The sequence below is a fragment of the Quercus lobata genome, chromosome 3 (assembly GCF_001633185.2).
Source record: "Quercus lobata isolate SW786 chromosome 3, ValleyOak3.0 Primary Assembly, whole genome shotgun sequence".
Classification (NCBI taxonomy): domain Eukaryota; kingdom Viridiplantae; phylum Streptophyta; class Magnoliopsida; order Fagales; family Fagaceae; genus Quercus; species Quercus lobata.
Window position 1 is genome coordinate 25,102,211 of NC_044906.1, and position 60,753 is coordinate 25,162,963.

General features: G+C 40.3%; 1 protein-coding gene and 1 pseudogene across 1 annotated transcript; both read right to left on the minus strand.

Moving 5' to 3' along the window:
- Positions 1-19,104: 19,104 nt before the first annotated feature.
- Positions 19,105-20,292, minus strand: LOC115980630. The gene has a single exon (XM_031102860.1). The coding sequence runs from the start codon at positions 20,290-20,292 to the stop codon at positions 19,105-19,107; it is 1,188 nt and encodes a 395-aa protein (XP_030958720.1).
- Positions 20,293-23,258: 2,966 nt separating this feature from the next.
- On the minus strand, positions 23,259-26,287 carry LOC115982178 (annotated as a pseudogene).
- Between the last annotated feature and the right edge of the window lie 34,466 nt (positions 26,288-60,753).

A 60,753-nucleotide genomic window follows, 5' to 3' on the forward strand; every position in this document is an offset into this window, starting at 1 on the left:
CCAAATCTTCCAAAAAGTAGGCTTCTATGCCGGCTATGGAGGTGATACGATATGGGCCTTCCCAATTTGGTCCGAGTTTTCCACATGCAGGGTTTCTCGCAGTGCCCAGAACCTTCCTCAGTACCAGATCCCCAGGCGCCAAGGGCCTTAGCTTCACCTTGGCATCGTAACCTTGCTTGAGCTTTTGCTGATAGTGGGCAAGCTGGACCATTGCGCTTTCCCTTCTTTCCTCAATGAGGTCCAAGCTTTTTTCCAGAAGTTCGTTGTTGGCATTGGGGCAGAATGTAGTGGTCCTTTGTGTTGGGAAGTTTACCTTCAGTGGAATGATAGCCTCGGCCCCGTAGGTCATCGAAAAGGGGGTTTCCCCTGTGGACCTGCGAGGTGTGGTGCGGTATGTCCACAAGACATGGGCCAACTTTTCAACCCACCTCCCTTTCGCGTCGTCCAGCCTCTTTTTTAGCCCATTCACTATAGTTTTATTGATGGCTTCCGCCTGCCCATTACCCTGCGGGTAAACCGGTGTGGAGTATCTGTTGGTAATTCCCAGCTCGCTGCAATATCTTCTGAAAGCTTTACTGTCAAACTGGAGGCCGTTGTCCGAGATCAGGGTATGAGGGATTCCGAATCTAGTGACGATATTTTTCCAAACAAATTTTTTGGCATTAACATCCCTAATATTTGCCAGCGCCTCGGTTTCGACTCATTTTGTGAAATAATCCGTACCGACGAGAAGAAATCTCTTGTTCCCTGCTGCTTTGGGGAATGGCCCTAGGATGTCTAGGCCCCACTGTGCGAATGGCCAAAGGCTAGACAGCGGGTTAAGGTTTTTGCCCGGCTGGTGTATATTTGGGGCGAACCTTTGACACTGGTCGCACTTCTTCACATATTTCTGCGCCTCTTTCTGCATGCTCGGCCACCAGTAACCCTGTGTTATGGCCCTATGGGACAGGGACTTACCCCCCGTATGACTTCCACAAATTCCTTCGTGTAATTCCTCCAGGATAAGTTCAATGGCATCTGGGTGCACACACAGCAAGTACGGCCATGAGAATGAGCGCCTGTACAGTTTGGAGTCCTCAGACAACCAGAATCGAGAGGCATTTCTTCTGATCTTGTCGGCCTTGGTCTTATCGTCTGGTAGGGTGTCGTGCTTTAAGAACTGTACTAGAGGATCCATCCAACTAAGTCCAGCCCTGACGTTGTGGACCCACATTTTGTTGGTCCTCGCCGTCGTTGGGCGGTAGAGATCTTTTACTAGAATAACCCGGGGAAGTGGCTGGGCCGAGGAGGTGGCTAGCATTGCAAGAGAATCAGCATGGGTGTTCCCGCTTCTGGGCATGTGCTTCAGATTGAAGTGACAAAAATGGATTTGCAAGCGTTTAACTTGGACTAGATATTCTTGCATTCTTCCATCCTTTGCCTCCAACTCCCCGTTTACTTGTCCCATGACGAGTCTCGAATTCGAGAAACATGTTCACGGATTTTCCACCCAATTTCTAGATCATTGACATTCCTTCCAATAGTGCCTCATACTCTGCTTCGTTGTTCGTGGCCGAGAAACTAAGCCTTAGCGATTTTTCGATGGTGATCCTTTCGGGGGAGACTAGAACGAACCCCACACCTGAGCCCCTTTGGTTGGCTGCACCGTTGATGTGTGCTTTCCACCAACTGGGCTCTTGCTGAGTGATTGCGCTGATCAGTTTCTCGTCAGGGCTTAGTGACCCTCCCCCTCCTTCTAGTGTGGGCTCTGCAAATTCGGCTACCAGATCTGCAAGGACCTGACCCTTCACAGCAGTGTGAGGCATGTACCTAATGTCAAAGGCACCCAGAATCGTTCCCTATTTTGCAATTCTGCCCGTGTAGTCGGTGCTCCGGAGAATGGCCCTCAGCGGAAGTTGGGTTAGCACAACTACAGTATGTGCTTGGAAATAGTGGGGGAGCTTTCGCGTGGCTTGCACGATTGCCAAGATGGCCTTTTCGAGGGGGAGGTAACGGATATCTGCCTCGTGCAGCGATTTGCTTACATAGTAGATAGGCCATTGCGTGCCATTGTCTTCTCGGATGAGCACTAAGCTCACTGCATGAGAGGCTACAACAATGTAGGCGAAAAGCACCTCGTCGGCCTCAGGACTGGACATAATTGGTGGTCGGACAAGGTATTCCTTAAGCTGTTGGAAAGCTAAAGCACACTCCTCAGTCCACTCGAAGCCCTTCCACTTGTTTAATAGGAGGAAGAAAGGTCTGCATCTGTCCGCTGAGCGGGAAATGAAACGGTTTAAAGCGGCGATCATGTCGGTGAGCTTTTGGACCTCTTTGGGATTCCGAGGGGGCTGCAGGCTATGTATAGCTCTAATTTGGTCAGGGTTAACTTCGATACCTCTGTGGGTCACCATGTAACCTAAGAATTTTCCTGATCTCACCCCAAATGAACACTTGGACACGTTGAGTCGCAGCTTGTACTTTCTCAGAATTCAAAAGATGTCACCGACGTCTCTGACGTGGTTGGCCACTAATTTGCTTTTTACCACCATGTCGTCTATATAAACTTTAATGCTCTTACCCATTTGTTGTTCAAAAATCCTGGTCATCATCCTTTGGTAGGTCGACCTGGCATTCTTTAAGCCAAAGGGCATCACCTTATAATGATAATTTCCGACGGGGGTGACAAAAGCTGTTTTTTCTTGGTCCTCAGCACCTAGGGGTATCTGATGGTAGCCCTAGAAGGCGTCCAAAAAACTCATTCGGGGGTGTCCGACGGTCGAATCCACCAATCGGTCTATCCGCGGCATGGGGAAGGGATCCTTCGGGCAGGCCTTGTTTAGGTCCGTGAAATCTACGCAGACCCACCATTTCCCATTCTTCTTTTTTACCACAACTATGTTGGCTAACCATTCAGGGTAGAATACTTCCTTGATAGCCCCCGCTTTCTTCAATTTTATGACCTCTTCTCTCACGGCATCTGCATGTTCTTTCGACGGTCGCCGAGGAGGCTGCTTCTTAGGTGTTACAGCCGGGTTAACATTAAGGTGATGGCAGATGAAATCCGGGTCAATCTCAGGGGCCTCGTAGGCGTCCCAGGTGAATACGTCCACATTCTGTCTGAGAAAATCAATTAGTGTTGACTTCTTTTGGGGCGGTAATTCTGAGCCGACTTGAAAAAACCTCTCTGGGTCTGATCCGACAAGTACTTTCTCCAGATCCTTGCAACTTACCTCCATGGTTGGTCCTCCACTACCTGAAGCTGGGATCGGGGTTGTTAATTGCTATAAGCCGTTCTCGGCTGAGGTGGAAGGTTCACTATTTGGTCGTCGTGAAATTGCTGACACCATGCATTGCCTGGCCATTGCCTGGTTCCCTATTACTTCTTTCGTTTGACCTCCTGACGGATACTTCACTTTTTGGTGTAAGGTTGATGACACAGCCCCTAGTGCATGAAGCCACGGTCGGGCCACGATGGCTGTGTAGGGGGAGTATGCATCTACCACAATGAAGTCCACCTCCACCACGTCTGAATCTGTTTGTACAGGCAGCCTGATCATGCCTTTCGGGGTGACGATTTTTCCTTCAAAACTGACTAAAGGGGAGTCGTATGCTGACAGGTCCTCTGGCTTCAAGTTCAATCCTTTATACAAGTCGGGATACATTACTTCCACGGCGCTGCCTTGATCAACTAGCACCTTCTTCACGTCATAGCCTCCAATTCTGAGCGTGACGACTAGGGCATCATCGTGGGGTTGAAAAGTTCCCTTTTTGTCTTCATCCGAGAATCCGATTAAGGGCGTGGCAATTGCTCTGGCCCTCTTGGATTCCCTGTCGTCCGCTTCAGCCAGGAGCCTGCCCACTGACATCACTCTGAAAGGATTGGAACCGGTCCTTCTAGGTGTGGCAAGAATGACATTTATTGTACCAATGGGTGGCCTTAATGTGCTTTGTTTGGTTTCGGTGTTTACTCTTCCTGTCATCCCACAGGGTGATGTAATAGATGCCTCAACTTCCCTTCTCGGACAAGCCGGTCTAAATGGTTTTTCATATTCCTGCAATCATCGGTGGTGTGACCCGGCTCTTGGTGGTACGCGCAATACAGATTCTGGTTACGCTTTGAGGGGTCACCTGCCATCCTGATTGGCCATTGAAAGAATGGTTCGTGCTTTACCTTCTCTAGGATCTTGTGTAATGGTTCTTGGAACACAGCATGGACTGCCTGTGCCCTAGTGGATCCAAACTGTTCCTAGTAATCTCTTCTCGGCCTGTTACTATTGATAATACGGTTCGACCTGAAGTCCCTTCTCTCTTGAGGGAAAACCTTCGCTTTGCCCTTTCCCGTCTGCTAGTTTTCCTCAACCCTTTTGTACTTGTCAATTCTGTCCATGAGTTGGCGCACACTAGTGACCGGCTTCCCAGTTAGGGACTTCCTTAAGCCATGCTCTGTCGGCAGGCCCCTCTTGAACGTACTAATGGCAACGTCATCGTAATTTCCCTCTATCTCATTTTACATTTCCCAGTACCTGTCTGAATAGGCCTTCAGTGTCTCTCCTTCTCGCATGGACAGGGACAGGAGGGAGTCTAGGGGCCGAGGGACTCTGTTGCTGGTAATGAAGCGGGAGCCAAAAGCCTGTGTCAGCTGCTTAAAGGAATTTATGGAATTTGGCTTAAGGCCGTCAAACCATCTCATCGCCATAGGTCCCAAACTGGACAAAAACATCTTGCACATCAATGCCTCGTCCCTGAAATGGACGGCCATCCTCTGATTAAACTGACTTACATGCTCTACTGGGTCTGTCCAACCATTGTATATAGCAAAAGTTGGTTGATGGAACCGCCGAGGAAGTTCTGCTCCCTCTATTCTACGCGTGAAAGGCAACTGGGAGATGCGGTCCAGGGCCTTACTCATGGCATCGTTGGTCAGGCCTTGGTATGATGGGCTCTTGTGGCCGTGTTTACGAGACTGCTCTTTCTCATAGGAAAAAGTCTCGCTTGGAGGGGTTCTTGATCTCCGTCTATATTCATTGTCCTCCTCACTGCTAGTGTCCGAGCCGGGTGAAGGACGTTTTCGCTGCGGTCGGCGCAGCTTCTTCTTCAAGTCATCGATTTCTTGCTGTAAAGCCTTGCGATCATTTCGCTTGTGGGATGTGTGACCTTTCCCTTTCGAGCGACTTCTGCCCGTGTGGGAGGTGTTCACACTGCCCTCTCGCTGCTTGTCTTGATCTTTCCCCCATTTGAGATTCAAAAAATTGTCTTGTTGTTGGGAGTCTGCGTGTCCGGTTTGGCGTGGACCTGATCCTTTCATTTCTAATGGTTTCACTTGTCGAGACACAAGTTCTTCCCATAGACGGCGCCAATTGTAGGGTCAGTTTTTAGGGCCCAGGCCCAGCAAGTTGGTGATTCTGGCCTAAAGAACCCTAGACAATGAATTTGTAGAGAGCGGGTTACAGAACTAGGACTCAACGAAGTGAAAGTTAGTTAATTTTGAGCCATGCAGCGATTTAAACGTAAGAATATCTCCTTTATATCCACTGGGTGTTTGGTCCGAGGAAATATGTGGGCGCACCTACGTTCTTGATTCAAGGCTATAGTCTTTCTTTCTTTCTTATGGCTTTTTTTGATCCCTTCTTCATGGGGATGCCCTTCTCTTATATAGCCTCCTTAAAGTAATAAGAGCCTTACACTTGTTGATCATCTGGACCTTCACTTGAATGCCTGTCCCATCGGACATCCACCCTACCTTTCTATGAGTTGCAGTGGCCAAGGTAACACTGTTTGCCTGTCCTCTCCACATTAATGCGGCCAGAAAAGTAGCTTTCTTGCATTTAATGCGGCAGTTGTGGTTTCTCTCTGGACGTCTTACATTCATTTCCTTCTCCTGGCTTTGTGAGGCTCATCCTTGCTACCAATATTCGTTTGGAGTGATTCCTCATTATGGATAGGGTGCACGTTAGGCCCATATTTGGTACGTCCGAGGAGACATTCCTCCTTGGACGTATTTTTAAATAAGCTTGGACTTATCAGAGTTGGGCTGGAATTCTTTTTAGTGCCCCATTTTCTCCTTGGTCGTGGCTGGGCTCTGTATGGGGCCCAAGGCCCATTGTTCGACTTGGGGGTTTTACCCTTACACTTGTGATAATCAAATGTGTGATAATCATTACTCTTTTCTAAATATGATCAAATAATAACATGATTAACATTTTTTGTTTAAAATATTTTGTAAGTAGTAATAGTAATAAATAATTTTATTTATTTTTATAAATTCCATTTCATAAAAAGATCAATATAACATCAACTTTATTATAATTACTCAATTTTATATTTAAAATTTAAATCTATATTGAATAAAAAATTACTTTCATTTATATAGACTAAATAGGTTCAATTTCAAATGGATTATCCCATGATGACACAAATAATAAACCGAATCATTTTGGATTGATTGTAGATAAAGTAGGTCATCACAAATTAATTAATTATCCATTATGTTTTGATAGGAACCTCATTTACGTACTAAGTCTAACTTCAAAAAAAATTAGTGTTGTGCTGTGTCAAAGTGGCATCTTCGAAACATAAAAAAATCAGACTACTTATACCAAGCATTTTGGTCAGAGTTATCCTTTGTTTCATCATTGATTATGTCATTATGAGTAATATTCATTAACCCTTTTTTTTTTTTTGATTAAATATACATTAACCCTTTGTTTGATCATTGATCATGTCATGACACTTTTCTTCTACTAGACCACTGGAGGCTGGTGCTTTGACGGTCCACAATTTGAATATTATATTCTAATATAATATACCGTGAATATTTAATACCTTGTTGTACAAGAAAGGCCAGATTTCTGATCTACTTATTATGAACAGGTTTCCTAGCTCGATTAATGACTTATTTGGTTAGCATTACACAAAAAGAATAGAAACATTGAGGAAGACTTGTCAACAAAATTGAACTTCAACAGAAAAAATAAACTTTGTTGAAAAAGAGAGTGATGGGCAATGAGGCATTATCCCAACTGTTACCACTGGTTGACATCTCCTTTATGCTAATAGGACCTCACCAAAGAATTGGAAATATCTGCCCCGTAAAATGCCTGATATTCTTTTTCAATTCTTGAAGAATCCATCAGTGCACAATAATGTTTAGCTGCGATGACACATGTTCTTCACAGACTTCTTAAGAGTAGTCATTTTGCAAGAAGTCCAAGTAGGCTGGAAGCATTTCCAACAGTCTCCAACAAGTCTGCTTGGCCCTACAGGGAGCTATATGGTCTTTTGGTTTATCATAATCTGCCTAGAGGGGACTCAAGGGCGTGATCATCGACAAACCAAAGGCCAAAGTCATGGAAGCGCTTTATCTTTTTCTCAAAACCTGTGATATAATTATTATGGATTATAACATGCATTCCCTTGGTCTCTTGCACCCATGTCTTGTTCTTGAAGTATAATCCACCTGTTGGGAATGCAGCTTGGGGAAGCAAGTAGAGATCCACCTGCACAAAAAACTTCAACATCTAAATATCTCAAGATTCCAACCAATACAAATTGTGAAGACAATGTTAGAGATTTCAGAAGCTCAAAAATCCACTAGTTCTCACTGTAGGCTGCATGGATTTGTTCTCATACTATTGAAGTATATCTTACAGAAGACTTGAAGGAAGACCTTCTTAAGGAATAGCTCTGAAACACATAAAAATCCACCTAGAACATATTCTGTACAACTCAGGCTGTGTTTGGCATCTCTAGAGAGGATACATTTCACAGCTCTCTAAGCAAAAAAAAAAAAAAAAAAAAAAAAGATGAAAAAATGGAAGCCTCTTTTGGTATGCAATTTTGGGTTCCAAGGAATGCACTTTATTGAGAATGCATTTTCCATTTCTCATTTTATGAAGCAAAGGAAGAATTCTCAAATTCTCATTTGCATTTCATCCTCAAAGGATTGCCTCCCTGGGCTTTCCTAGTATCTATTCATTGTCATTAAACTTCCTCAATATTAAAGGATTCATAACAATAACAACAACAAAGCCTTAGTCACAAATTTTTTGGGGTTGGCTTAAAGGATTCATAACAAGGCAAGAAAAAATTATTTGCGTGTTACAGGCCAATATCAATACAATAAGTGTGTCTCAGGGAGGATTGATTGTGACAGTGCCCTGTGATTGTCTTCTATGAAGAGTACCAGCAGAGAGAGGCTGATAAGTCGTCCTTATTACAAGATTGAAGTATCTAGCATGACAAATTTAAGGGAAAAAAGGAATTACTGAAATTTTGACATGCGTCTTGGAATCAGGTTTTTTTGTTTGTTTTTATTCCATGACACAATTGTTGTTTTTTCCTCCATTCTTTTCTCCTCAATTGGTTTCCAGCCTTCTTATTTTGGGCTAATTATCACATTCTTTTGTTATTTTGAAAATCTTGTTGACATACCATCCATTGATTATTTGACAGTGCTTGAGTTTGATCTAAATTCAATAGGATTGTGATTCTTTGAGTTCTTGATTTGACAGGTACAGCATGTTAACACAACATTATTTGTTAATTCTTTCTGGTATTGTGTTATCAATTTAAAGATACTGCGTATAGCATGATACGTTTTTAAAACAATTATCATGAATAGTTCATAATTTATATGTGCAGGTCATCATACGTTTTTAAAACAACTACCAGTCATTTTGGGACATGTATAGCAACATTGGACACACGCACACATGATGCAAGTACATCATATTCAGAAACCTGTAAGGGACAGCAAGGGTGGATTATATGTTGTTGTGCCATTAGAATTTCACTGGCATTATGTTATTATTATTTCTATTACTTATGGTGATTGTATTTAAGTAGATATTTCCAATTTTATGCACTGAATTTTACATTTTTAATGTTGGGATTTTATGTAATGGATGTCAATAAAAATGCATGTAATCTTTTGTGTAAAATTTATGATTGTTAAAAAGATATTACTATTGCGATCCTATTAAAATTTGGTTTAAATGGGAAAAAAAAATGCAATCTGCACTTCTTAAAACCAAACGCAATTTCACTTAGTATAATTACTTTTTAGTAAGAGTTTCAGCATAATACCAAACACAATTTTTCAGGAAAAAAAGAAAAAGAAAAAAAAAATTGTCAGAATACTGAAAAGGAATCCATTTTGCTCCTAAAGTAGAGTTACCAGATGCAACCTAAATCAACCAGATTACGCAGACAACTCCAATATATCAAGATTTCCAGATTATTTATTTCCTACACCAAATTGCAATACTTTCAGCAGAAGCATAAAATCCCCACAGGCCTTTTGAGACTTTGCTTTAAAGGGACTATTAAGATGACTAAGCTTTCCTAAAAATAAAAATTTACTAGGGAATTCTGGACTATGAAATAAACTAGGAAGGCAAATAGAAAAAAAAAAACCTCTCCAGCAGTTTTATTCAATGCCCAGTTAAAACCAGGTTGGTCATTTGCTTTCTTTGCTTTGGACCATGGTTGTGATTGAAGTTCCTCAATCCACTTCTTCATAACCAGTTTTGCTCCACTAGTAGGGTGAAGGAAAATCATGCAGCTACATATGTAAGGGCGCCCTTTTTTCCCTGGAGGTGGCAAATCATGAGAGTGATTCAGTGGTTTAACTTGGTCAGTCATGCAAGTTCAAGATAAATTTACATTCAAGAAGCCTCAAAGCCAGAACATTCAGATCTGGTTTACTTGTTAGATCCATGGCAATGCTAGAGGCATTCAATAACTAAATTCTGAGAACATCATATTGACTCAGCTTAAATCCACAAACAACTTTCACTAGCACTCCTCCACTCAACGCCTACACACCCCCCACACCCCCCCCCCCTCTTTGGGGCAGTGATCTAGATTGATTTTGAAATTCAAGGCTGACATGTCATTTGTTTTTCAGTTTTTCTTTCTCCTCTTTTTTGAGCCAAAATAAAAAATTTTGACAAAGGGACACAAAGCAGCAGTTCAGTTGGAATTGGAAGGCATACAAAACATCTCAAGAAATCAACATTCTGAGGCAGGCTCCAGTAGAATGGAACTTGGATGTGTTCACTGATGTGATGTTCTTATGTTGCAAGACAAAAACAGAATAAATAAAATTGAAAGAACATTTCAACTAGTAACTGAGAAGATCATGATTTGTCCCTCTATTTCCCAATTTACGGCCATCAAATGATAGACAAATATAAATGTCTATGAGGAAACAAACGACCAGCATATTTAGATTTGGTTACAAATCGAGTTTGTATAGAATATAATGTTTTTGGTGGCTTATATGCAACACTTGGCACTATTTTCCATAAATGGCACACAGCAAAGGCAAGAAGCAAAGTAGGTGTACTTACTGCTGCTATATCATCTGTTAAGTACACATCGTGACTCCCTTGCAAATAAGGAAATGAATCAGCCAACCAGACCATATCAACATCATTGTACATTACACTATATCCAAGTTCCAAAATATGGAGTAGGTTTTTTTTTTTTATAGTGAAACCATGACTAACTTTCATTACTTAGGACAGTTGTCCAAAGAGATTACATCCATATGAATTTGGTTCGCTATTACAGGGGGAGTATCTTCCATCTTCTACCCAAATTACACAGTCATTAACATTAATAGCTTCCCTAGCAAGAAGGTGAGCTGCCATATTGCTCTGTCTGTGAACATGGTTTGCATTACAGGAGTTGAAGGAACCCAGCCAGAGTTTTGCTCCCTCCACAACCTTCTGGATCGAGCTTGGACCAGGGTCAGACCCTGCAAATGCAATCACCACTGTCTGCGCATCGCTTTCTAAGATGATGTCCATTAGACCAAGGTCCCTAGCCAACAGAATCCCCTCTTCCATTGCCTTCGCTTCCACTTCCAGGGCTCCCAGGGGGAGGGAAATTTTCTTACTTATTGCTCCCATAATCTGACCCTCCCCATTTCTGATGACTACCCTGACTCCGCAGCAACCAATACTCGCAAACACTGCCCCGTCCACATTAACTTTATACCGCCCATGTCTAGATGGTCTCCACTGGTTTCTAACAGGGGCAAGGCCACGGATTGCAGGCGATGGCATTTGCCGTGCTTCCTCCATGTATTCTCGAGCCTCTTTTGCTATACTTTTCGCTTCTTTACAATGGCCCTCATGTTTAAAGGCATTCCTGTTGTTCCATATATGCCATGCTGTGGTGGCAAACAACTCCCAGTCCGTGACCCCCTTCCTTTCCTTGAGTGTCCACACCACATCAATGAACTCCTTAGTTGGATGATCCAAATCAGTGAAAGAGAGACCTACTTCCTTCCAAACATCCGAGGTGACTTTACAATCCCATAATATGTGGCCTGAAGATTCACATTCTCCACAAAAACCACAGCCACCATCTGCGATCACTTTCCTCGATGCCAGGTGAAAGTTTGTTGGAAGGATGTTTTTGCATGCCCTCCAAAGGAAGTGCTTTATTTTGTTTGGGCAGTTGAGCTTCCATATGGACTTCCAGAACTCGGTTGCTTTTGATTTATCTGAACAATCTCCTCGTTCCCTTGTCGTGCTGGTCTCCTTAAGCAACTTGAGAGTCACCCCATAAGCACTCCTAACAGTGAATAATCCATTTCTTGACCAAGCCCAAATTAAGGAGTCCTCCGGAAGTCTGGGGCTTATTGGAATACTGAGAATGGCATCAGCTCCGTGGGGGATGAAAGTCTCCTTTACCAGACCTGCCTTCCATGTTCCAGTCTCACTGTCTATAAGTTGGGCGACCTTTTCCAGATTCCAATTCTGCCTTTGGGGGCTGATAACCTTAAGTGAGTCTGGAGTTGGAAGCCATCTATATCTCGCCAAATGTCCACTTTCCTACCATTTCCAACAATCCACCTTGACCCCTTCTCAATAATTTCTCACTAGCTGCCATGATGCTTCTCCAAAATATGAAGTAGGCGACGTGGCCATCGGGATGTAAAATTGAAGAATCCCTGTACATATGAAACCAATTAGGATTGCTTCCAAATTGCAATGAAGTCAACAAAAAAATGGAGATAAAAATTTCCAAGCATTGTATACTAACTGGCAGGAAAACAAGGAAATATTCAAGTGAAATGACACTGTAGTTAATTCTACCAAGGAACATCAAAAGGACAACAAATTAGTAAAGCAAACATCTAAATTCCAAACTCCTTGTTGCACTGATGCAAACCAAAAATACAACATGATTGATGTGGTAAAAAGGATTTATATGTGGTTTTTTTTTCATGATTTAGGCAATGACATTGGCATAAAACTTGGTTGTAGCAAGAAAAGTAGTTTTCAATTCAACAAATCAATTCAATTTTCACAAAAAGTGGTTAGGATCAGTACACGTTACATAACTACAAATGTAGCACAAAAGCCTAAGTTCTAGAAGAACTAACAAAAATGATATGTATAAACAGTTAAGCACAACAAATGCTGCTTACAATCACAAAGACTTCAGATTGACAACTTTTAACATAAAAATACCACCTTTAAACTCACACATAAAATAAGAAAATATAAAGCCAAAATACATTTTTAGTCCCTAAACTTTTAACTGATGAGCGATATAATCCCTGAAGTTCAAAGTGAGATCATTTTTAACCCCTAACAAACTTAAAGTGATTGCCTTTAGTCCCTAAAAAGCTTAAGGTGATCAATTTTAGTCTCTAACAAACTTAAATTAATTGGTTTTTGTCCAACGTGTCTAACAGAGTGATGACATGGTAATTTTTAAGAAACTAAATAAAGCAATCACATTAAAAGAACTAAATTGCTGATGGGCTTAAGTTGCAAACTAAACTATAAAATAACTTAGGTTAGGATCAATACACATATTACAAAACTACACATGTAGCACAACTTGCAATTCCAATTTACAATGACTTTAGATTGCCAACTTTTTAACTTAAAAACACAGCATTTGAACTCACATATAAAATAACAAATGCTTAAATACACTGTTGTTCCTGAAAATTTAGCCCATTTGCGATTTTAGTCTATGATGTTTAAAACTAAAATCAACCAATATAAATTTGTAAGGTAAGGAACTAAAATGGATCAATTTAAGTTTGTTAAAGTTTAGGAAAGTACGTACAGTTTGGGCAAAAATAAAATATAAATGAAACCCAGATGTTAAAAGATACAATACATACCTGAGAACCAAACTTATGGGCAGTTTGAGAATCAGGGGCAGGTGGGATGAGCACGGCGTGGCTAGGCCAACGCTGATTAACCTTAAAAAGCGTGGCATAGTCGTCCTCCGCAATGACAAGCACTTTGTCCTGATGCTTTTGGCTGGAAATGCTAATCAACCAGTTGTTAAGAAAAGACAAGTAAGGGTGACTCACAGCGCAGACGATCACTGTACCGTTCTTGGCCACAAATGAAGCCGCTTGGGCCAGCGTGTAATCACGCCATTTGGAGTGGGCCTGGGAAGAAGTGTTAAGAGTTACTGGAGAAGAGGAAGTCGGGCATGCCATTGCCAGACCAGGGCAAGAAGACACCGAGAATGATGAGAAGAGATAAGAGAAGAAGAAGAAGAGCAGTTTGGGTGATGATGAAGGGTCTTGAGGAGGAGGAGGAGCGTCGGGATAATAATGGGTTTGGACCTTAAAACGAAAACGGGTTGTCAATTGGTCTTTGGTGTAAAAAGAATGCTGACATTTTTTTTTAGTGCTTCCCAGCCCAGGTGGCAGATCGTGAGATGACTATGAGAGTATGTTTGGATTTTAATCATTTATGCAGTATTGCAATTTTCATCTTAACCACATGCCTAAAAAAGAGAAAAAAAGAGAATACTGTTGTAAGGAATAATTATAATGACTGCCGTTCAAGATGAAAGGATAATTATTCCTCTTTAAAATAGTTATAAATTTTTAATATTTAATTTTTTTAGTAGGTGTAATAATTTTTAAATAAATAAACTTTATATATATATAATAATTATAAAAAATATTGTAATTCATCTCTCTATCAAGGATAAAAGGCAAGATTTTGGAGGAGGGAATCATTTTTATCCTTTTTTTTTTTGGGTGAAAAATATGATTCATTACAAACTAAGCAGTAGCAACAAACTCAGAACAGACCCTATTAAAAAACATCCCATTGAGGTCATCCTCAACAACATTAATTAAGTCCACAGGCGAACTATCAAAGGTAGAAAAATCAGCATCTAGACAATAGCTCATTCTAGCAAGACTATCCGCACACCTGTTCGTCTGACGGAAGCAATGCTTAATACAAAACTACGGCATGCGAGAAATCAAAAGCTTGCAATCATCCAAAAGAGGCAATATGACGTTATTCACATAGGAAGGATTTCCTAAGGCATCCACAATAGACTTGGTATCAAGTTCAACTTCAAGAGCATTAATGTTGAGGTTGTTGCATAAAAGAAGGCCCTCCCTTAAACCCCACAGTTCAGTGGCAAAATTGTTTGTCATGCCAATACTCCTACTAAAACCCATAACCCACCTACCTGCATCATCCCTAATCACCCCTCCACAACCTGCCAAACTTGTGTTACCACAACAAGAGCCATCTGTGTTGAGCTTCCACCAGCCTTGGATGGGCTTCTCCCATCTAATCCTCTTCAAAACATTCCGGGTCAGCAACATTGGAGAGGAAAGGCAATGAAAAAATTCTATAGCTTGGTTTACAATCACCAAATCTAGCTTCGGGTTCCTACTTTTGCCATTGAAGACCACATTGTTTCTACACTTCCAAACATTCCACACAATAAAAGAAAAAACAACTTTCCAAGGAGGTTGAGTAGCACCTAAACTGTGCTTAAATTTACTATTTAACATCAGCCAATCTTGGAGGTTGCTCCTCCAAAAGGCTTCATTAGAGGGTAAAACCCCTAATTGATTCCACAGGCATCTTAATAGTGGGCAGTCTCTTAGGGCATGTAAAATGCTTTCAGCTCCTTCTTGGCATAAAGGGCAAGTAGTATCATGACTAACACCCCTCCTCTCAAGGAAAACCTTAACTCCAATGCTGTTATGGGCGCACTTCCAAAGAAAAGTTCTAATCCTTGGAAGAGTATTCACTTTCCAAATCCAAAGAGCTGAAAAAGGTTCTATACATTCATCCCCCATGACAATCCTATAAGCACTCTTCAAATCAAAGGTGCCTTTAGGAGACCCCGACCAAACCAACTTATCAACACTTTACTCAACAACGTCACTGGGGTTGCTTGAATCAACCTTTTAACCTCTATAGGAAGTTCAAAGGGAATCTTCCCCCAATCCCAACCCGTGTCTATCATAAAGTCTTTAACTTCATGGCTAACCTCCCTCGTGATAGGACCCTGAATCAAACCTCTAAGAGAACCTCCTTTTGTCCAATTGCTTTGCCACACATTAAGCCCACTATCCCTACCAACCAGCCACCTGCTACCCTTATTGAAAGTATCCATACCTTTATTCATCGCCACCCATATGTGAGAACAAGGAAGTCTATTAGCATTGGTAGCAACTCTTCTTCTCGGATTACAATATTTCAGATTCAAAACTCTAGCCCAAGGGGCATTCTTTTCAGTTGGAACCTCCAATTAAGCTTAGATAGGAGAGCTATATTATTGCCCTTTGCTGATTGCAACCCAAGCCCCCCTTCCTCCTTAGACTTTATCACCTTATCCCAACCAACCCAGTGAATCTTCTTGGCTGCCTCCGATGAACCCCACAGGAAATTTCAATTCACTCTATCTAACCCATCCAAAATTCTACCAGGCAAAAGGGTACATTGCATAACATACAAAGGAACAGCAGCCAAAGAGGCTTGTATGAGAACATTTTGCCCCGCCAAAGAGAGCATGTTAGCCTTCCAACCCGAAAGTTTTTGTTTCACTCTATCAAGGATGAAATTGTACTCCTAAGATGAAGAGCCAGGATGCTTTAGAGGAAAGCCAAGATACTTCCCCAAGAATGGAGTGGAAGCAAACCCAAGAATGTCACAAAGAGATTCCCTTGTGTCTCGGTCTACATTTGGAGAGAAATACACCATTGACTTAGCTTCACTCACTGATTGCCCAAATAAATCACAAAACTCATCAAGAACATCTCTAATGGCAGAGCAATTTACCCAATCTGCTTTAGCAAAAAAGATGAGGTCATCCGCAAAGAAGAGATGAGAGAATTCAGGACCACTTTGAGAGGCTTTAACTGGCTGCCATGTCTTCAAATTGCATTTTTCTTCTATTAGCTGGCCAAGAAAATCCATGCAAATAATGAAAATATAAGGGGAATGTGGGTCACCCTACCTTATCCCTCTAGAAGAAAGAATCGGATCCAAAGCTTCCCCATTAAACAATATGGAAGTGGAGACCGTCGACACACAACTCATTATAACATCTACTAGCTTTATGGGAAGGTTAATCCTAGTAAGCATGTTTTGAATAAAGCTACACTCAAGCTTGTCATAAGCCTTCTCCAAATCTATCTTTAAAGCCATGTACCCCGTCTTCCCTTTTTTTTTTCCCAAGGGAATGAATTATCTCTTGGGCAATGATGACATTGTCAATACCCTTTCTACCTGGGACAAAAGCCGTCTGTAAGGGAGATATAAGCTTATCCAAGAAAGGTCTCAACCTTGCCACAATAATCTTGGTCACCACTTTATAAACCGTATTACACATGCTAATAGGTCTGTAATTACCTAATGTCTCAGGACCTTAGATCTTAGGAATCAATGCAATAAGAGTCTTATTCAGATGCTCAGGCACTTTCTCACTCCTAAAAATCTGCTTAACTTCCTTAATCATAGAGTCCCCCACTACCGGCCAAAATTTTTGGAAGAAGCCCGCATGAAGCCCATCCGGACCCGGGGCTTTAAATGGTTTTAAGGACCACAAGGCAGCCTTGATTTCTGTTTCAGTAACCTCTCCACCGATGCTCTCCCTATCCCCATTTGAAAGGCTGGCCTAGCACTGGAAAAAACTAGGGTCTTCCCTTGAAACAGTCTCATGAGATGTCGAGTATATCCCATTAAAACCGCTTCTGATAAACTCTTTGATATCACTCTCCTCATGGATCCAATCCCCCACTGAATTTTTAATAGCCATGATCTGATTCCTTTTCCTCCTAACCAATGTCGAAACATGGAAGAAAGTTGTATTGCGATCACCTTGAACCAACCAATTTACCCGAGACTTCAGAGCCCATAACTCCTCCTCTTGATTGAGAACAAGATCAAGATCCCTAAGGAGATCCATTTCCAACTTAAGAAGAAAGCTAGAAGGTTTAAAAGCAATAGCCTTCTGAATACCATTAATCCTAGCCATCAGAATTTTCTTCCTTGTAAAAATATTCCCGAACTGGTTTTTATTCCAATCCACAACATTCCTAGTGAAGCTATCAATGGCCTCTACAAGATTATTTGCACCTCCCCATGCTTGAGAAACAACATCAAGGAAGGTAGGGTCTAACAACCAGCACGTTTGGAACCTAAACGACCTTTTCTTCCCCCTGCTTACTCCTGGTTGCATCTCTAGCAGAACAGGGCAGTGATCAGAATGGTACCTAGGTAGATGGGTAACTTTTGCATTTGGGTAAAGCAAACACCACTGAGGGTTCACAAAGAACCTATCTATTCTCTCCTGTATTAAAGCTTGAATTTCCCTTCTATTGGTCCAAGTGTAACGAGGTCCCGCAAAGCCGATGTCTATCATATTACATTTATCTAAACACTCCTTAAACAAAAGAGAACTATTCACACTAACCGCTCTACCCACAAATTTATCATCATTTACCAAAGGTTCATTAAAATCCCCTGCTATAACTCAAGGCATATTGTGAAGGTCTGCTACTTTATAAGGTTATTCCACAAAATATGCCTTTCAGCATACCTAGGACTAGCATACACAGTAGAGAAAAGCCAAATAACATTTGAAATTCGTACCTTAACCGTGAAGTGAATTTCTTGTTCAGTGTTGGCCAAATGGGCAACGTTAACTCTATCAGAATTCCACAGCACCCATATTCCACCAGCAAACCCAACTGCATCAGAGCGAATAGCTCCATCAAAAGGGAGCCTCTCAGTGATTTCCCTTGCTCTGTTACCCCCAACATGAGTTTTCATTACCACCAAAATAGCCGGATTGTACTTTTGAACCATCTCCCTAACACGCTTTTGAAAAGAGGGCTTTAAAGCACCTCTACAATTCCAAATAATGCTATTCATAAGGACTTTATGATTTGGGAATTGACAAACCTCATTGGGAAGACCCACCATTGCCTCTCCCTTCCAAATCCATCTGATCCGCACCATGAGCTGCACATCCCCCACTCCCATCACTTAAGGAACCATGATCAGATCGAGCTACCTGTAATCCATCTCCATTGCCAGAACAATCACCAGGACAGCCCACCAACCTGTCGTTACAGTCAACCAGCCCTCCTTCCACGCCTTGATCTTCATGTTGCCCCAACCTATACTCCCAGTTTAGGTTGCTTGCCTCATGGCCACTTCGATCACCAGAATTTACTCCGGAGCTTCCTCTTCGAACCTGACCCATCTCAGACACAGCAACAGCAGTGAAAAGGAACTCTCCAGCAGGCGACGGCACGGTAAGGTGTGACACAGCAACCTGACCCATCTCAGACACAGCGACGGCATCGGCTTAACCCATCATGTGCGACGGTGTGCTACTCACCTTGCTTCTCATCTCCGAGTGATTCTTTTTGTTTTCTTCCCCAGCGGCACCGATCAAAGTAGTGTACCCAGCCCTTGCACGTGCATCAGACTTCATGCCTTTAACTGAATTAGTTTTCATAGCGATAGCAGTGAAAAGGAACTCTCCAGCAGGCGACGACGCGGTAAGGTGTGACACAGCAACCTGACCCATCTCAGACACAGCGACGGCATCGGCTTAACCCATCATGTGCGACAGCGCGCTACTCACCTTGCTTCTCATCTCAGAGTGATCCTTTTTGTTTTCTTCCCCAGCGGCACCGATCAAAGTAGTGTACCCAGCCCTTGCATGTGCATCAGACTTCATGCCTTTAACTGAATTAGCCTTACGGGCTTTATCACTTTTAGGAACTTTAGTTTTCAAACCTGCATTATGGGCCAAACCGGCTTGGGCTTCTTTCCCTATTCTATGTATAACCTGCTCCACTTAGGCTTTATCCAGAATCCTCAAGGGAGACAATTTTCTCTTTGTCTCCCTGTTAAGCCCGTTGGAGCCATCATTCTTCTCCACACCAACCCAATTCCTCCTATTAGCTACCTGATGGCCGTTACTCCTCTGCTCAAAAGCAAGACCGTGGTCAAGTAAGGACCCACCACTCCTCTGAAATTTTGTCTCTTTCTTTCTACGTGCCACGACCACCCAAGGCCTATACAATCCTTCATGCACGTCCTCTCGTACGGCATCATCCTTTCCATGTGGTCCCATATTTACCTTAGCATTGTCAGCAGCATGCACAACGTGTGTGCTTGCACCTCTATCACTTGCACCTCCCACCTCCACTTCCTCACATGGCGGCACCGGCTTAACAACAAATGGATAGAACTCCCTTCTATGGCCCATTCTTCCACACTCAAAGCATAAGTTATGGATAACCTCATATGTAACGGTTTGCTGAAGTTTACCTATCATCACCGTAGTGATAAGCGACTTATCCACATCAACTTGGATACACAACCTTGCAAACTTGCCTCTAGATTTAGTCGTTGTAAAGGTATCAATCCTTAACACATTGCCAATAGCCTTCTGGATGTGTTGGAGAGCCTTGGCATTGTAGTACTTAATAGGTAACCCACTGAGCCTTATCCAAACTGTAATGGAAGACACCTTGGTTGACTCAAGCTTGAAATCTGGTTCCCATGGTCTAACCGAAAGGAAGTGGTCTCCTATAAACCAAGGACCTCTCTTTAGTACATTCTCAACATCCTCTTTCAATGACAACCTTATGAGAAAGAAGCCATGTTCAAGGTCTACAACATCCAAACGCCTTGCTGGCTTCCATAAAGATAATAGTCTAGCTTGAAGGAAATTTAATCCAACAGCTCTACCGTATACTTTCACAATCAAAGCTCTCGCCCATGGTCTTCGGATCTCTTGTTTAAGCTCCTTCGAGAACTTCATAGCTACCATACCTTGCCTAAGCGTTTCCACTTCGTCATCCAACTCGGCATCGTCATCCATGAACTCCTCAAAACAGAATGCCTGCGTGTATGCACCTAATATTTCACCCATAAGTCCACATCTTTCTCTCTCGACATTTTCAAACAAAGAGAAGCGCTGATCAGCATTTCTGTTCACATCACTTTTACACAAAAACAAAAGTGCCAATTGCACCATTGACACTTCTGTAAGTGCCACTAAACAATATAACAAAATCAATTCTCTCCATTTCTTTACTTTTCAAAGTAAATTTACTCACATATTACAAGTATATACTACCATATACAACGATCCCACACTAAGTTGTAATATTTGTTGAGTTAAACACGTGAACAAGCACTTTTATATTCAAAATTGGACTATTTAAACTACAAAACTTAACAAACACTAATGCTTGACTCACATACACTGACACTAGTGCATTGCACACACGACACTTAAGACACCTTCTAACACTTTTTACTTTGCTTCACTCTACTCATCACTCTACAAACTTGCTGCCTATGACACACACTTGCTTCACATCACTTCACATTAGTTGGTGCTTTATGACACACTTCACTTCACACCACTTTACTTCATACACTTGACACTTCTTCATATTTATACATGGGATAAAGTCGGTTAACTAACATGGGATAAGTTACCACAATAATAATTTTTGTTGCAATAAATTTTATATATATTTTTAAATCTTTTTTTCCCACTAAACACATCATATTTAACCATATCTTCACAAAATCAAAAAAAAAAAAAAAAAAAAAAAATCTACAAAAAATGCAAACCATCAATACTTGTTAAAAAATAGCAGTAATGAAAATTTGGGGATTTTTATAAGGCATTGATTTTTCTATTGCAACAAAATTATTACAAGTTATTGCAACAAATAAAATATTGTTGCAATAAATTAATACTTTTTAAGTCCTATTGCAACAAAAAAGCTTTACAAAGTGAATTAGTTCTTATTGCCACTAAAATTCCTTTTTGTTGCAATATAGGTTTTTTCTTGTAATGTCTAGAGAATTCTGGAAAGAAAGAGATTAAGAGAAACTCTAGAAATTTCTATAGACAAGAAAATTAATGTTGATTTTTAACAATATTCATATCCAATTTAGTTGACTCTTTATCATGCATAAAGAAACTTGTCTTTCAACTTAAACCACCCTTTAAAGTAATAAACTTAAAATATATAAATTTTTTGGCACCATTATACACAAAGTGATACAAACCCATGGGTAGAATTCACCATTGTAAGTCGGTTTTCATTTGTTATTATAGTCGACCACCACGTCGAGTAATCAAACATAGCTCATTGAGTATATGATAAAATGAGTTACAGTTTTGTGGTCGGATCGTGAAGGGAGCTACCTAGAGGCCAGATTAAAATTTCTTACTAAGTCATTGAATAACTGATAGGCGAGTGCAGTCGCCAAAAAAGAGAAAAGTCTACCATCAGGTCAGTGTCGATAGAACGAGCCGTTGTGGCCGTTGGCTGCGAAGCGTGGAAGTATGTTTTAATCCTATGTCCCATGTGACTAAAGTGTAAGCTTAAACATATGTAATAAGCTCTTAGGTACTCTCCCCTTGCAAGCTGCTTTTCAAGGGTGAGTTTTACCCATGACTTTGCGGAGTTAATTTCTCATGTTGTTGCTTTGGTGCTTCTTTCGAATGACAGACTCTCTTAGTCAAAATGGGCACAACCACAATCAAATTTTCCAATTTAGTGATCAAACAATGCCTCTTATGAAGGGAATTTAACCGAAATCCTAACCTATGAGAAACAAAAAAAATAGAGAAAACACACGCCAAAGAAAACAATCACACGCACAAGACAATATTTTACGTGGTTCGGCAATTTGCCTACGTCCATGGAGTTGCAAGGATTTCACTATTATCAGGGAAAAAAATACAAAAGTGTGGTTACAGTTTTTTCTCTCTCTCAAAAACACGGCAACCAACACAAACCCTAATCACACAATTGCATTTTATACACAAAACGGGCCAAAAAATTTTTCCCAAGGGCTCGGCCCAAGCCTGCACTCCATGGACTAAGCCTAAAAAAATCTTTCATTAAAAGCCACACAAAATTATTTGGGTCGGGTCAGGTCGTCAAACCGGATCAAACAAAACTAGTCTTCACAAAACCCAACATCTCAAGCATCCAGGAAAATTGTCCTAATGCCACTCCTTTTGAATTGCTAGCACCACTCTTTTGGTCACGTTTCACACCTTTGAAAGGTCCTAAAAGTTACACTACACATTTCCTCTCAGTTTGTGTAGACTCTTGGAGGCTATTGCAAGCTCCACTCCCAATTAATTGGGTATTTTGGCAATGCATAGCATATTTCACAACTATCATTGAAGTGAGAAGAGATAGGCCAATGTGAGTTAGGACATGTGGGGTTGGTGAACAGCCATGTGTTTGGTACAAAGGAGGAAGAGTTTTGGTCAGTTATGAATTGGTTTGAACCACAAAAGGGAGAGGGAGGGAAGTTTGCACCACCCTTTAGAATGTATGGCCCTGAACTAACATGTATAAGCTTGGAACACATGCTTGTACCTAGCAAGGTGGCCCGGGAGCCCCAATATGTCAACGTTGAAGTATGCGACAGCATTTGACAAGGATGTAAAGCCGGTTCATGTGTTGTATCAGGTAGGGAATGTGGAGGGAAAAGGGTTGATTGTGGTAATGCTTTCAATGGAAGAAGGGCTTGCAACGTCAGTGCTGGTGACTTTGCCTAAGAAGCAATGGGCTGAGCTATGCGAGGACCAAGCTATATTGCGTCTAGAACCAATAATGCTCCTTATATGTTAATTCTCCTATGTTTTAGCCGAAAATTATAATAATAAAAACAAAGAAGGCCTTATTTCACAAGATTAATTTTTTTAAAAAAAAGTGAAGAACAAACTCCCAAAAAATTGAAAAAAGAAGTGAGGAACAAACTGCCAATATATCTAATAGAGTGTGACATAGTGCAACCACATTGGTGCCATTCTAACAAAGTTTACATAATAATGTTGCTAATTTTGCAGTTTGAATGACTTAGCTAGTTATTTAACATAAATCTGGCCAGTCATTTCACCAGAAGCAGAACATGGCATTATTTAAGTAAAATGAACATCATCCATGTGTTAAAAGAGAATTAATTTTTTGGAGGAGTGTTGCCAAACTTCCAGAGAAAATGATCCGTGTTTTGAAAGCTTCTACTGCCAGCTACCTCTTCCATTGGTACTGCATCAGATATCTCTTTGAGGTCTTCTTCTGTAAGTTTCACCTTCAATGAGCCAATATTGTTCTCCAGGTTCTTGATCTTGGTTGTCCCTGTAAACGTTCCAAGGAAAATGAACGAAAAAGATAAGATATTTGTCACATTGGAAAATAAAATCTTGCAAAACTGTGATAGAACATGAGCATATTAGTGAACATTCATTCATGATTTTATTATTCCACGAAACCAAACTACCACTCTCTCAAAAATTTAGCCACTCGCCAGCTGTACGGCCAATGATGCCATGAAGACATTGCGATCAAAAACCTGAACCATGGTAAAATCTTATTTAGTTATGACAGCGACCTAACACTTTGTTTATGGCTATGTTTACACTAACTAAATATGAGTTCTTCTAAGGCTCTTATGACTTTATAGTAGGTATTATTGATATAATTTCCAGCCATGAAATGGATTGTTGTTTATTTATATGCCAAACTTTGAAAGTTGAGGCATGAAATCCTTATGGAAATTGGATTCGGATACTTATTGATGTTTTTGCTTGATGTTTGTCTCTATAAGATGCAGGTGATCTTGATTCTACATGTTGCACCTTATAGGGGAAGAGCATTATAGACTTGGAATCAAATTAATTTCAATTTGTAGCACACATAAGAAAATAGTATTAATAACAGTGAACAGAACTTCAGCCACTTATTTTTGTGAGGAAAATTTAAATATGTAGCACATTAACACTAATGCAATTAATCAGGGAATAAAGAAGGAAAAAGAAAGCCAATTACCAGGTATGGCTACAATGTCATCTCCTTGTTGGAGAACCCATGCAAGTGCAAGCTGAGCAGGAGTGCATTGGTGCTTTCTAGCAAGTCCTTCTATTCGACTAAAAATGGTCTTGTTCTTGTCCAAATTTTCTCCTTGGTAGCGAGGGTGAGAGTCCTTATAGAATAAAGAGCAGACTGTGAGTTTAGTTAAAGCATAGAGTTGCTTGTTTCCCTTAGACTAGCCTTTTGATCTTTGTCCTTTTGTGTTCATCTTCATGAACTCAATGTTTTTAATATTTTTGATCGTGAATTCTATTAAGTAAAAATTTCAATAGTAGATGTTACAATGCATAATTCTTTTAAAGCCCCAACTAAATAAACACCAGTGAAGATCAAACTCTTTAAGAAATAAAGCATGTAAAATAGTTCATCTCAATTATTTCATGTAAGCTATTAAAGGTGAAATGATGGAAAAGCTTAATTGCTAAATTTTAAAATTTCAGGGATAGTTGCAATTTTTCAAATATTAGAAATGAATTGGAACTTCTTGTAAACTGCAAGGACTAAAATAGTGTTTGCCCTTGTAGGTATTTTTTATTCAATGAACTTGAAGAATCATTGCTCAAAGAAAAATATCATTGTATCCTGAAAAATTATGCAAGCAATTTGAAAGTCTAACAAATAAATGACAATATATTGGTGAAATTTGTACAATATGCTATTTGCAGCCAAATTTTCCACTACTCCTTCGCCAGCGAAAAAACCACGACCAAGAGGACTGTATGGAACTATTCCAATTCCAAGCTCCCTACAGGCACAATAGCATCAAGATTCAAGAGAGCATACTCATGCTTCTGAATAAGATAATTTCAATATATTGAAATCAAAGCTACACAAAAATGGACAATTTTCCTTGTTGTAGCAGTCATTCAAAAATGATAGTAGTATTGGGATCCCAAGAAAGAATAGAAGGAAAAAATGGAGAGATTTAATTTTAGGATACATGCAATCAATCTCTCAATTAAAATGTTCACATTAAGAACTGATGAACATGTCGGTGGTGTATTCTTCAAAGGTTTCTTAAACACGGAAACAATCAAGAGACCAAAATTTATAAAAAAACATCATCCGTGAACTGAACATACCTGCAAAGTGGAATTATCTCTTCTTCAATATCACGAGTCCATAGAGACCACTCCATTTGTAAAGCTGTGATTGGATGCACAGCATGAGCCCTCTTTATTGTGCCTGGGCTAGCTTCTGATAGACCAATATACTTGACCTTTCCCTCTTCTACCAGTTTCTTAAGTTCACCAACCTACATTCCAATGAGATGTATCTAATGAAATTTGCAGAGAATTTGACAATTTCAAATTGCAAACAAGAAATAATTCAAAACGGTCAACCATTGCAGGCGTGTGATTGAAGGGGCGTGATCACTTACAGTTTCTTCTATGGGTACTTTTGTGTCTACCTGATGCTAATAATATAGATCAATGCATTCCAAATCAAGGTGCTTCAAGCTAGCCTCACAGCATGAGCGAACGTACTTAGGCCTACTGTTCACTTCCATCTGAGGATATCCTATTCTTTGGATACCAAATTTGGTGGCTATTTTGAATTTTCTCTCTTGGCAACTGCTTCAAGGCCTGAAAGATATAAACTTCTTTCAGTTAATATTATAGACTATTAACATGGTACTTGATTATAAATCAATTCACTAACAACAGAACTTATAGAAAATGGTATCCCAAAGATATTTCCACATCAGTGACCATCTTTAGTATCACAAAGATATAAATCAATTCACTAACAAAAATATTTGATTTTTTGAGCTAGTAAAATTAAAATTGGTGTCATTTACCTTTCCAAGCAGAATTTCATTAGTATGGGGTCCATAAATGTCAGATGAATCAAAGAAAGTGATTCCCTTACTGAAAGCATACTTTATGACTGCAATTCCATCCTCCTCAGGGAGAGGAGAATTGTAGACTCCTGTCAGGCTCATACATTCAAACCCTAACTTTGAGACTTGAGAAAACAAAATCAACAATTACAAAGAACAGAACAGCAAAAAGACAATGCAATTATAAATATCCGAATTTCTCTAAACACTTGTTTTTTCATTTCCAATCAAACTTGCTTCCAATAGCAGTTTCTCACTATGCCAATGCTCATAGATTGCCTCCTATTAAATTATACCTCTTTTTTTGAGGTTTATCCAATTAAAAAGCACCTACAGAACCGTAGCCATGAGCTGCTTGTGCTTTGATTATAGAATTGCGTTCCTTAGGGATGAGACAATTCCTGCTGCACTGGGAAGGTGTTGTTGAAAGGTGACAAATGAATATAGAAGACATCAACATTGCAACAACATCTCAAGACAGGTACAGTGTAAGGTTGAATTTATTCAATCATCTAATTGGCTTTATTCCGTGCCAAATTTGCTTGTAATTCAGCATTTAGTAACCCTGTATTTAGGTGGGTTTGATGTAAGGGTAGTGAGTGAGATAGAGTGAAGATTGCTCAAGAGTGTGCAAGAAAACAGAGACTCGCGGCTGGGACTCGCGGGTGACTCGCGGCTGCAAGCCGCTAGACGCAGCACACGTGCCAAGCATGCAGGAAGATGAACAGTCATGCTAGCTGGAGCACTACAGGACAAAACAGGACAACTGGCCATACGGTTATCTCGCGACTGGATCTCGCGACTTGGTCAAGCCGCGAGGTCAAGCCGCGAGCCACCTCTGTTTTGTAAAAACTGACGTTCACATTCCTCTCCCACTCCAGTATAAATACCCCTTTTACCCACGATTGAAAGAGAGTTTCCAGAGAGAATTTTGAGAGAGAAACCCTAAAGAAAAACAAGATTGTTTCACCCACAATCTATACCTTAGAGTCTCTTCAAATTCCTCAACTCTCTTCCTCTCCATTGTCAAATCCTTGAGAGGCATTATACCAAACCTGGTTCTCATCATCATCATCACTGTGAGACAGTTGTTTGGATTTCTGGGAAGCAGTTAGGAAGGAACCAATCTTCATTGGTTGATGCTACGGTCTAGTAGCGGAATCCGGGAAGCTAGAAAAGAAAAAGGTTCGGCGCAACCTCGTTGGAGCAAGAAGCTTGGAGGGCTTAGGTGTACTGGGTAGATTAGGCTTGGAGGGTCTATTGCTGTCCTTGTATCCCAACTACATTTTCTAGTGGATTGTTTACCGCTTGGAGGGCGGCGGAGAGGTTTTACGCTGAGGGTTTCGGTTTCCTCTTCGATAACACATCGCGTGTTGTCTTTGTGTTTGCATCTTCCTTCCCTTTTATCTTTGCCTTTTATTATCTGCTGTGGGTTGTGATTTTAATTTGGCTTAGATAGTTTATCCAATTCTATATTATAGCTTATGTTCATTTTCCGCACATTAGTTGTTTGACATAATGCTTGAATTGGTTAAGTTGTAAATTGGGGGTCTAAACGTTCAAGGGTGTTTTTACACGTTTTTTGAACTTTCAATTGGTATCAGAGCAGGTACACTTGTTGTGGTTTTATTACCTAAGTGTGATCCTAGACCCTTGTGTTGTGGTTGATTGTTTTGGAATATACCATGCTGAATTGTAGCTTAAGTGTTTGTGAAAATGACTCTATGCATATGTCTGAAAGGTGTCTTACTGATGATCTTGTAGAGTTGTTAAAAACTAAGAAACATGCTAGAGTATTTGTTCACATGCTGGAATATCTTGAAAATCAGAATCATGTCTTACACAGTAGCATATCTGAATCTAAATCATTGATTAAGAAATATAAAAGAAAGAATAGAATGTTGTGTGAGATGATTGAGAATCTGAAAATGAAAAATCAAATTGAAAGAAGTATGAAAACTGATGATGAGTTTGTGTTTGAAGGTCAAGAATGTCTGTCACATGTGAACCTATTTGTGCATACCTCATTGAAGGTGTTTAATGCGTGTTTGTGGTATCTTGACAGTGGGTGTTCTCGCCATATGACAGGGGATAAGTCTCTGTTTAAGACACTCAAAGAAAAGGTTGGTGACTATTTGACCTTTGGTGATGGAAGTCATGCTCAAGTCCTAGGCAAAGGAACCATTGAGATACCTAGTTTGCCGCTGTTGAAAGATGTGTTGTACATAAAAGGGCTGAAGGCGAATTTGCTGAGCATCACTCAAATTTGTGATGATGATTTTCTGGTACAATTCTCTAAGAAGGGATGTTTGATCATCAATGAAGAGGGGATTCAGGTTTTGGAAGGAAATCGTACTACAGATAACTGTTATGGAATAGTTCCCACGGCACCCATATCGTGTAGAAGTGCTCATGTGGATATGTTGGAGCTGTGGCATCACAGATTTGGGCATGCCAACTTCAAACAAGTAGCAAAATTTTCCAAACTTGAAGCAGTCGAGGGACTTCCTAAGTTTGGAAAAGTGAAGAAGACCGTTTGTGGTGCGTGTCAAATGGGGAAGCAAACTAAGGCAAGTCATCACAAGGTGAATGTGATAGCCACCTCTCTGTGCTTGGAGTTACTTCATGTTGATCTAATGGGGCCTACCAGAACTAAAAGCCTAGGGGGGAAGAGATACATTATGGTTATTGTGGACGACTACTGAAGATACACTTGGGTTGAATTCCTTAGAGAAAAACCAGAAGCTTGTGAGAGGTTGGAGATTCTGTGCAAGAAACTACAAAACGAAAAAGGGATTCCGATAGCCAAAGTTAGAAGTGATCATGGGAGGGAATTTGAGAATGCAAGATTCGAGTCCTTCTGTGAGAAGAATGGAATTAAAAGAGAATTTTCAGCTCCCAAAACTCCACAACAAAATGGAGTGGTAGAGAGAAAAAATCGTGTGATTCAGGAGATGGCAAGAGTCATGTTGCTTAACAAGCAAATACCTCAAAAATTTTGGGGAGAAGCTGTCAACACCTCGTGTCACATTGGCAATAGGATTTTCTTTCGAGTTGGTACAAAGAAGACTGCCTATGAGATATGGAATGGGAAGAAGCCAAAAGTGAAGTATTTCCGGGTGTTTGGAAGTAAATGCTATATCCTAAATGATCGAGAGAATCTTGAGAAGTTTGATGCGAGAAGTGATGAGGGTATTTTTCTTGGCTACTCTACTACAAGTCGAGCGTATAGAGTGTTTAACAAGAGAACAAAAACTGTGATGGAGTCCATAAATGTCAAGATTGATGATGCCTTACCTAAGGTGGAAATGATTGATGATGTAGAAGGGCCGAGCACCAAAGAGGCCGATGTTGAGGTAGAAGCTTTGGATATAGAAGGTGAAGAACCTATACCAGAAGTAGAATCGACTCCCATCAACCCAAGAATGGAAACGAGATCGATGTCTAGAACATCAAGCCCTCTTACTCCTTCGAAAGTTCATCTTCCTATCTGTCGTAGTGATGAAGTTTCCACTTCAAAAAGGCCATCTTCAAGAGTTATCAAGAATCATCCGGAAAGTAACATCATAGGATCTCTTGATGATGGTCTTCGCCTCAGGAAAGGAAACATTCTGCTAACTAATCATGTAACATATCACTGCTATCTTGCACAGTTTGAACCAAAAAGGGTTGAAGAGGCTCTTCAAGATGAGAATTGGGTTGAGTCAATGCATGAAGAGCTGAATCAGTTTGTGAGGAATGATGTGTGGGAACTTGCTCCACGGCCTGAGAACATTCATGTTATAGGCACAAAATGGATTTTTAAAAACAAAACTGATGAAGATGGAGAGATAATTCGAAACAAATCTCGGTTAGTCGCTCAAGGATACACTCAAGTAGAAGGAGTGGATTTTGATGAATCTTTTGCTCCGGTGGCAAGACTCGAATCCATTCGAATCCTCATGTCCATTGCGTGCACCTTGAATTTCAAACTTTATCAAATGGATGTAAAGTGTGCATTTCTGAATGGATATCTAAATGAAGAAGTATTTGTTGAGCAACCAAAAGGATTTGAGGATCCTCATTTTCCAGATCATGTATTAAGATTGAAGAAAGCCCTTTATGGCTTGAAACAAGCGCCTAGAGCCTGGTACGATCGTCTTACACATTATCTTCTAGATAGAGGTTTCAAGAGAGGGTATGCCGATCGAACTCTGTTTGTCAAAAATGATGAAGATTATCTCCTTGTGGCACAAGTCTATGTTGATGATATAGTGTTTGGGGCAACCATCGAAGATCGTGCTACTGAATTTTCTGAGGAGATGAAGAAGGAGTTTGAGATGAGTATGGTGGGGGAACTCACATTTTTCTTGGGTCTTCAAGTCAAACAACAAAAGGAGGGCATATTTGTATCTCAAGAGAAGTATGCCAGAAACATTGTCAAGAAGTTTGGACTAGACTCCAGAAAACATGCCTCCACTCCCATGAGCTCATCCACTAAACTGAATGTTGATTCATCTGGAGTCGAAGTAAGTCCTACACTGTATAGGAGCATCATAGGGAGTTTGCTCTACCTTACAGCCAGTAGACCGGACATTGCTTTTAGTGTGGGCGTTTGTGCCAGGTACCAAGCTAATCCGAAGGAATCTCATCTGACTGCTGCTAAGCGAATCATTCGATATGTGAATGGTACTGCAAACTATGGTCTATGGTATTCAAAAGACTCAAATGCTTGTCTTGCTGGGTATTCAGATGCTGACTGGGCTGGCAGTGTAGACGATCGGAAAAGCACTTCGGGCGGCTGTTTCTATCTTGGTAACAATCTTGTCTCGTGGATGAGCAAAAAGCAGAATTCAGTGTCTCTATCTACTGCAGAAGCAGAATACATCGCTGCTGGAAGTTGCTGCACTCAGCTTCTTTGGATGAAGAAATTACTTCATGACTATGGAATTCCTCAAGAAACGATGTGTGTCTTCTGTGACAACACCAGTGCCATCAATCTTTCCAAGAATCCTGTCCAGTATTCAAAGTCTAAACACATAGAGATACGTTACCATTTCATTCGGGATTTGGTAGAGAAAAGAGTTGTGTGTCTTGAGTTCATACACACCGACAATCAAAAGGCGGACATCTTCACCAAGCCTCTCGATGGTCCACGGTTTGAATCACTCCGTAAGACCATTGGTGCTGGTACAATTCCTTGACTCTCTTGTGTGTTGTGTGCTTCACATATTTATAATATGATATGTTTGCTTGTGATGGGGCACACACTTCTTTGTTAGCTCTTTGTGCAACTTGTTTATTGTTTGTTTGTCCATCTGTGAATTCTGTTGGTTCTTTCTTTGTTTGTTCAATCATTTTCTTCTTTTATGTCAAAAATCTAAAAATCACATAAAAATTAGAAAATCAAAAAGCTTGATTGACATTGTTGAGTTTTTTGTCTCAAAACTTGTTTTGCCTTGTACCTTTGTGCTAATGGCTTTGTGCATTTTCGAGCATTACTTGTTTTCATGCACTCATATCTATGTGGGAGAAATCCAGAAATCGTTGTGATTGTTGTAAATAGATCTTCAAACTTGTCATAAATGATTAGTGAATGGTTTTGTTGATCTTGAGACATGCATAGACTTGTGTCTATATATCTTCCCACTCTTTATTTTTGTTTTGCTAAAAGAGCTCACCAAATGTAAATCTCCAAATGAAAAGAGATATTGAGCTGCAAAAGCCTGTCGCACATTCTAGTATTTGACTAGGAAAAAGGGTAAGCGACCATATATTGAAGTGAATGTTTATTCAAAAAGCCAAAGGCTTATTCATTAAAGTGAAATATCAAATATCACTCTCACAATGAGAGGTGATTGGCTCAAAAGATCAAAAAGATCAAATGTTATGATTGAAAGTGGAGTCAAATGTAAAGCTCCAAATCATGTTATCAAGTTTTGTGGGAAGTCATATATACATACTTCTATAATTGAGATGGGTCACATGATCTAGTGCTAATTGTGTATGTCTTGGTTGAATTGATCATTGAAGCTTCACATTAGACTAAGGACTATCTCATTGTTGATATCCACACACAACACACAAGTTTATGTTCAATAAATGCCATATTCATTTGTGTGATTGTACTTGATGAAATGTGTTTTCACATGCTCAATCTTTGTTAATTCAAGCACAAAAAGATTTTTGAGTGTTTTAGGTGTTTTTGGAAAGTATTTTGTTTAAAAAATCTGAAAATTTTAAAAATCCTGTTTTGCCCTGTTTTGGCAGCTCAGTTGCAGGTATGTCAAGTTGCGAGCCTCAGTCGCATCTTCGCTGGTCATTTTTGGCGACTTGTTCGCGAGTGGAAGGTCCAGTCGTGAGGTTCACTCAGAGATTTTCGCGGCTCAGCTCGCGACTCACTCGTGGGTAGACCTTCCAGTCGCGAAAAACACTTAGAAAAATTTTTCAAATTTTTGTCCTTGAGTGTTTTGGCTGCTTGATCTGGCGACTATTTGGCAACTCATTTCAGTTGCGAAAATCGCGTGTTTTAGACATACAGGGGCAGTTTTTGACATATAGGGGCAGTTTTTAAACTTTTTGTTTTTCCCTCGATCTTTTTGTGACTGTTCATTGTCTTTCTCATCTGCTCTTACCCATTCACACTGTGCCTCCATTTTAGATCTCCATTGTTTGCCTCTTTTCAGCTCAAAATCATCAAGTAACAGGTATGGTTGTTCTGTCTTGAACTCTTTTCTACTTGTTGTTATGGGTTTCCCTCTGGATTATTCGCATTTGATTGTGTTTTTGAGATGGGTTTTTAGCTCAACTATTACTCTTTGTCCATGCTTAGCTTTTGATAGTTTCTGTCTCTGTTTTGAGCTATTTTATATTGTTGGTTTTGTTCTTCATCATGAGCTTAGCTAGGGTTAGCTATTTCTGTCTGATCTGCTGTTGATGTGGTGTTTCAAAATCATCATGTGTGGTATCCAGTTGATGTGTTGTTGAATGTGGGTTCTTTTTCAGCTGATTGTGTGGTTTATTTTGTCTACCTCTTCTGTGTAGTTCAATTTGGGCCATTTGTGTCCCTCTTTGCTATTTTCGGGCCATTTTCATCTAGCTATTAGGGTTTCTTCATTGTCCCTTAATTTCCACTAACCCACTGCTAATACAGTATATTGGATTGTGTTCTGCCATTTCTCTTGTTCATAATACAGACTAGTCATGTCACCATTCAAGAAAGCTGCTGTGAAAGGAGGTAGTTCCAAAGGGAAGGAACCAGTAATTGATGTTGATGATTATCCGCTCAAACAAAAGGGACTTGCTCTTCATCAAAGAGTTTCGATCCCAACAAGTTCAGATCATATGCAGCCTATCAGTCTTATGAGAATTTCTTTCTACATGCCAAACCATTACTAGAAAGAGCTTTGGATCAGTCCTCACTTCATGACACTGACATTCCGAAATGGTTTGCTCACAAGGATTGGAATTACCTTCTCTCTGATCCGGATGACGCGTATGAAGAGTTGGTAAAAGAATTTTATGCTAACGCAATTGTGGAAGGAGATGAACTTAAGTGCTGGGTTCGGAAAAAGAGCTTTTCTGTCTCTCCTGCATATCTGGCAGAAATTCTTCACATCAACAGACCCATTTTCCGACATTCGCCGGTTTACGATGATCTCTGTCCTGATGAGGAGCTTCTCAAAGAAAGTCTTGGTCAAGACTTGGAGTTCTCGCCAAATGGCAAATCCATCAGTGTTTCCTCTCTTTCTCCAAAACTGAGAGTGCTTACAATTGTAATGTTTCACAATTTGTACCCTTTATCAAGCACTGGGTATATGAACCTCGGACGGGCTTTGTTTCTTCATGATCTAATCTCTGATGTGGAAATAGACATCTGTGCTCATATCTTTCATGTTCTGCGCAAAACGGTTCTTCGAACTGAGTCTCAGATATGCGTTCCTTTCTGCAGTCTCATTTCACGGATCTTGAAGCTCAAGGGAATTTATCCAATGGCTGATGAATCTCCTATGTCCAAACCAAGTCCAATCAACATGCGTACATTCAATGCAAGCATTGGACATAGTCGGAAGAGAGCCAAACCAGAAACTTCTGCATCTCACAGTGACTCTCAGTTTAGCACTCTCTCCCTCGATGAGAAACTTGATCGCATTGTATCCTCTGTCCACGAGTTGAATACAAAGATGGGCTCACAGCTTCTCTACACCATCAAAGCACTCGGTGGGATATGAAGTTTACTTCTCTTCAAACTCAATTGGATCAAATTCAGAGAAAGCTGGAAGAGGATGACTAGCCTATTCCATGACAAAAAGGGGGAAAGATAGGCATGATCAGAGGGGGAGTGTCTTTACCTAAGGGGGAGTGTCTTTACATTCTTCTTCAGCTTAAGTTTTCACTTTACGTTGTTTTGTAAACTGTTATTCAGGATGTTTTGTGTTTTGTACCCATGTGCTTTTGTAAGCTTTTAGGGTTTATGTTTTATGCATAGTTTGTAGGCTTTATGGTTTGTACCTTACTTAATGCAGCCTTTATGCTATGTTGAAATCAGTACTTTAATCTAAATGTTCTGCATTTTGGTTTATGTACTGTCACTCTTGTGCCCTTGTAGGATTGTTCCTAGATGCATATACCTTGTGAGTTATGCATTGGTTGAGTGTTGAACATACAAGTGTCTTGCCTTGTGCTTGTTAACTTGTATGTCCTTGTGTTCATTCCAAGTGTGAATGAGCACTGTGATCACTACCTTGTGGTGTTCACTTGGTTGATCAAGTCATGGTCTGTTTCATAACTCCATCTTTGCTTGATCACATATTGCCTGTTTCATATGCATTTTATAATTTTCTGCTTACAATGATCATGGTGTATTGTTGTGTTTCAAGAGTATTATGTTCATATGATTCAAGTGCTTCACAGCTTCTAGAGTTAGGTGTGAGTGAGTTTTGTTCAACTGTTCCCAACTCACATGTTAAGTCTAGAGTCTGTTTTAGGGTTTTGTCATGGAATAGCCAAAGGGGGAGATTGTAAGGTTGAATTTATTCAACCATCTAATTGGCTTTATTCCGTACCAAATTTGCTTGTAATTCAGCATTTAGTAACCCTGTATTTAGGTGGGTTTGATGTAAGGGTAGTGAGTGAGAGAGAGTGAAGATTGCTCAAGAGTGTGCAAGAAAATAGAGACTCGCGGCTGGGACTCGCGGGTGACTTGCGGCTGCAAGCCGCCAGACGCAGTACACGTGCCAAGCATGCTGGAAGATGAACAGTCATGCTAGCTGGAGCACTACAGGACAAAACAGGACAGCTGGCCATACGGTTATCTCGCGACTGGATCTCGAGACTTGGTCAAGCCGCGAGCCACCCCTGTTTTGTAAAAACTGACGTTTCACATTCCTCTCCCACTCCAGTATAAATACCTCTTTTACCCTCGATTGAAAGAGAGTTTCCAGAGAGAATTTTGAGAGAGAAACCCTAAAGAAAAACAAGATTGTTTCACCCACAATCTATACCTTAGAGTCTCTTCAAATTCCTCAATTCTCTTCCTCTCCATTGTCAAATCCTTGAGAGGCATTATACCAAACCTGGTTCTTACCATCATCATCACTGTGAGACAGTTGTTTGGATTTCTGGGAAGCAGTTAGGAAGGAACCAATCTTCATTGGTTGATGCTACGGTCTAGTAGCGGAATCCGGGAAGCTAGAAAAGAAAAAGGTTTGGCGCAACCTCGTTGGAGCAAGAAGCTTAGAGGGCTTAGGTGCACTGGGTAGATTAGGCTTGGAGGGTCTATTGCTGTCCTTGTATCCCAACTGTATTTTTTAGTGGATTGTTTACCGCTTGGAGGGCGGCGGAGAGGTTTTACGCCGAGGGCTTCGGTTTCCTCTTCGATAACACATCACGTGTTGTCTTTGTGTTTGCATCTTCCTTCCTCTCTATCTTTGCATTTTTATTATCTGCTGTGGATTTTATTTTGTTATGGCTTAGATAGGTTTTAACCTATTTCATATTATAGCATATGTTAAGTTTCCACACACTAGTTGTTTGACATATTTCTTGAATTGGTTAAGTTGTAATTTGGGGGTCTAAACATTCAAAGGTGTTTTTACACGTTTTTTGAACTTTCATAAAGTTTAGCACTTCTCTACAAACTCATTCCCAGTGTAGCATGTGACTAAACTAAATAGCTTCATACAAATTGTTTCAAATTTATAATTGCACCTTAATTCTTCTGATCACAAAAAGGTTACTTTGCAACTCCCAAAATTGGTTTAATTTTCTTCTAATCTTCCCATAATTCAAACCAGCCTGCAACCCACACTGCGGGGTACATTCTTATTACTATTTTTTTTATTTAAAAAAAAAAAGTCTTTTAGTGGTTTGGTTTTTTTTAGAATAAAAACTCATCCAACAACCTTATAAGGGACTTGTGGTTGCACTTGGACCTTTTTTTTTTAAAAAAAAATTGTTGAGAAGTAAACTTTTAAGCAGTCTTTTATTTATTGGGCTTGGCTTAAAAAAAAAAAAAAAGTTAATTTAATATAGAATGAATACAGCTTTTTAAAAGTTGTGGTAGCATTTGTTAAAAGTTCTCTCTCTGTTTTTTATTGACCTATAGTCTAAACAAATGTTACATGTTAGACCATTTTTTTGTTTCCCACTGCTTAAGATTCCTAGTTCCAATAGGATAATGGATTTCTAAATGGCTGAATCATACAAAAAGTTTAAATGGGGATTGAACACTTGCTGAATGTGTAGTTAATATAACATATAGAGATATTACTTAACCTAAAAGCTTAAATCTATAGGTATGAGTCTAGTTATGTTTTGTTAAACACTCATTTTTGTTATTAGCATCCAATGTGTGACTTCACTACTCAACATTTTTTTGAGGGGTTTCACTACTCAGCATAACTACATTGCTTACCTGTGAATATTCTTACAATAATAGATAATAAATATGCATGATTTGAGACTCAAAGTAATGGTTAATGAATATTGAGTTAGTGTAGATGGATACTTGTAACTTTAAAATCTCGAAATAGATCAAATTATGTAGATTGGTTTTCAAAGAAATTGTGAATTGAACATATACAAAGTGGAAGTTTCTTGAATATATATATATATATATATATTTATATATTGAAATGGGCATTCAAGGAATGCCATTGGGTTTTATCCTCAAAGGATCATTATTAGCAGGGGACTTGTAATCCTCTTTACCTACAACTTCAAAAATAACTGTCATTACATGAGAGAATTTATTCTAGAGGCAAATGGTACAAAGAAAAAAAGAAAAAGAAACAATAGTGCAGTTTCATACTGTTTTAAAAAAATCAATAACTTCAATTTCAAACCTTAATTTCAATGGGTAAATTTCATCCCAAGTAAATCCCTTAACCTCAAGCAGACTCTTCATTAATTTCTTATGACTGTTTAAACAAACTTTGTCGGCCAAAATGGCCCATTAGCATTAATTTTTGAAATATTTAGCAACAGAGCACTGTTTCGGAAATAATTAGGGAAATACCACTTTTTCCGAAAACGCCGCTATAGGGTCCGAAAACGTCACTATAGGGCTTAAAAAAACGCCACTATAGGGTCTCTTGAACCTGTTATGGGGACTTATAAAAAATTTTTGCAGGAAAACGCCGCTATAGGGCCCAAAAACGTCACTATAGGGCTTAAAAACGCCACTATAGGGCCCCTTGAACCTGTTATGGGACTAATAAAAAAATTTTGCAGGAAAACGCCGCTATAGGGCCCAAAAACGTCACTATAGGGCTTAAAAACGCCACTATAGAGCCCCTTGAACCTGTTATGGGACTTATAAAAAAATTTTGCAGGAAAACGCCACTATAGGGCCCGAAAAAGTGGTATTTCCCTAATTATTTCCGAAACAGTGCTCTGTTGCTAAATATTTCAAAAATTAATGCTAATGGGCCATTTTGGCCAACTTTGTCCATATTTGGAGCCAAATTTTCCATGAACAAGGTATGCATATCTATCCATGCTTGTTTCTTGAATGTATTACGGATCTTATTGCCTTTTTTTAAGTTGGTCCAGCAAAAGCCCGACAAAATATTGGTCCATGGCTGGTGTCCAATCTGTTTTTAAACACTCTTTAAATGTTGGTACAAGGCTTTTGTTGCAACACCTAATCAGGAAAAGTATTTTTATTCATTAAAAACAGATTATACTTCTTGAAATACATATTAAATATATAATTTCAATCAATCTTACTGCATCTAGTTCCTAGCTACTAAATGAAGTTATAAAATAAATTAAACTAACCATCAGGACCAGTCCAATCAAGTGTTCACAAAGCCAAGTGAACGATGTGCTCATTTTTTTGTGTGGGTGGGAGTAAAGGTGCTTATTTCTCCTATAATCTGGACAAGCTTGCAAAGCAGCAGCAACATGTCTTATCATTAGGTTCAGAATCAGCTGTAAGCACATTACTCATTCTTGTGGAAACAGACAATGGTTGACTGCCCAGAGATTGGCTATAGCGAGATTAGGTATAAAAATTTTGAAGATAGTAAAAGGCCATTTTTACTTCAAAAATTATTAAATTCTATGGGGTATAGAGTCCATCTATCTCTAGATATACTCATACGAAAAAAAGGGGGGGGGGGGGTGGTTGTTGCTTATGGCTCTTTCTTGTTTTATGCATACTCTCAGGAAAATAGTAGTAATAAATAATTAAAGAACTGGATAGCGAAATGAAATCATTCACTATGCAAAACAGGTTTAATTTAAGAAAAAAAAACCAATAGCATACATTCCAATGACAATGACAAATGCATCATTTCTGCTGATCCATGACAGGATATAAAAACACACCCATATTCACTCCTTGAATGTCATTATCAAAGTTTATATCATGACTTGATAGGCTGTATCTTCCATCTGCTGTTGTATGTGCATATATGAAGCACAAATCATTGAAGTTCATCAATGCGTTTACTCCCTAGAATTGTTCCTCAGGATGAGCCTGCATGTATATTATGTCAAGTCATTACTCCCTGTAACACCAAAGGTAGAGATCAAATCAAAACATTAGCAAAAACTAATGCATGTAGACATCCCGAACATGATGACTGGCAACCACCATTTGTTTAGTATCATCCCATGAAAATCCATTCTGATCAAGCAGACTCTTTACATCATTGATCTGAGTCCACAAATTAGTGTAATGACCTTCCAGACCTTTTCATTATATGGGGATCCAAAATAGGCATTGAACATGGTCAACATATCAGTCCAAGCCTGTTGTTGAATATGTTGCCCATCCTATTCTTCCTATGCTCCTTATCTAACAAAAGATCAATACAACAGCACTCCATTACTGGTGTCCGGTTTGTCCTCGTGCGATCACTACTTTCAGGCGTTTGGGTGCCCAAGAAATAAACAATAAGTCAACCCAGTCCTTAGTTATAGACAAGGCAAATCCATTCAAATTCTACAAAAATATCTGAAACTCATTAATTAGATTAGCACACCTTTTCCATTTCGTTTAACAATTTAAACTCAAACAGAAGCAAATACAATGCATATACCAATCTGAGCTAAAGCTCTACAGACTAAATGTTAGCCTTTGTTTAGTTGCTGAGAAAACTGAAGAGAAAAGAAACAAAGATTTTGAGTCCTACATAATATAAACTTTTTGGGGGTCTCTCAGAAAATGAAAACCCAAGGATTCATTAACAAAGCATGTGCACTTTTTACTTATCTATTTCTAAATTAAAAATGAAATAATTTCAAAATAAAAATTCAAATGCAAATCCGTAATCGAAGTGAAGCTAATAAAGAGGACAGTTACAACAGCAGCTCAAATTCTACATGTTAACACCCTGTTTCCTAAGAAAACCAATAGAAAAGGAAGGGGGAAATATTCAATTACATGCTGTTTGGGTTTTCAAAAACTCAAAATCCTATGACATCAAAATGAAACATCCTTTTTTTTAAAGTTCCTTTTTCAGTTGCAGCGTTTCCTACTATTTCTCAGTAAGCAAACAGAACAACCTTTACTCTTTTCCATGGATGCTGTTTGGATGTTTTGAGTGCCATACTTTTCAATGAATAGGAATAACCTGCACCAGTTCAAGAATATATCAGCACTTTTTTGTTTTTTGTAATTCGGTTGTTACAACAGGTGGAAGAGAGGTATTCAAATCCTAATTCTTCTGATAAAAGAGACCAGCTAATATCCATGAGCTATAAGGCTCTTGGAAAATATATTAGTTCTTTAAATTTTGAAATTTAGGAAATCTTTTTCTGTGTGTTGATCTGCAATTGCTATTGATGAAGTGCAAATTCGTTAGTTAAAGTAAGTGCGTCCAGATGGAGCCAAGCCCTCATCTCTGTGATCATAGAAATGGTAAGGTAGCTTCCTTAGAGCGGTCACCGGTGTGGTGCTTGCCACAACGTCTCCGAAGCCAAAGTCAGTATAAGGAAACTCTTTGGGAAAAAATAATGCAATGTAAGAGAGTAAGAAGTATTTCTAAGTGTGTCTATGTACGTTATGTTGGTGCTGGGAGGGTTGTATATATACATTCCTATAGCTCCTAGCCGTTGTGGCTGTTATGGTGGCTTTAATGCCTCTTTTGGCAATACCTCATGGTCAATCATTTGAGCTTTGATGGCTCCAACGGTACAATTGTCTTTGTAACCGTTCGAGGCATTTATTTGACTGCATTGAATGGCTTCTCTATCTTCGTCAGTAATGTGGCCACTTCGTCAGAGGGACCTGATTGATTCATCTGTCAATGCTGCCTTGTTGGTTCGGGTGAGACCGTCAAGGTAAGTTGTTTTCATCAATCCCATTAGCTGCCCCCGGATTCTGTGGTTGTCGTGACGTGTCATGATGATCACAGAAGATGAAAGGTTTACGGGCTGTACGTGGCCCTTGGGATTTTGCTCTGCATTAAATGCATAGTGGCGGCGCCACACGCGCTGTGGCCTCATGGCACATTTTGGTTAGTGGAGTTAATGCTCCAATTGTGTGACACTTGGGGTTTCCCGCTAAATTTCAGTTTTTTGTGCCTTGGTTTTTAAACTTCTCCACTCTTCATCTTCTCTTTCACTTTTCCCAAATTCCTAATCATTGCTCTAAGTATTTTCTGTGCGTGGTTGAGCATTCCACATTTTCTTTTGAGGTATGTCTTTCTTCTTTCTTTTTGATTCTTTTTTCTTTTTGGTGTAGACATAAACTATGGTGAATTTTTGATTTTCTCTCCCTTTTCTTTTGTGTTTGTTTTTGGGTTTCAGGGTTTTTAGGATTTATCTTTTTCCCTTGGTTTTCTGGTTTTTCCATGGTTAGTGGCTCCTAGGTTAGGATAGCTTGCCCTTCAATTTCTTTTCTTTTTGCACGTTTAGGGGAGTCTTTAGGGGTTTTCCCACACCTTGAGAATTTCGTTTTTGAGGGTGTAAGGTTGAATTTATTCAACCATCTAATTGGCTTTATTCCGTGTCAAATTTGCTTGTATTTTAGCATTTAGTTACCCTATATTTAGGTGGGTTTGTTGTAAGGGTAGTGAGTGAGATAGAGTGAAGTTTGCTCAAGAGTGTGCAAGAAAACAGAGACTCGCGGCTTGGCCTCGCGGGTGACTCACGGCTGCAAGCCGCCAGACGCAGCACATGTGCCAAGCATGCCGGAAGGTGAACAGTCATGCTAGCTGGAGCACTATAGGACAAAACAGGACAACTGGCCATACGGTTATCTCGCGACTGGATCTCGCGACTTAGTCAAGCCGCGAGTTCAAGCCGCGAGCCACCCCTGTTTTATAAATCCTGACGTTTCACATTCCTCTCCCACTCCAGTATAAATACCCCTTTTATCCACAAATGTAAGAGAGCTTCCAGAGAGAATTTTGAGAGAGAAACCCTAAAGAAAAACAAGATTGATTCAGCCACAATCTATACATTAGAGTCTCTTCAAATTCCTCAACTCTCTTCCTCTCCATTGTCAAATCCTTGAGAGGCATTTTACCAAACCTTGTTCTCACCATTTTCATTACTGTGAGAGAGCTGTTTGGATTTCTGGGAAGCAGTTAGGAAGGAACCAATCTTCATTGGTTGATGCTACGGTCTAGTAGCGGAATCCGGGAAGCTAGAAAAGAAAAAGGTTCAGCGCAACCTCGTTGGAGCAAGAAGCTTGGAGGGCTTAGGTGCACTGGGTAGATTAGGCTTGGAGGGTCTATTGCTGTCCATGTATCCCAACTATATTTTCTAGTGGATTGTTTACCGCTTGGAGGGCGGCGGAGAGGTTTTACGCCAAGGGCTTCGGTTTCCTCTTCGATAACACATTGCGTGTTGTCTTTGTGTTTGCATCTTCCTTCCTCACTATCTTTGCATTTTTATTATCTGCTGTGGGTTGTGATTTTAATTTGACTTAGATAGTTTTACCAATTCCATATTATAGCTTATGTTAATTTTCCGCACACTAGTTGTTTGACATAATGCTTGAATTGGTTAAGTTGTAATTTGGGGGTCTAAATGTTCAAGGGTGTTTATACACATATTTGAACTTTCAATTGGTATCAAAGCGGGTACACTTGTTGAGGTTTTATTACCTAAGTGTGATCCTAGACCCCTGTGTTGTGGTAGCTGTTATGGAAAATACCATGCTGAATTATAGCTTAAGTGTTTGTGAAAATGACTCTATGCATATGTCTGAAGGGTGTTTTACTAATGATCTTGTAAAATTGTTAAAAACTAAGAAACATGCTAGAGTATTTGTTCACATGCTGAAATATTTTGAAAATCAGAATCATGTCTTACACAGTAGCATATCTGAATCTAAATCTAAATCATTGATTAAGAAATATAAAAGAAAGAATAGAATGTTGTGTGAGATGATTGAGAGTCTGAAAATGAAAAGTCAATCTGAAAGAAGCATGAAAACTGATAATGAGTTTGTGTTTGAAGGTCAAGAATGTTTGTCACATGTGAGCTTATTTGTGCATACCTCATTGAAGGTGTTTAATGCATGTTTGTGGTATCTTGACAGTGGGTGTTCTCGCCATATGACAAGGGATAAGTCACTGTTTCAGACACTCAAAGAAAAGGTTGGTGACTATGTGACCTTTGGTGATGGAAGCCATGCTCAAGTCCTAGGCAAAGGAACCATTGAGATACCTGGATTACCGCTGTTAAAAGATGTGTTATACATAAAATGGCTGAAGGCAAATCTGCTGAGCATCACTCAAATTTGTGATGATGATTTTCTGGTACAATTCTCTAAAAAGGGATGCTTGATCATCAATGAAGCTGGGATTCAGGTTTTGGAGGGTATATTTGTATCACAAGAGAAGTATGCTAGAAACATTATCAAGAAGTTTGGACTAGACTCTAAAAAACATGCCTCCACTCCCATGAGCTCATCCACTAAACTGAATGTTGATTCTTCTGGAGTAGAAGTAAGTCCTACCTTATATAGGAACATCATTGGGAGTTTACTCTATCTTACAGCCAGTAGACCGGACATTGCATTCAGTGTTGGCGTTTGTGCCAGATATCAAGCTAATCCGAAGGAATCTCACCTAACTGCTGCTAAGCGAATTATTCGATATGTGAATGGTACTTCAAACTATGGTCTGTGGTATTCAAAAGACTCAAATACTTGTCTTGCCGGGTATTCAGATGCTGACTGGGCTGGCAGTGTAGACGATCGGAAAAGTACTTCAGGCGGATGTTTCTACCTTGGTAACAATCTTGTCTCATGGATGAGCAAGAAACAAAATTCCGTGTCTCTATCTACTGTTGAAGCAGAATACATCGCCGCTGGAAGTTGCTGCACTCAGCTTCTTTGGATGAAGAAATTACTTCATGACTATGGAATTCCTCAAGAAATGATGTGTGTCTTCTGTGACAACACCAGTGCCATCAATCTTTCCAAGAATCCTGTCCAGCATTCAAAATCTAAACACAAAGAGATACATTACCATTTCATTCGGGATCTGGTAGAGGAAAGAGTTGTGTGTCTTGAGTTCATACACACCGACAATCAAAAGGCAGACATCTTCACCAAGCCTTTCGATGGTCCACGGTTTAAATCACTCCGTAAGACCATTGGTGTTGGTACAATTCCTTGACTCTGTTGTGTGTTGTGTGTTTCACATATTTATAATATGATAAGCTTGTTTGTGTTGGGGCACACACTACTTTGTTAGCTCTTTGTGCAGTTTGATTATTGTTTGTTTGTCTTTTTGTGAATACTGTTGCTCCTTCTTATGTTTGTTCAATCTTTTTCTTCTTTTATGTCAAAAATCCAAAAATCACATAAAAATCAGAAAATCAAAAGTTTGATTGACATTGTTGAGCTTTTGTCTCAAAACTTGTTTTGCCTTGTACCTTTGTGTTAATGGCTTTGTGCATTTTCGAGCATTGCTTGTCTCTTTGCACTCATATCACTGTGGGAGAAATCTTGAAATCTATGTGATTGTTGTAAATAGGTCTTCAATCTTGTCATGAATGATTAGTGAATGGTTATGATGATCTTGAGACTTGCATAGACTTGTGTCTATATATCTTCCCACTTTTTATTTTTTTTGTTTTTGCTAAGAAGAGCTCACCAAATATAAATCTCCAAATGAAAAGAGATTTTGAATTGCAAAAGCCTGTCGCACATTCTAGTATTCGACTAGGAAAAAGGGTAAACGACCTTATATTAAAGAGAATGTTTATTAAAAAAGCCAAAGGCTTGTTCATTAAAGTGAAATATCAAATATCACTCTCACAATGAGAGGTGATTGCCTCAAAAGATCAAAATGATCAAATGTTATGATTGAAAGTGGAGTCAAATGTAAAGCTCCATGTTATGTTATCAAGTTTTGTGGGAGGTTATATATACATATTTCTATAATTGAGATGGGTCACATGATCTAGTGCTAATTGTGTATGTTTTGGTTGAATTGATCATTGAAACTTCACATTAGACTAAGGACTATCTCATTGTTGATATCCACACACAACACACAAGTTTATGTTCAATAAATGCCATATTCATTTGTGTGATTGTACTGGATGAAATGTGTTTTCACATGCTCAATCTTTGTTAATTCAAGTACAAAAAGATTTTTGAGTGTTTTAGGTGTTTTTGGAAAGTATTTTGTTTGAAAAATTTGAAAATTTCAAAAATCCAGTTTTGCCTTGTTTTGGTGACTCAGTTGCGGGTATGTCAAGTCGCGGGCCTCAGTCGCTTCTTCGCGGGTCATTTTTGGCGACTTGTTCGCCAGTGGAAGGTCCAGTCGCGAGGGTTACTCAGAGATTTTCGCGGCTCAGCTCGCGACTCATTCGCAGGTAGACCTTCCAGTCACGAAAAACACTTAGAAAAATTTTTCAAACTTTTGTCTTTGAGTGTTTTGGCGGCTTGAACTGGCGACTTGTTGGCGACTCTCTTTAGTCGCGAAAAACGAGTGTTTTGGCAAAAATAGGGGCAGTTTTTAAATTTTTTTTGTTTTCCCTCGATCTTTTTGTGACTGTTCATTGTCTCTATCAACTGCTCTTACCCATTCACACCGTGCCTTCATTTTCGATCTCCATTTTTGCCTCTTTTCAGCTCAAAATCCTCAAGTATCAGGTATGGGTTTTCTGTCTTGATCTCTATTCTACTTGTTTTTGTGGTTTTCCCTCTGGATTATTCGCATTTGTTTGTGATTTTGAGATGGGTTTTTAGCTCGACTATTACTCTTTGTCCATGCTTAGCTTATGGAAGCTTTTGTTTCTGTTTTGAGCTATATTAAATTGTTGGTTTTTTTATTCATCATATGCTTAGCTAGGGTTTGCTATTTGTTGGTTTCTCATCTTGTCTGATCCGCTGTTGATGTGTTGATTCAAAATGATCCTGTGTTGAATGTGTGTTTTTCTAAGCTGATTGTGTGGTTTTATTCTGACCCTCTCTAATGTGTAGCTACATTTGGGCCATTTTTGTCCCTCATTGCTATTTTCTGGTCATTTTCATCTAGCTATTAGGGTTTCTTCATTATTCCTAAATTTCCACTAACCCACTGCTAATAAAGTCTGTTGGATTGTGTTCTGTCATTTCCTCTATTCATGATTCAGACTAGACATGTCACCGTTCAAGAAAGCAGCTGTGAAAGGAGGTAGTTCCAAAGGGAAGGAACCCGTCATTGATGTTCATGATTACCCACCTCAAACAAAAGCGACTCGTTCTTCATCAAAGAGATTCGATCCCAACAAGTTCAGATCCTATGCAGCATATCAGTCTCATGAGAATTATTTTCAAAATGCTACACCATTACTAGAAAGAACTGTGGATCAATCATCACTTCATGACACTGACATTCCGAAATGGTTTGCTCACAAGGACTGGAATTACCTTCTCTCTGATCTGGATGACGCGTATGAAGATTTGGTAAAGAAATTTTATGCCAATGCGATTGTGGAAGAAGATGAACTTAAGTGCTGGGTTAGGAAAAAGAGCTTTTCAGTCTCTCCTGCATATTTGGCAGAAATCCTTCACATCAACAGACCAATATTCCGACACTCATCGGTTTATGATGATCTGTGTCCTGATGAGGAGCTTTTCAAAGAAAGTCTTGGACAAGAATTGGAGTTCTCACCCAATGGAAAATCCATCAGTGTTTCCTCTCCTCCTCCAAAACTGAGAGTGCTTACAATTGTGATGTTTCACAATTTGTACCCTTTATCAAGCACTGGGTATATGAACCTTGGACGTGCTTTGTTTCTTCATGATATAATCTCTGATGTAGAAATTGACATCTGTGCTCATATCTTTCATGTTCTGTGCAAAACGGTTCTACGAACTGAGTCTCGAACAGGCATTCCTTTCTGCTGTCTCATTTCAAGGATCTTGAAGCTCAAGGGAATTTATCCAACAGCAGATGAATCTCCTCTCTCGAAACCGAGTCCAATCAACATGCGTACATTCAATGCAAGCATTGGACATAGTCGGAAGAGAGCCAAACCAGAAACTTCTGCATCTCACAGTGGCTCTCATTTCAGCAATCTCTCCCTTGATGAGAAACTTGATCACATTGTATCCTCTGTACACGAGTTGAATACAAAGATGTCCGGACTCACATCTACTCTACACCATCACAGCACTGGATGGGATATGAAGTTTACCTCTCTTCAAACTCAATTGGATCAAATTCAGAGAAAGTTGGAAGAGGATGCATAGCCTATTCCATGACAAAAAGGGGGAGTGATAGGCCTGATCAGAGGGGGAGGATATTACCTAAGGGGGAGTGTCTTTGCATTCTTCTTCAGTTTAAGTTGATATATTGTATTTTGTAAACTGTTATATTGGTGTTTGTACCCATGTGCTTTTGTAAGCTTTTAGGGTTAATGTTTTTATGCATATTATGTAGGCTTTATGGTTTGTACCTTGCTTAATGCAGCCTTTTATGCTATGTTGAAATCAGTACTTATATCTAAATGTCTTGCATTTTGATTTATGTAATGTCACTCTTGTGCCCTTGTAGGATTGTTCCTAGATGCATATACTTTGTATATTATGCATTGGTTAAGTGTTGAGCATACAAGTATCTTGCCTTGTGCTTGTTAACTTGTATGTCCTTGTGTTCATTCCAAGTGTGAATGAGCACTGTGATCACTACCTTGTGGTGTTCACTTGGTTGATCAAGCCATGGTTTGTTTCTTAACTCCATCTTTGTTTGATCACCTTTAGCTTGCTTCATATGCATTTCATGTTTTTCTGCATACAATGATCATGGTGTATTGTTGTGTTTCAGGAGTTTCATGTTCTTATGATTCAAGTGCTTCACAGCTTCTAGAGTTAGGTGTGAGTGAGTTTTGTTCAACTATTCCCAACTCACATGTTAAGTCTAGAGTCTGTTTTAGGGTTTTGTCACGGAATAGCCAAAGGGGGAGATTGTAAGGTTGAATTTATTCAACCATCTAATTGGCTTTATTCCGTGCCAAATTTGCTTGTATTTCAGCATTTAGTTACCTTGTATTTAGGTGGGTTTGTTGTAAGGGTAGTGAGTGAGATAGAGTGAAGTTTGCTCAAGAGTGTGCAAGAAAACAGAGACTCACGGCTTGACCTCACGGGTGACTCGCGGCTGCAAGCCGCTAGACGCAGCACACGTGCCAAGCATGCCGCAAGGTGAATAGTCATGCTAGCTGGAGCACTACAGGACAAAACAAGACAATTGGCCATACGGTTATCTCGCGACTGGATCTCGCGACTTAGTCAAGCCGCTAGTTCAAGCCGCGAGCCACTCCTGTTTTGTAAATCCTGACGTTTCACATTCCTCTCCCACTCTAGTATAAATACCCCTTTTACCCACAAATGTAAGAGAGCTTCCAGAGAGAATTTTGAGAGAGAAACCCTAAAGAAAAACAAGATTGATTCACTCACAATCTATACATTAGAGTCTCTTCAAATTCCTCAACTCTCTTCCTCTCCATTGTCAAATCCTTGAGAGGCATTTTACCAAACCTTGTTCTCACCATTTTCATTACTGTGAGAGAGCTGTTTGGATTTCTGGGAAGCAGTTAGGAAGGAACCAATCTTCATTGGTTGATGCTACGGTCTAGTAGCGGAATCCGGGAAGCTAGAAAAGAAAAAGGTTCGGCGCAACCTCGTTGGAGTAAGAAGGTTTGAGGGCTTAGGTGCATTGGGTAGATTAGGCTTGGAGGGTCTATTGCTGTCCATGTATCCCAACTATATTTTCTAGTGGATTGTTTACCGCTTGGAGGGCGGCGGAGAGGTTTTACGCCGAGGGCTTCGGTTTCCTCTTCGATAACACATCGCGTGTTGTCTTTGTGTTTGCATCTTCCTTCCTCTTTATCTTTGTCTTTTTATTATCTGCTGTGGGTTGTGATTTTAATTTGGCTTAGATAGTTTTACCAATTCCATATTATAGCTTATGTTAATTTTCCGCACACTAGTTGTTTGACATAATGCTTGAATTGGTTAAGTTGTAATTTGGGGGTCTAAACGTTCAAGGGTGTTTATACACATATTTGAACTTTCAGAGGGTAATAGTCTGAGCGTTGCATTGGTTGATTTGCTACCTTTGCTTCGTCAATCGATTGATTGGTTCAAGAGTAAGGGACCATGTCTGAGGTGAGGTCGAGCGAGTTAGAGACTGGGTTGTCCTCTAATGACGGTCCAGTGGAGGCTAGGGGTGATACTGCTATTTCTGCTCCCCGGGAGGTTAGGGCTTTTTATGCCCTTGACAAGGTGTGTGGCTTAGATGCCGACACACTCTCTAGGTTTAAAGATAGGTTCCAATTTTGGACAGGGTTAGGGTTTGTCTACCCAGTGAAAAGGAACGGGCCTGCCATTTCTTCCCTGGGGAGGTATGCTTTTACGAGGCTGCCTTCTAGTGTGGTCTTAGGCTCACCGTCCACCCGTTCATCATGGAGCTGTTAAGCCACTTTGGCATTGCTCCAGGGTAACTTATGCCCAATTCGTGGAGGATAGTGATCAGCCTAATGGGGATATGGTTGGTTGCTATAAACGGTGACATGATCAGAGTGGATGAGCTCGTCTACTTGTATCGTTTAAAGGCATCTAAGGAGCATGGGTACTATGAGCTAGTGCTGTGGGAGAGGAGGACTAGGATCGTCCGAGATTTGCCTTTGTCCTTCAGATACTGGAAGTCTCGGTTCTTCTTTGTGTCCGGGGATGATTGGGAGACGCCTTCTAATGAAATTTGAGGTGATCTCCCAAGGCTGCTCGGTTGGTGGAGTACCCCGAATTTAGGTATGTCATTATTTCTCCTCGTCATTAATTTTCGTTGTGTTTTTTGTCGTCACTAACCCTCTCGCTCGTTATCTCCTGCAATTAAGAGATAGCCCAAGCTTAAAAGCAGGTACAAGGGATGTGTCGAAAAGGTGATTGAGTACGCGAAGACGATTGAGGATTGGGACGATCTTGTGGACCCACGGACTCTCGCCTTTTATTGCCTAGGCCCAAAACCGTTTGCCTACATCCTACGAAACACTGATATTGAGGAGAAAAAGAGTAAATGTTAATCTTGTCACTGTTGACCTTTGTATATATACCTTTGCTCACGAGTTTTTTCTTTTTATTTTTAAAGGAATGGCGATGAAGTTTAATCAAGGTATGTACACCCGAATGAGGGCCAAAAAGAACGAGCCCTTGTCCAATCTTGGGGCCAAAAATGTAAAGGTGACAGACAAGGGTGCCTCCGTCACACCTGCAACCCCAGCCACTCCTGGCGTTGAGATGGCGAGGATGGCCTCCCCAGCTACTTCAGTTGAAGAAATCCCTTCTCAACGGAAGAGGCCACGGATGGGTGACAAGGAGAAAGAGAAGGCAGACTCTCGTTCGTCCAATGCCTGGGGCGATGCTGGGGTTGTGATGGCTAGGGCGTAGGAAATCTTTACCGTTGACGAGATGAAGGTACTCTTGGGCTCATCTCCCAGTGAGCTTGAGGGTCGTTATCTCCACAAACTCGTCTAGGTAACGTGCTCGTGCAAACTCCATTTCCCTTTTTTTTTTATTTATTTTTTTTTTTTTTACATTGTTCTGAGATCTGGTTCCTTCAACCATTTTTTTTTTTTTTTTTTTTAAGGTGCTGGGGGAGAGTCTCCATCTTTCCTTGGAGTACCTTGCTCAGGAGGCTAAGGTCAAGTCTGCAGTGTCCCGGGTGGCGGCCTTGGAGGCGGAAAACTCAAAGTTGAAGAAAGAGTTGATAACTGTTATGGGCGAAGCTAACCTCGCCAAGGAAAAGGCCAAGACTCTAATTGACGACCTCAAGGTTGAATGGCAATTGACCATGGAAAAGGATGAGCAACTCCTGGCTGCCAAGGAGAAGATTAAAACTGTGATTGTCAAGGCCATTGAAGGTTTCCAGCAGACTGAAGAGTACAATACTGTGCTCTTCAGTTGGTACTTCAAAGGGTTCGAGCTTTTGAGGAGATACTTCATCAAGCACCCTTCTGGAGTAGATTTGGAGAACCTAGACCTTGAGGAAGTAAACAAGGAGATGGCTGCTGACGAGGCTTCTATTGCTCTTGATGCCCCCGAGAGTGCTCCTCCTCCTCCAACTAGTGATGACGTAGTTGCCAATGCCTGACCTTGTTACTTGTAAAAAACTAGCATATATATTTTCTTGGGTGCTTGTGATGTTTTGGGCTTTTTGTAAGTCTAATTTCGGAACAATTTTTAATCTACTTCGAGAACAATATCTTTGGCCCAGTGTTTATGGGCCCTTGGTTTAGATGTAAAAACAATGGTAACTACCCGCTGTTTTTGGGCTTGAATTAAATTAGCAATTGCATACTTGCTTGTTATTTCCGTTCCTGTAGTTTTCTGCGTCAATGCTTTAGCAAAGAATTTTTAATTGTGACCCTTCCTTCTCTTCGTTAACAATTTGCTCCTATCTACGCGGGTTCTATTACGTAGTTGATTTCTTGCGACTCATACCTTCTCAAGGGTTCTTGTCGAGGGTTTTGGTGAACTAGTTGAGAGCTCAGATTCAGCCTGAGCCTTTTTCAAAAGATGCTCTCTCTTGAACAGGTTTGTTGCGAGGGTCGTCTTTTGATTCATCAGTAACTTACATCCGTCTAGGCGGAATTTTGTTACTTAGCCATTTTTTTCTTTTCTTTTTGTGACTTACACCCTTTTAGGGATCTTGTCATTCTTTTGGCTTTGTCAGTAACTTACATCTGTCTGGGCGGAATCTTGTTACTTAGCCTTTTTTTTTTCTTTTCTTTTTGTGACTTATGCCTTTTTAGGGATCTTGTCATTCTTTTGGCTTCGTCAGTAACTTACATCCGTTTGGGCGGAATCTTGTTATTTAACCTTTTTTTTTTCTTTTCTTTTTGTGACTTACACCCTTTTAGGGATCTTATCATTCTTTTGGCTTCGTTAGTAACTTACATTCGTTTGGGCAGAATTTTGTTACTTAGCCTTTTTTTTTTCTTTTCTTTTTGTGACTTACACCCTTTTAGGGATCTTGTCATTCTTTTGGTTTTGTTAGTAACTTATATCCATCTGGGCGGAATCTTGTTACTTAGCCATTTTTGGGCGATTTTCACATTACAAGATCTGCTCTCATTAAAACATTGGCTGAATAGTTTTTTTTATTTCTTTCGAGAATGAGTACAATTGTCTGTTACATCTATTGGTGGTATTTCTTCAAGTGCTCAATGTTCCATGTTCGTGGGAGTCTCTGCCCATCTAGAGTCTCCAGGTGATAATTTCCTTGTCTGGAGTAATGGATGACCCGATAGGGTCCTTCCCATGTGGGGCCGAGCTTTCCTTGGGTAGAGTCTCTGGTTGCTGGGGTGACCTTGCACAGGACGAGGTCTCCTATGTCAAGTCGTCTGAGCTTTACTCTCTTGTTGTAGTACTCGGCTATCTTTTGCTAGTACTTCGTCATCTTGTCGGGGGCTTTCTCTCTCACTTCGTCTAGACAATCCAGGTTGACTCGTAGCTGGTCGTCATTATTCTCCTCGTGCAACATTTCTCGCTTGGTGCTGGTTATTCCTACCTTAACCGTGATTACTGTCTCGGTGCCATAAGTGAGTCTAAAGGGGGTTTCTCCTGTTGGAGTTCTTGCCGTGGTCCTGTATGCCCACGAGACATTGGGAAATTCCTTTGGCCAGGCACCCTTTGCGTCGCTTAGCTTGGCCTTGATAATCTTGAGTAGTGTTTGATTCGTCACCTTCGTCTGTCCGTTTGCCTGTGGATGTCCTGGGGATGAGAACTGGTTCTTGATCCCTAGGCCTAAATAGAAATCCCTGAAGTTTTGGCTGTCGAACTGCCGCCCATTATCTGATATGATTATCTGTGGAATCTCGAACCTGCAAATTATGTTCTTCCACACAAAGTTTTGGATTCTAGCTTCAGTGATGGTTGCTAGTGCCTCTGTTTTGACCCACTTTGTGAAGTAATCAATGGTGACTAGAAGGAATTTTACCTGTCCTTTACCTTGAGACAACAGGCCGACGATGTCGATTCCCCATTGTACAAAGGGCCAGGGGGAGGATATCATCGTCAGTCTCTCTACTGGAAGGCATTGGACATTCTCGAACCCTTAGCACTTGTTGCATTTCTTGACGAGCTTCCTTGCACCTACCTGCATTGTAGGCCAGAAATAACCTGTTTTGATAACTTTATTTACCAGTGATTTAGGGCCTGCATGATCTTCGCAAACTCCTTCATGGATCTCATCTAGAATATATTTGGCTTCTTCTTCGTCCACACACTTCAGCTAAGGCATGGAAAAGCCTCTCTTGTATAGTGTGTCGTTCAGGATCGTGAACCTGGCTGCTCTCTTCCTGACCTTCCTGGCCTCCTCGATGTCTTAGGAGAGATGCCTATCCTGGAGAAAAGATATGATTGGTGTCATCCAGCTATCTGTGCTCTGGATTGTGAATGTAGAGATTTCCTTGATGCTGGGGCATTTCTGGACTTCCATCATCAAGCCCATACTCGTCGTTCCTTCTTTTGATGATGCTAGCTTCGCGACTTCGTTTGCTACCACGTTCCGGCTTCTAGGGATCTGCACAAATTCCACTTTATCAAATTCCTGAGTCAGATGCTTCGTTAGCCTGAGGTATTTGTGCATTCTTTTCTCCTTTGCTTCATATTCTTCCTTAATTTGCACTATCACCAGCTTTGAATCACTTTGGACTAGCAGGTTCTTAGCTCCGAGTGCCTTCCCGAGTCTCAATCCTGTCAATACCCCTTCGTACTCAGTCTCGTTATTGGTGGCCGGGAATTTCAGTTGAACTCCATATTTGAGCACTTCTTTATCAGGGGCGGTTATGATGACCCCTACTCCCCCCCTCTTTTGGGCTGACAAACCATCGGTCTGTACTATCCACCATTCTACCTCGTTAGTGTGATTGTCCTCGTCTGAAAGGGAGAACTCGGCGATGAAGTCTACCAAGGCTTGTGCCTTAATGGCTGTCTTGGGGTGGTACTCAATGTCGAACTAGTTGAATTTAATTGCCCACTGGACCATTCTACCTGCTGCTTCAGGCTTGTTCATGGACTTCTTGATGGGTTGATCTGTCTTCACCAAGATGGGGTTTGCCTGAAAGTATGGTCTCAGTTTGCGCGAGGCTACTATTAACGTGAATGCAATCTTCTCAATCCTTGGGTACTTGGCCTCAGCACCTTGGAAAGCTTGACTGATGTAGTAAACTGGGAGCTGCGTCTTGTCCTTTTCTCGAATCAGGGCCGCACTCATGGCCATAGCTGATACTGCTAGATATAAATATAAGTTTTCCCCTTCCTTGGATGGACTTAAGAAGGGTGGATTGCTCAGGTAACATTTGAGTTCCTGAAACGCTGCCTCTCATCCGTCAATCTAGGCGAAAGCCTGCTTCAATGTCTTGAAGAAGGGTAAGCATTTTTTTGTCGCCTTAGAGACGAACCTATTGAGTACCGTAATCCTTCCTGTGAGCTTCTGGACTTCTTTGACGGTCTTCGGTGATGTCATGTTGAGTATGGCCTGTACTTTCTTTGGGTTTGCTTTTATCCCCATTTGGGACACCATGAATCCCAAGAACTTCCTTGAGGCTACATCGAAGGCACACTTGCTAGGATTCAACTTCATCTGGTATTCTCTGAGGATGGTAAACGTCTCCTTCAGGTCGTCTAGATGGGCAAGTTCTTCTCTACTCTTGATGAACATGTCATCCACGTACACCTCCATATTCCTAACAATCTGCTTGCTGAACATCTTGTTAACTAACCTTTGGTAGGTTGCTCCTACATTCTTTAGCCCAAAGGACATCATTTTATAGCAATAGAGCCCCTGACTTCTGATGAAAGCAGTTTTCTCCTGATCTTCTTCAGCCATTTTTATCTGGTTGTACCCTGAGAAAGCATCCATGAACATCAGCAACTTATGCCCAGCCGTAGAGTCCACCAGTTGGTCTATCCTTGGTAGAGGGAAACTATCTTTCGAACAAGCTTTTTTTAGGTCTGTGAAGTCCACGCACATTTTCCATTTCCCATTGGCCTTCTTTTCTAGGACGACGTTTGCGAGCCAATCAGGATAATAGACCTCCCAGATAAAGCTTGCTGACAATAGTTTGTTAACCTTGTCTATAATTGCTTGGTTCCATTCAAGGGAGAAGACTCATCGTCTTTGCTAGATGGGCTTTTTCTCTAGGTCCACGTTCAGCTTATGCTAGATGACTTTTGGGGATATGCCTGGCATATCCTTGTGACTCCATGCGAAGACGTCCAGGTTTTCTTTGAGGAATTGGACTAGCCTTGTCCTCAAATCGAGTGTTAGTGTCATCCCTATTCTTGTCATTTGGGTGGCTTCTCCTTCGACTAGATCTACTGTCTCCAGGGCTTCCACTTTATCTTCTTCTTTCTCTTCGATCATCCATGTATGGTTCTCCTTTGTAGCCAAAACGGCCTAGTAGCATTTCCTGGCTAAGACCTGATCTCCTTTTACCTTGCCGACACCGTTCTCAGTTAGGAACTTTACCTTTAGGCAAGAGATGGACATGGCTGACTTCCATCGGTTGAGCATGGGTCTCCCAATAATCACATTGTAGGATGAGGGACAGTCTACCACCAAGAAGTCTAACTGACGTGTCAATTGCCTCGGGTAGGTCCCCACTATTACTGTCAACATCACTATGCCCTTCGGATATACTCTGTCCCCACTGAAACTGACGAGGGGGGAGTCAAATAGGCGTAGTCTTTTTGGATCTAGCTTCAGCTGCTGGAAAGTGGGAAGGTAGCTGATGTTTGTAGAGCTACTGTTATCCACGAGGATCCTCTTGGTATTAAATCATTCTATCGTGAGCATTATGACCAAGGGGTCATGAGGCTGCTTCACTCCCCTAGCATTTCCCTCACTGAAAGACATGTCCTGGTTCGTCCATCTTTGTTTAAAAGGGGGTGTCATGTGAACGCTATTCACCTGTCTCTAACATGCTTTCTTGAGGGATCTGAATGACCTGCCTATGAATGGCCCTCCTGCGATCGTCTTTATCTACTTGATTACATTTTGCGGAGGTTGGAATGTATGGTCCTCGTCTTTGGGCAAAGACTTGCACTGATTTTTGTTTCCATCTCTGAACTTGCTAGACTCCCCCTTCTTTACATACTTTTGCAGTTTCCCTTTTCGTATCAACTCCTCTATCTGCTCATTTAAGTCCCTGCAATCTTCTGTATAGTGGCCATGATCCTTATGAAACTGGTAGCACTTCTTTTTGTCATGCATGTTCAGCGACGAATGTAATGGCCTTGGCTATTTGAGATAATGTTCGTCCTTAATCTGTGTCAAAATCTTATCAACAGGCATAACTAAAGGAGTGAATTTTACTGTTCTGGGAGTTTTCTCATCTTTCCGTTTACCCCCATCACTGGTCCGATGATTTGGATGCTTCCTTTTTTGTCCTCTACGATTGTCCTCCTTCCTTCCCTTGTCTGCTGGTCTTTCTACATCCCTTATGGTGGCTAATGCATCTTCAGCATTCATGTACTTCTATGCCTTTAGGAGCATTTCTGTCATCGTCTTAAGAGGATTCTTCGTGAGTGAAGCCACGAACTCTCTGGACTTCAGCCCCGACTTGAAGGTCGTCAATTGCACTTTATCGTCAGCTTCGTCCACCTCCAGGGTCTCCCGAGTGAAGCGTTTCACATACGACTTTAGCATTTCTTTCTCCCCTTGTCTAATGGTGAGCAAGTGGTCCGCTGGCCTCTTAGGGCGATTTCCCCCGATGAAGTGGCGTAGAAAGGTGTTACTCAACTGCTCGAAGCTATCGATGGACAATGTTGGCAACTTTGTGAACCATTCCCTCGCAGCTCCTTTGAGAGTGGTGGTTAAGAGTGATGGGGAAGGATCGACACAGTATCTCATCAGGGGGTTGTTGAAGGCCTAGCGTCGTCTTAAAGGTATTGAGGTGGTCCTGGGGGTCCTTAAGCCCGTCGAACGGCTCAAGTTGAGGCAGTCGAAATTTCGACAGCACCAGACATTCCAAGACAACCGTAGTAAAAGGCGAATCTATTGCCCTGACCATTCTATCCAAGCTCCGATCCGTTTTCTCCTTGATGGCATTCCTCAACTCGTCCATCTCTTTCCTTATCTCTCGAAGAAGATCTGAGTTCTGTTCATCTGGAGTAGTAGGTCTTCGATAATCACTTCTTCTATGGCTATCTCCCTTATCCTTCGGGTTGCCTCTAAACCGATTCTCCTCATGTTGAAGCCGTGGCTTCATTTCCTGATTTTGTTTGGTAAGCTCTTCGACGGTGGCCGCAAAAGCCTGGACTTGTTGAGCCAAGGCTGCGAAATCCTGATTGGACTCCATCTGAATATACAAGTTGATGGAAACTGTGTTTTCGAATCTGAATACGAAAATGTCGTTCCCACAGACGACGCCAAACTGATGAAGTGCAAATTCGTCAGTCGAAGTAAGTGCGTCCAGATGGAGCCAAGCTCTCGTCTCTATGATTATAGAAATGGTAAGGTAGTTTCTTTAGAGTGGTCACCGGTGTGGTGCCTGTCACAACATCTCCGATACCAAAGTCAGTATAAGGAAACTCTTTGGTAAAGAATAATGCAATGTAATAGAGTAAGAAGTATTTCTAAGTGTGTCTATGTACCTTATGTTGGTGCTGGGAGGGTTGTATATATACATTCCCATAGCTCCTAACCATTGTGGCTGTTAAAGTGGCTTTAATGCCACTTTTGGTAATGCCTCATGGTCAATCATTTGAGCTTTGATGGCTCCAATGGTCTGTTCAGTTGTCTTTGTAATCATCCGAGGCATTTATTTGACTGCATTGAATGACTTCTCTATCTTCGTTAGTAATGTGGCCACTTCATCGGAGGGACTTGGTTGATTCGTCTGTCAATGTTGCCTCGTTGGTTTGGGTGAGACCGTCAAGGTAAGTTGTGTTCGTCAATCCCATCAGCTATCATATTTGTCAATGTGTCCTATGGAGTTCTATATTCCCAGCTACATTTACTCAAGCTAGCTATATCAAACTAATCCCACTTTGCCAATGAAATACACTCAACTAAAAATCCAATAATTCTAATTTAGTCAAGTAATCTCAAGTATGACCAATTAGATGTTGATCTTGTTGGTCTAAAACATTATATGTAGTGAGGTTTGTAAGTTAGTTTGCGTTTCTAACAGGTTTTGTTTGAATTTGTGTTTGTGAGAGTTTGTGAGTTTATATCTGTGAAGTTTGATTGAGAGTGGCTGTAATCCATATTGTTCATGAGGCTTGGAATCAGCCAAACAAAATTAAATATTTTTGTCTGGGGTAAATTTTTTATTTTACCATTCTGCTGCCCCAAATCACAACATTTTCTTTCCCTTACTAGTCCATTAATTTGTACAACTTAATTCTTTTTTCTTGAAAAAATTTTTTGAGAAATTTTTTACCATCAAAAGAAATTGAAATCAGCAACAGATCAAATGACCAAATTGTAGCATTAATTCTGCTTTTTGTTTGCATTACTATGTTTTCAAATTGGGTTATTCCCCCACATGAATAAGCCTATTAATAGAGAGATAGAGAAGTCACAAACACATGTGAATAAAGCAAAGTAGCTAAGGAGGGGGACATACTTTGGCATTCAACAATGCAAAAGAAACCTCAAGGATTTGGTTTGGTAGTTTCTAAGGTCTCATGATATTCATGAGATCCTAGGTTTGAAACTTCTTGACAACACCTAGGGGCCACTCCCAAGGGATTTTTTCTTATAATAACCCGGTGTGTGTGTGACGAGAAGACTGCACATGCCCAAGAGAATAATTAGATAATTGAAGATGTTTGAATACCCTATTTTAAAAAAGAGAAATTGCAAAAGAAATCAAATGAAGACAAGGAAAAAGAAAACGTTTTTCAATATAATATTAGTACCTTATCATTTTTTTCCAAATTCGATTCAGAGGTTCTCTTTTCTTCGATAGTGGACATGGTTTGAAGTCAATGTCAAATTCACCGTTTCCCCAGGCTGGCAAGGCATGATGTCCAACATATGTCGTTCTTATAGTTTCTCCCATCACAGACATAGAACCCATAACACGCACATCATCAGAAATTGAGCCCAGGTTTGGGTCCAATAGGCACTTGCAGATTAAACGAAACCCGCACCTTCTGATGATAGGAGGCACTATTGTGCTTTCACTAGTCCAACAAGAGATTCTACATAAAACCTTAAGCAAATTCCTGGAACCTAGATTCAAGTTTTTGAATAGCTGCTGCAATGAGCCTTGAGGTATATAATAAAACCACATATGATCAATGTTCATTTCTTCAAAGAGTTGCGATTTGAGCTCCCGTTTGAAACCATTGATGGAAATGTGGACATCACAAACATAACTGCAATTATTTCCCCTCGGTAGATCAAAAGCAAAGCAGAGAGCAAGTGTGTGAAATTCTGATCCAATCCAAAATGATATGGAACCTCCACTCAGTTGCATGAACGACAATGGAATCATATTTCCTGGTACAACAATTTCATAGCCACATCTAGTGTCTTCAAGATCAGAATTCAAGTATTTAGTTTCATTTTTATGGAACTCAGTTAAATGTACAGAGAAGTCAGAGGAAGAGAGCCATAATCCGTTACACTCATCTTCATCAGAATTCAAGCACGCTATTGGGAAGCTGAACCAGCGGTCTTTGTTTAACATTCTGCACTCCAACTTTTCTCTAAACTGCATGAAAATTAGTAAGTTTTTAAGAAAATTGCAGTTGGTAATCAAATTTGTTTCTTCATAGCTTTAGAGAGAGAGAGAGAGACCTGATTCGATAATTCACTTGATGACTTTGAATCCAAGGATAAGCAGTTTGATGCATGTACTTTTGTGACGCTTCGTGGAAGCCTTGGAATTTTCTGAAGCAGTTCGCACCCCTCAATATGAAGCGTATGTAAGCTGGTAAAATCGATAATTTTTTCTGGGAGGGTAACAACATTGCTATTGTATATGTATAAATATTTCAATGTGCGGGTGCAACACGAAGTCAAAATAAAATCTACTTCTGAACAAATTTCAAAAAAGCTTAGTGTTAGTTTGATCAAGCTTGGAAATATATAATTGAAATCCTTTGGAAATATGACAGATCCATAGAGACCAAGATCGGAAAGATGTCGCAATTCATAGATGCTCCTTGGAAGATGTAACAATTGGTCATAGGAACCGAAGAGTATGGTCTTAAGCCGAGTGAGATTCCCAAATGATGGTGGCAACACACTAATACTAGTCTCTCCCATTTCTAAATACTTTAAACTTTTCATCTCTGGATGAATGTTAGGGAACTTCTTAAGCTTTGAGCAGTATAAAACATTAAAATATTCAAGTGATTTCATCATGAGGCAATCTGGAAGAAGTTGAAGTTCAGAACAACCCTTGAGGTCCCATACTACAAGCTTATCAAGACGTCCAACATATTGATGAACCTCCACTAAATTATTACAATCAGAAAGAACCAATTCTTTTAGGTTTGGGGTGGACATTGATAAGTCAGGTAATTCCGTAATGTATTTACAAGAGCGAAAATCCATATATTTCAGGGTTTTGGATTGTAAGCTCTGTAACAACCAAAAAAAAAAAATTCAATTCAGCTTCAACAAATTTTAATATATAGTCTAAAAAAATACCATGTTATAAATACTAATGATCAAGCATACCTTGAGAAGCTTGTCCAATCTAATTTGGCTCTGTGGCATCTTAAGTGCAACCATTTTTTGAGGACAAAAAGTGGATGGTAAAGAAGATGAAGGATATTCATTCCAATCAAGCAACCTTAATGCGTTAGGAAGATATTCCAGATCACCACAAATGT

Bases quoted from the DNA above. Each gene is read 5' to 3' on its own strand.
- LOC115980630 (XM_031102860.1), bottom strand. From the start codon at position 20,292: ATGGTGCAATTGGCACTTTTGTTTTTGTGTAAAAGTGATGTGAACAGA.